The 56,478-nt window shown below is 41.6% G+C and overlaps 3 protein-coding genes across 3 annotated transcripts; 2 read left to right on the forward strand and 1 right to left on the reverse strand.

Annotated features, from left to right (window-relative positions):
- The first annotated feature begins 612 nt into the window (after positions 1–612).
- On the forward strand, positions 613–8,637 carry LOC149272584 (cholesterol 24-hydroxylase-like). Its single transcript, XM_089506926.1, has 15 exons — positions 613–749; positions 2,120–2,197; positions 2,734–2,815; positions 2,982–3,052; positions 3,556–3,642; positions 4,109–4,247; positions 4,444–4,554; positions 4,873–5,029; positions 5,347–5,409; positions 6,046–6,118; positions 6,625–6,709; positions 7,350–7,460; positions 7,856–7,944; positions 8,221–8,287; positions 8,494–8,637. Exons 1-15 carry the CDS (start codon positions 613–615, stop codon positions 8,635–8,637), a joined length of 1,494 nt encoding a protein of 497 aa, XP_089363052.1.
- Positions 8,638–10,235: 1,598 nt separating this feature from the next.
- On the reverse strand, positions 10,236–17,198 carry LOC149272585 (cholesterol 24-hydroxylase-like). Its single transcript, XM_089506922.1, has 15 exons — positions 17,068–17,198; positions 16,269–16,346; positions 15,488–15,569; positions 15,290–15,360; positions 14,954–15,040; positions 14,387–14,525; positions 13,941–14,051; positions 13,522–13,678; positions 13,063–13,125; positions 12,760–12,832; positions 11,763–11,847; positions 11,479–11,589; positions 10,936–11,024; positions 10,732–10,798; positions 10,236–10,400 (listed from the first exon to the last, which is right to left on the reverse strand). The coding sequence occupies exons 1-15, from the start codon at positions 17,196–17,198 to the stop codon at positions 10,236–10,238; spliced, it is 1,509 nt and encodes a 502-aa protein (XP_089363048.1).
- A 2,995-nt stretch (positions 17,199–20,193) lies between these two features.
- LOC149272586 (ADP-ribosylation factor 6) lies at positions 20,194–20,721 on the forward strand. Its single transcript, XM_089506925.1, has one exon. The coding sequence runs from the start codon at positions 20,194–20,196 to the stop codon at positions 20,719–20,721; it is 528 nt and encodes a 175-aa protein (XP_089363051.1).
- The last annotated feature ends 35,757 nt before the right edge of the window (positions 20,722–56,478 follow it).

Raw genomic sequence — 56,478 nt, forward strand, 5'->3', positions numbered from 1 at the left:
GCCGGCCTTACGGGTCTGCGGCCGCACAGGGTTTAAATTAAAACATCAGGGGTTTTTTTCCAACTTTATTTAACAACCTCCATCCACATGGAGGATGTTAAATAAAGTTGAAAAAAAACCCCGATGTTTTTATTTAAACCCTGTGCGGCCGCAGACCCGTAAGGCCGGCCTTGGTGGGGACTTCCCGGCCCCCTAGAGTGGCGGACCTGCAGTTGCGGCGGGCTTAAGGGGCAGGTGCCCCTTATGCCCTGCGTTAATGCGGCCGTAGGTAGGGGCCTGGAGCTGCAGCTCCATCAGCCCCTAAGTAAATGCGGCCCGGCCCCCCCGGCAAATGCCCGGTGTGCCCGATGGCCAGTCCGGGCCTGAGGGGGGGGGAGTGATTTCTATAGGGAAGTACCTCTGTATACAGTGCATTCTTGCTCTTGAACGAAGCTGAGCTCCCTCCTTATTTACCGAGAAAGGAAGGGGAGGAGAGACGACTCTATTGCTTTGTCCAGCTGTCCCCTGTTTATGCTGATCGGTGTCACCTGCATTAACCGAATTGCAGCCGTCTCAGCAACAGCCCTGCTCTGTTACCCTGATACCCCGATACCCTTTAAACCCACGGAGATCATGGAGCTGTGGGCTGCTCTTTCATGGGCTCTACTGCTTCTCCTCAGCCTGACTGTGATCTGCTTTCTGGTCTTTTGCGGATACATCCAGTACGTTCACATGAAGTATGACCATATCCCAGGTCCCCCCAGAGACAGGTGAGTATCTGCACATTAACGCTTTGGCGTTTGGTCACTGATGAGCTGCATGAAACCCTTAATTAACATTTACTATTATTATTAATATTGTACAGGAGCTCATCGGCTCTTGGTGTCTTCAGCTCCAACTCACCAACATCTCACTGAGAGGGTCCTCGGTACAAAAAAGGGTCCTAAGTACAAAATAGGGAAGAAAGCTCAAAATTGCTTGAAGCAGCCAATCAGAGTGACTAAATGCATGTGAAATTGTTAGATGCACTGAAACTATCTTGCAAGCCTAATAGCTGGGTGGCGAGTATAGAAGCCAATGCATAGAGGGGGCGAAATTAAAAGGGGGCACTCATATGCATGAAGGGAAGGTCTGGAAAAGGTTGAAGATGACAAATGTTTGTGGTTCACACCCAACCTAATCAATATGTCTTTCATAAGTGTTCCAGAGGTGACAGCCGAGGTGGTTAGACGCACAGAGTTATCCAACCTGGTAACCAGAAAGCACAATAATGACAGCACTGAAAGCCTGTGGGAACTGGTTTTTCTGGGGCTGACACTAGACACCGGGTGAATGCAGTTTATGATAATTATCTGGACTCCTGGACTATGTGGGGAACAATTGGAGAAAAGTTAGAGTCTCAGTGCCAAGAACATGCTGCAGCAGATCGATAACACTTGATTCAAGCTTCAGCAGACACGTGTTAGAAACACAGAATGTGTCAACAGATAAGAACCATTCGGCCCATCTAGTCTTCTCTCAATACTTTTATTAGTGCCTGGTCCTATCTTATATATAGGATAGCTTTATACCTATCCCATGCATGTTAAAACTAAGCAGAAATGGTAGAGGTTAATGCAGTGAAGGCGTTTAAGCATGCATGGGATAGGAATAAGGCTATCCTAGATATAAGATAATGTATCAGTATATGAATGAATCAGTGAATGACAGTATCAGTTTGGGAATGTTATCAGGCACACTTGGAAAATATGTTTCCAGAGACTCTATCAGCCTTCTAACTGTGTACTGCGCAAAATGACATGTCACAGAATACGAAGAGGTATTACAATGGATCTTGGTGCCATGAGCACCCCAAGCCTCCTTGACCTGCGCCAAACACCTTCGTAAAAACTTAAAGGTGCCCAGAAAGGCAGTGACTTCCCTGAAGAATCTCTGCCTTCAGCTAGTTTGGTCCCCAATTGATTTCACTGTTTAGTGAATGAACCCAGAACCAACCATACATGATCCCTAATATAAAACCACCAGCCACTTTGTATCATAACCCTGACACGTAACGCAGATGTGTTGTCCGGTCGCGATTTCCAGGATGTTTTCAGATGGTTGAAACATGATTAATTATGATTCTAATCATTTTTTGCAGTTTCCTGTTTGGACATTCCCCCACAATAATGAAGGTGATGAAGAACAACGACCTGATCTATGACCAGTTTATAGATTGGTGAGTTTTTCATTGCATAGACGGTGTGAACATATAATTGTCCTCACATGCTCGCTGCCCTGGGGTCCTTTAAGGCCTTCTTCTCCATTCTTCATATGCAGTCAAACTCCACAAAATCGCTCATCTGACAAAATATGCTATAAGAATTCTAGTTCATCTCCTTCTTTTCTCCCATCACTATAATATACACTGCTAACAATCTGCTTTCTCAACCATGGAAACATAGAACAGACTTTGTGGTGGACACTTCTCTAAATGCTTCATATTCATCAATGACTTCCAGCAGCCTTGTTACAGACACCAGTATGAGTCTTTGGATAAACCAATATTGAAGCCAACATATAGCTGTAAACACGCCGGACTGATCATTGGGCGAAATGCTTGGTGGTCCAGTGCCAGATGGGTCCAGTAGGGTGTAGCCAGGTCCAGATTAGCTAGATTTGGATATGGAGTATTATAATGAGACAAGACATACACTTAGATAAATTACAAATGAAATGAACTATGATGTATTTGCAAATGTCTCTCTTTTTCAGGGTGAAGATGTACGGTCCGATAATACGGATTAATGGGTTACACAAGGTGTTGGTACTGGCCATTAGCCCAGAAGGAGTGAAGGTATTAATCCAAATAACATAAAAATCCTAAATATGTCCCTGGGTCCTATTAACATCACACACACTTTTGCATCCTTCAGTGGTTGCAACTGGAGGGTGGCATGGAGTATTAAATTTGGGGTCCATGTATTATTTTATATCGTATTAGCATATTTTATTTGTTACAGGAATTTTTGATGTCGACAAAGTACTCCAAGGATGATTTCTACGATCGCGTCGCGAATATATTTGGGGTGCGGTAGGTGTTAGACTATTTCGTTAACGGAATTGTAAATATTTTGAGTCTGCAGTCAATCTACTGTTTCTCATCGGGCCTCATGCAACTGGTTATCTCCAAGAGAGAGACAGTGGTTTCAGTTCTATCTACTCTCTCATAGGATCATGTTGGTTATTCTTGATGGGCTGGTATGCAAGTATTACTGTCTCATATTGCCTTGCTTTTCCTGTATATTTCATCAATTTCTGGATCTGGTGCTCAATATGCGTTCACAGCCCGGGTTACCAGAATAAACTCATCTGCCCCGGTTGGGCTGTTATTAGACCAGGCGGATGAGTTAGTAACACCATAAATACTGATGTGAAAGCCTCAAATGGTGAGGGTCCTAAGTAGATCTTTTTAAAACAATCGAACATATGTTTCATGGAGAAAATAAGTGGTTCTTATTCATTTAATAAACTCCATGATCCCTTGCATATCATACAAACACACCTTTATACCCAAATTATGTCTTTTTTTTGCAGGTTTATGGGAAATGGTTTAGTGACAGATCGAGACCATGATCATTGGCATAAACAGAGGAGAATTATGGACCCTGCGTTCAGCCGAACGTAAGTTTATTTCAACTCATAAAGTGTGAATCCTGACTCAAATTCAAGCTATGCTTAAGAGTACTATTAATTACCCAAGCAGCCCCTCTCGTACGGTCCCATTCCCCCTCAACCCCCTGATAGATTGTGTTATTCATTACATTTCATTTATTTATAGAGCACCAGCACATTTCATAGCACTATTACAATAAGGACCCGGTGAAAATGAACAATAATATTACAACTGACGAGACACAATCTGACAATAAGATTAACAATTGTTAAGGCATACTGATACAGAAGGAGAAGAGTGCCCTGCTCTTATGAGCTTACAATCTAACCAAGGGCAAAATTACATTTAGGTGATTTATCACTTGGATCTTGGCTTGATAAAAATCCTGTGGATTTTTATGTGACATACATTGACCATACATATATGTATATATATATATCATGCGTTATATCATTTCTTGTATTTCTTTTCCAGTTACCTGATCGATTTGATGGGGCCTTTTAATGAAAAAGCTGAGGACCTGATGACAGCATTGTCAGGAAAAGCCAATGGAAAACAAGAGGTTAAAATTCACGACATGATGAGTAGGGTGACGCTGGATGTCATCGCCAAGGTAATCCTGCTCATGAACGCTTTTGCCTTCTCGCTTTTTGATCGTTAGTGTAATTTTTAAAGGTTACAAAATAATTTTATCGAACAGATACATTAGGTTTATAATCAGCTGTAATCTTGTAATACAAGATTGTGTGTTTAATAGATAGATGCAACAACACAAGTGTCATGTTTGTATTTGTCTTTACAATGGTCAGGTTGCTTTTGGGATGGAGCTGAACTCCCTGGAAGACGATGAGACCCCCTTTCCCCAGGCGATCTCAACAGTTATGAGAGGCTTGGTAGAAACACGCAATCCTCTGGCAAAGGTGTGTATGGAAGCATTTTTGTTGATCACATACAATTTAACTAGTAGCCACTGCAATGTACAACAAGCCTGGCAACAATAAGCTCGGGAGGCAAGTAATGGTACAAAAACTAAAATGTTTCAGAAAGTTTTAGATTAACTCAGATTTAAGGGTGAGGAAATCCTCCCTATACATTGTTTTGTACAGGAGACATTTATTCAAGGACAGATATCGTGAACCAGATGTTATAAACCAAGGATGGAAGAGATGGTTATGAGGTCTTCTATACCTCACCTTGATAACAGAGCACTTTCTAATTACTAATTACTTTCTAATTAGTATTTGCCGGGAAAGCGAGCCTTTATCCGAGAAGTCCATGAAAGCGTCAAGCTTCTCCGCCAAACAGGAAAAGAGTGTATTGAAAGAAGACAGAGGGCCATAGAGGAAGGAGAGGAGGTTCCCGTAGATATTCTCACCCAGATACTCAAGAGTGCAGGTACAGTGCAAGTTTAAATGGAATTATGTATACATACTTTGAACCATATGCTTGCTCACAAAAATGCAATAGACTTTGTTTCAAAGTTTTAGTCTCCTGACCTGCAGGAATTATATCAGAAAATCCCTATGACAATGAGATTTGATTGCGAATTCTGCACCTCAACCGCCCTTACAGTAGAAAAAAAATCCTATACTGTTCTTTAAACATTTTTAATTATCTGTGTAGCTCTACATGACGAATGGACATTTGATTTGTACAATAATTCTTCTGTTAAAGAGACTAATTGAATTATCTTGTAACTCCTTTGTTTACAGCCTTGGAAGAAGAGTGTGACCCAGAAAGTTTGGTGGATAACTTTGTGACGTTCTTCATTGCAGGTTTGCGTTGGGCTATTATGTATTTGTACTTTTTGGTACGTTCGATTGAGACATTGCAGATGTGGTGGGCATTCTAAAAGGGGAATGGAGAACTGCAAGGGCCATAGAGCGTGGCTATCATGGAACCAACACTCATTAGTGAATTAGTGAACTAGAGCATTGACTCTCAGGCTTTTAGTTACGTCTTCAGTACCAGGACAGATTGGTGTTAAAGTATTTTAATGTTCAGTTTTTTGATCAATGCTGAAGAGGCGTGATCGAGTGAGTTACGATGGAATATGTAGCCACCAGACGTAATGGAACAAAATGGTGGAAGGCATTGACAATGGCTGTTGGGACGTCATATGTCACCGAAAACAAAAAAAGAAGTGGAATCTGTGCACATCACCCTAGACCATACTGGTCCACCCATACCACGGGATCCAAGACCTGGTTACAACTTTACCTCCTGTGACATCTGTTGTTAAGCCGCTGCTTGAATATCTCTAGAGCTCTAGTCCACAGCTGCTTCAGTGCTCTGAAGCTGTAAAGCAAAGGGATTTATCTCACGAGCCATAAACTGTTTGGGGAGCTGCCAGGTTTTATCTAATCTAGTTGTGTCACTGGGAAATGATTTACAAATTAATTCCTTTTCAGGCCAAGAAACTACTGCTAACCAGTTATCATTCGCCGTGATGGAGCTGGCGAAGAATCCCCACATACTGGAAAAGTGAGTCCATATCAGGGGAGGCGATAATAAAAAAAGAGTTTTGAGGTCACCCGAGCTGCTCTGATTTTACAAGTTATTGACCAAGTGTTTTTCATACCCAAAGAACGGGAACTTTTTTGGTCATTTTTACCATATGTTTGTTCAATCATGATTCATCTTTACATGTTTAGAGTACCAACACAAATTATATGTTATTCTATACAAGATAAGAAGGGTCTTGTTTTAAACCATTCAATAATCATATAATATCTATATGGTAAAATGAAAAAAACAAAACTTTTTTTTACTTTAGACTATGGGGTTTGTAAAGTTTTTTTTACTTTGATATTTCTAGTAATAGGGGTACAAGGTATTGAGGAAAATTTTCATAGTTTTTATATTTAATTTTTTTTTAAATTATTCTTTTTACTTATTTATTTTTGTTCTTGTACTGCTTAATTTAAATTTTTAAATTTTTTTTCCCTATGGGTAAAAAATAATAAAAATACATTTTTGTTTACCCACAGGGTCCAGGCTGAAGTGGATGAGATTATAGGCTCTAAAAGAGATCTAGACTACGACGACCTTGGGAAATTATCATACCTGTCACAGGTAACCTCAATAACAGAACTTGTTTAGTGATCCCATGGTTTGTACCTCACTCTTAGTATTTCAAAAGTGGATAGACATATTCTCAGGTTTTCCAGTTGAAGACAGCTTATTAGGGTAAATAGAATTTGAGATTTCAATATGATTTGGATAATTCTTAAATTGAATGGGCAAATCCCCAATACTCACGGAGAATTTAAGGCGACTGAGCATATTCTAATGGAAAATTAACAGCTTTTTGGTATAAATTGGCAGATTTGTTGGGGCAATAGATGGATTCTTATGGTGAATGTGAGGGATACCAGATACTTGTAGGGGCAGATACTCGGGTCAAATGGGCATATTTTTCAGTTCCTAGGGCAAATGGGCCTGCATGAATTATATCACAAAATTCGGATAACTAGAGTTTTGTATTTATTAATGGATACTATGTTATATTCTATCTATAGCATGTATATCGTGTCCGGATACTATTGGATTCCTTCCTATTTCGTTGCTATTGAAAACCTGCATACAGTGCCCCGGTTATTACTGTTATTAAATTCTGAGTTTGTTCTGCCTTTTATTTGGTATTCTTACCTAAGATACACATTTAAAGAAGTTAATTAACGACTGTATATATATGTTCTATATGCTTCCATAGGTATTGAAGGAGACTTTGCGCCTCTACCCAACAGCCCCGGGAACGTCACGAGCACTCCGCGAGGAGATGGTGCTGGAAGGAGTACGGATCCCCCCTAACACCACTTTAATGGTATGTTCCTAAGCGGGGGTGGCACATTATGTATTGTGGATGTAGTGAAGCTATAAGTGCTGAACCACTGACTTGAGTTGCACTGTGACAATAGAGAAATAGCAGTCCATGTGATGCCTGGAAGGACTAGCATGCGCCTGTACATGCGCATGTATATAGTACATCCACCTGTCCTACATAGAGGAGCCTATAAAGGTCCCGAGAACCTAATGGCCACACAAGCAGTGCAGTAAGTCTCTGCTAATCACTATTAGAACCCAGGCGTTCTATTTATGGATGTTTAGAGACAATTGAACCTCCTGGCCTTCTACTTATGCGTATTATGCCATCAAATTATTTTTAACTAGCGATCAGAAATATAAAACATTGTCATTACATTCATTTTCTGTTTACAGTTTAACTCTTATGTCATGGGAAGAATGGAGGAATACTACAAGGACCCTCTAACTTTCAATCCAGACAGATTTCACCCAGATGCCCCCAAGTAAGTGGTTACATTTGTCACACATGCTACATACTTCTTGGTCATAACTGTATTCCCTGGTTTTACATACAGTACACGTATGAGGCTCACGTTAGAACAGATTGTAAACTGGCAAGACCTCTTCTCCTTCTACACCCATATGTCTTAACATGTGTTTCTGTTATTTTTTTATTTTAACTATTTTTGTTACATATTTCGCCTTTTTTTCTTATTGTAACAGCGCTACAGAAGCTGCTGGCGTTGTATAAATGTAATGTTTTGTTTGTTTGCTTGTAGGCCTTACTATACATACTTTCCATTTTCTCTGGGTCATCGATCCTGTATTGGACAGGTGTTTGCACAGGTATGTAGCTATGAAATATGATTCATTACAAGATGTCTTATACAGTGAACAGTAAGAGATCATTCATAAACCATTCATATATTTCTTCCACGTGAAATTTCATTAGAAATACTGTACACTGGGAAATTTTCCTAAAAATATCCCAAAAGCAAACATGAAATAAAATGCTGATGAATCCAATAACCTCTACTGTTTTCTTTAAATAGATGGAGGCGAAGGTGGTGATGGCCAAATTCCTTCAGAGGTTTGATTTTGAGTTGGTCGAAGGACAAAGCTTTAAGATATTAGATACCGGATCCCTCCGACCCTTAGATGGTGTGATTTGCAGAATGAGACCCCGGACACATTAAAACTGTAACAAGAACGAGATTTAAAGTTTCCCAGAATATGGATTGTAGACACTAAAACTGAATTTATGTTATAAGGTTCTTTCGGGTGATAGCAGCCAACAAATGAGTTTCTGTGGTCAATGCCTGGCTGTATTTGTATTTTGTAGCACAAGACAAAACCATTATCAATAGAGATCAGCTTTTACGCATTAACCACATTATAGAGTCTTCACTTATAAAATGAGTATTTTGTTAATTGTACTTTTTTAGTAAACTATAATAAAACTTTCTTAAACATTTTTTGAAGAGATTGACGCTGTAGCTATTAGCAAACAGGAGCAATATGTTGAGATATTTGTTGGATCGTAGAAAGATGTTGTGTGAAGAATTTTTACGAGTAATCTCACCTATCAATATTTTACGTCTGAAAAAAGAAAATGCTCTTCTTGGCGGGACCTCAAATAAACCTTGCGTCTGAATTCTGATTTCACATTTAATAATTGTGAATGTGTTATTAAGCATCTACAAAAATCTGAATGATAAGGAAAATGCTTTTTTATATTTCTTTAAGGTAATATGTTAATGTGGATGAACACAGAAAAAGCGCTCATGGGTCTTAAACCAACCGTTAAATCAGAAATTGGGTAAATAATGAAATAATAAAGTGAAACAAAACAGATCATATTTCTTCGTAACATTGATTAAATGCAATTATTTATTTACATATATAGAAAAGTCTCCCAAGTTCCTCTGTAACAGATCAATTAACATGATTACTGCATATGAAACAGGCAAAAATGTATTTTCATATAAATTCATTGCCATTCAATGATCACCGATCACCTGTCCAAATGCGGTCCAAATCTACGTCTGCACTAGTATTTAGTGACACAATGTTGCTTAACATGATTAAACATTACAAGACATTTCATCAATATTATAATAAGAAACAGCATGGCATATTGGCAAGAATATTGTTATCCTTAAAAATGAAAATTCTTAAATTCTTGCTCTTACATGATTGGATAACACGATATTGAGTAAATGGGATGGAATGTTTCCGGAAATCAGGGCAGCTGATAGATATGGCAGAGAAAGGGGATCATAGTAAGTAAAGGTGGGGTAGAGAGGAGGTAGATGGACATTGAAGAAGAAGAATGTATTGGAAGGTGAAGCTGCTTTACAGTTGGGGAGTGGGAAAAGGAGGATGAAGAGATAGAAAACTGTGAGAGAAGGCTGAGATGTGAAAAGTAGTGATGTAGAAAAGGTGTGGGATAAAGAGAGCAGAAATGAGGAAAAAAGAGAATGGTGGATAAGGTGAGACAAGAGAGAAACTACAAAAGGGATGTAGGGATAGAAAAAGAAAGAAGATGGAAATGGGGAGAAGGTAAGAAAAAAAAGAGTCAAAAGCGTGATGTGGAGTAAAAGGAGGCTAAAGAAGGTGAAAGAAGGTGAAAAAAGGAAATGGCGACCAGGAAAGGAAGCGATGAGCAGAGAGAAGTAGATGCCAGGGAGAAAAGAGACATGTGAAAAGGTAATAGATTAGGAAGGGTTGTGCTTTGTATTTCTTCAGATACCAAGACCTAGACAAGCTTTTGCCATTGTGATAACAGAGCTTGCTAGTAATTCCCTGTCCCTCTCTGGCTTGCTCGGGGTTCCAGTGCGCAGATCACCCCATCCATAGGGCGAAGGGTCCCGGTGTCAATCAGCTTAAAGCTCTGTTCTCCCGCTAGCTGGAAATCGAATCTCTGCAGCAGTTTGGCCATCGCCACTTTAGATTCCATCTGTAAAAAAAAAAAGAAAAAAGGATTTTAGATGCTTATTTGTAAACGGACAAATATGAGCAGTTGCCTGCAGAGTAAAGGCTAAAAAGTTCTGATTTTCCCGTTTATTTCACATAACGCAGTGATACCAGGGCACAGCCACCCAAAGTGAAGGGGGTCGTCAGACCCATTACAACGTTAAAAAGTTTTTAAAAACATTGGGTAGTTTGTGCTCCACTACCTGTATTTGATTTTAACCCATAATAAACTAGTCTTACAAGCAAATGTGTCGTCGTTCATCTACATTCTAATCTTCTGTTTAGCATATGTGTCTGAAATGCAGTGTTCTCACCTGTGCAAACGTCTGTCCGATGCATGACCGGGGACCCAGTGAAAATGGAAAATATGTGAAGTATGGCCTATGGGAGAAAATAAAATAAATGTGCATATGTTTAAGAGAATGAAACATGCATGGTTAGACATAAATACACCCCTCTAAAAGGGCATCGACTCATAATCAAGAACATGCAACGGGAACCACTGAAACTGGACTTACTTGGCTGAATCTGGACTGAATCTGTCCGGGTTAAAGGTGAGAGGGTCCTGGTAAAACTGCTCCATCCTTCCCATTACGTAAGAGTTAAGCTGTAAATGGAATTATAGAGCAGGTTATTTGACATTTATTTAACATTCTTTTACAAAATACATTTCATATATACAGCATATGTTAGTGCTGTAAGGAATGGTTCACGACTGTAACGCCTCTTTTTTTGTGAATTCTTGAATTTTACATTAATTGGTTTTATTTATCCAACTCTTAGGATTAAAGAAGGGTAAACAATGAGTAGCCCACTACTACGATCCGGGCAACAAGTGGGAGTTACGCTGATACCTGGGCGCAGTCAGCAAAGCAACCACACTGATGCCACCGAATAAGGGTACCATCACCCATGTGAAAAAGCTACTGAAGTGGGAGTTTGCAGCACAGTTGCAGCTTCTAATCATTATGCACTATGAAGGGCCATGCCCGGTGAGAAGAGATTCCGTGACCCTGCATAAAACATAAGTAAATTGGTAAGATGACTTCTCAGAAACATACCATCACAGTAACATTTGGGGGGATTCTGACTCCTCCAATGACTAGCTCCTCTTTCACCGCCCGTGATGTCGCAGGAGCTGTGGGGTATAACCTCAGTGCCTCCTTTAACACCTGCACAAACAAAGAAACAAAGGCAATGGTTTTGAACAGATCCACGCAAGGGATCGAGGAACTATTGGATCTCTCTGAGTAAATGTCGCTGCATCTTGTCCTGCTATAACAAATCCCATTTTCAATGTACACACAATGTCGTAGTACAGGTAAAGTCGCTGTGTTAAAGGTACCTGGGACAGGTATTGCAGGTTTGCAAGGTCTTCATACTCAATATTTCTTTTTGAGCCAATAACGTTGTCTACTTCGGCCTGGGCCCTGCATATAAAAAGCAGACGAGCCATAACAACACAATTTACACAATACATTTATGGGTCAAAGATCCCATCTTAAACTTAAGTCATGGCAGAGACTGGTCTACTGATTAATCTACCGGCGTAGCTGGGGAATCATCTGGTTTGGCCCTCCTTCCTCGGGTCTCCGGGTCAGTTACCTCTTTCTCTGGGTAGGGGAGAATTGTTTGGGGACATCCATTCCTCACTTACTCCTATTGCCCAACCACTAAAGTCTTTTGGCGCTAGCCATGTGTCCCTTCACCAAGCCAGTCCCCCCGAATAATGTCAGCTTTGGGTAGCCTAGCCTAGGAACTTCCCAAGGTCCTAGGAGCCAAATATTAGTAACTAAACATTTAATGTATATTATTAACCCCCTGGACAGCGTCACCAAACATTGACGGGGTTAATATACAATTACTAACTAATGTTTTTTTTTACTGGGGGTAAATTAAGATTTATTATAGAATAACTTTAACACTTAGCTTGTAATCTTATCCTCCACGGATAAGGTCGAGGCCCCATGGGCTACTATTTTAATGCTACATATAGTTCACATACGGCATTATCTGCATAATAATAGGGAATTAAGTTATTCCAGCTCCTTGGAACCAATGAGGAAAGCTAACTGGGCAGTAAAGACACTACAACTGAAAACCAAAGTTCTCCTGCCCAACTTGTAATCATTTGTTTGCTGTCATAGCTTGTGGGGACCTATGATGTGTTAAGTTATGGAGACCCCTGTCTGACATTCCAGACAGACAGACAGCGGAAAGGTTGCTGGCCTCTGACGTGGACCTGACCCTGTAGACATCCGTGGGATGAATGACGGAGGAACGCTCACACAGATCAGCGGCATAAGTAGCACTCGAGTAAGTGGCAGAGGCAACTCACTTACTTTTGCAATATCTCTGGGTTTCGTGCCAGTTCCATCACTGAAAACGATAAGTGATTGGCAGTTGTTTCTTGCCCTGAAACAAAATGAATTCAAGATTTACGTTAACACACTGGAGTTAAAATGTACATTAATCACAAGAGGATAAAAACTGTGTTTAATGTTATCCTCCTTAAAAAAAAAAACACTTGTAATGCAGGTAAGTGGAAGAATATTTATCCATAGACTATTTTTAAGTCATTGTTTGTTATAATTTACAATAATACACCATAGCCCTAAAGATAAAAATATAAAATATATACATACCGCCAATGAAAAACGTGACAAAGTTATCAACTAAAATCTCTGGGTTACAGTCTTCCTCCAGATCTGCGGAAAGTTGAGTACAAAATAAGACAATCCGTCAATAATTAGAGAGAAGTCACAATAAAATACAACATGCAACTGGTTATCAACTAGACCATTGGGTGAATGCTACGTAATTTACTAAAACAGGAGCTTTCTGGAAAACTATCAATCCAATGCTTTGTGTTTCTTTATAACCTTAAAGCACTTTTGTCTCATTTATAAGAAATTGTGGCAACTTTCACTTAGAATAATGCAAGAAGGTCAAAACATAGACACAAAATCTAAATATAATGCCACCCATGCGCGGTATGCCTTCTACTACCCCGCAAAGAAAAAGTTACTCAGAAAATGACATGAAGACAACATGCATTTAATGTTGGCGGCAACTCTATTGGCGGGGTGATGGTTCCGTCGTACCTGCAGCGTTGAGTATTCGGGTCAGTATATCCTCAGGAACATCTTCTCCTTTCTGTATGGCTCTCTGTCTTCTCTCGATGCACTCTTTGCCGGTTTGCCGGATAAGTCTAGCACTTTTCTGGACGTCTCGAATAAAAGCCTGCTTCCCTGGCAGATACTTTTAACAAAATAGAGTGTGCAGCTTATGTACAGGTGAACAAAATCATCGTCATCGCCATCATCGTCGAGACAGTAACTACATTAAAATTGAGGATAAAGCCAACGCTAAACAGTAAAAGAGTGGTGCACCTTGTGAACCTCTACGGATTACCCAAATGTTTCCATAGGTTTTCATCAACAATTGTTTTCTTATTCTTTTTATCTTTCGTGTTACTACTGCTCTCCCCAGCTATAGCAGATGAACAATGTTTCAAACAAACCTTCGCCCAAGGGTTTAGTGATTCGGTCAGGCCTTTCATAACTAGCAGTACGGCTCGTGGGAAAGGTGTCTGGTCATCATTCACGCAGTCCATCTCCAGTCCAAACGCCACCTGCAATTAATAAGGGGTGGGGATTTGGGTTCATGGACTTTATGACTGCAAGGTCCAAACTAAACATGAGAATTGGGTTGTTTGCCATTTATCCAAACATTGGGCACCAAGAGCCATTGAACGGTCATTGATATCATTCTTACACTTATGAGTACATCGTCTATAAAGACATCCAACCAACAGGAGACCATGATGGTGTCGGAAATAAACAGGCAAAATATAGAACTGAGCGTATTCCCCATAAAAAGAGAATGGACTGTAGATAGGGGCAAGATTAATAGTCGCAATAAACATACAAGCTCCATGTAATGTGAATTATAATCTAGCAGGATTACCTTGGCAATTACATCCAGAGTCAATCTGCTCATCATATCGTGCATTTTAACTTTACGATTTGAACGTATTTTTTCTGACAGTTTTTTCATTAGCGCCTCTGCTTTTTCATTAAAAGGTTCCATTAGTCCAACCAAGTAACTACAAAGAGAAGATCCATTATAGACTCTATATTTCTAGAATAATGTCCCACATATGAACACCATGAAGCTAATGGTGGAGGCCGGCATTAGATCACTGATCTCAGTGTCTCATTGTCCTTCTGTAAAGCTTTTCTTTTTTGTCGCAGATCTGCCCTCTCCCTAATTTAGGGTTTTTTACCTGGGTTATTATGTTTGGCATTTTGCATTCTGTTTATAGCTATTTTGGACAGGACATGATAATTATAATAAAAATTGTTATATATATATATATACACGCTAATGAATACTAAGTACTTACTATACTTGTGTTTATATATATATATATATGTATGTATACTCTAATGTATACTAAGTATTTACTGTACTTGTGTTTAGTGGCTAGAAGTCTAAAATCATAGACCGTCCTAGAAGATATGCTCTACTTACTTTCTTCTAAATGCAGGATCTATCATATTTCTCTGCTTTCTCCAATGTTCATTGTCTTGATCCGTTACTAAACCATTACCCATCAACCTTAAAAAGTAACAAAAACTGAAGGGTGAGATGCCAAAAACTTGAGAACCTAAACACATGACAGATCTAAGGATCTGTGTGATTGTTCCTCCCTGTCAAGTAAGAGCAGAGTCAGAAGAAGGGAGAGAACTTCAAAACAGAAAGTCAATTTTATTCTAGTTTGGCCAACTTCAGATCATCGGAATTCTGTAATATGTCACACTCGACATTTTGGGACAGTTACTAACCTCGAGGACAGGATTTACCTACCTTACACCAAACACACTTACGGCACGATTGTAGGCGGCATCCTTGCTGTACTTTGGTGACAGAAGAACCTCCTGTAAGAAAATGTAAGCCACGGGGACATTATTTGTATTCTTAATGGTTTGTCCTCTTATTTTAGGATAGCTATTAAAACATTAATGAAAAACTTCCATCAGTAACTCATCCAGACATGGCTCATACCTTGACTCCTTCTGGAGTAGTGAGTAGTATGGTCACATGGTGTAACGTGTTAAAACGTACTACTGGACCATATATTTTTGCCCTGAAAAACAGAAACGTGTTTTTTCCATGTATGACAATATTTCAGGGAAGCCCAAAAGCTTGAATTCTTTCCACAAATTCTCTTATGAATCCCATTCTTTTCTAAACGTTTAGAATTCCATCAGAGGAGGGCTCGGAGCCTCCTGGATGAATATGGACACAACACCATAAGGAGTGTGGTCTCCTCTAGGACTCCTACATGGTCCTTGCAACATGCGCATAGCTGAAACCCCTAGGAATGAAAGGATTTAGACGAGCGGCACTATTAGAAGCAGGGTCTTGTTGAATGCCCACGACTACTTTTTGCCCAGGGGTCTTTGCTTGATGTCACCTGAATTCTGTTGATGTCCATCAGTGTATTAGGTTGTCTCGGGAACCAATTTTTTGGGGGACAATTTTAAAAGTTCATATACCCAATGTATTTTAATAACATATAGTACAAAATATCAGCTGAAACAATATCTATTGTTCCTCCAAAACAAGAAAACATTATTTCCAAGTAGTCCCCTATTATAAAAAGCCACAAATGAACCGTTTCCACAATCTCTTCTATGGACAGTCGTTTTTGGGACCCTAATCCCTGGGGGGGTGCATTCACTGATACAAAACTAACTTTTCCTTAGTGATAAAAATAATTATTACATAAAACATCGTAGTTACTACCAGTAGAAAATATTTCTCCATTGGGCTACTATCTTACCACTCCAGAAATAGATTATGTATAAGATCGTTGTCCTTCACCACTTTAAGGATTGAGGGCATGTGTCCAAGCAAAAAGCTGAAACACGAAACAAAAAACATAAAATGGTATAGTATGTAGAAATGTGGTGCAAAGTTTAAAAAGTGGTATTATAACTATGCCAACCGAAGGAATTGTCCCATAAGCAGGATGGTGGTGAGACCTCAAGAACTTTGAACACATCACCCCCTTCATATGCAGGTGAATTTTAATTACACGTATGGTCGTTGTGATTACATTAATATACATCTACCAGGTGAAAATAAAACTTTATGAATATTGCTGTTAAATGAGCTAATTAAACTGTTACGTTTACAAAGCAGTGTGAAAAATATATTTTATTATAATGTTACTTTGTTTGAAATTAAGTTTCACCCTTTGGTAAACGAATTCTTTGAAGCGTCTAAAATATATCTCTGGATTTAATTCACGTGTTGTCAAAAATATAATTACACAAATTGAAATGCAGCCGTAAAATAGACACATATGTTCATGTGATGACCCGGCACATCTTCATCTACTGATTCCAGGATGCAGTTTCAAGCCAAAAATGCCCTTTTGCCTCAGTATGGGGGGATTCGCCAAAAATGCCCCCATTTTTTGCTTTGGATCAGTGCATTCATGTTCTAAGCATGTAATATTTAGGTTTGGGTATTTCTAGATGAATGCGTTCCAGGTAAATGTCTACATTGCCCAACAGACAAACTGGCCTTGATATCAAGGCAAGCGCCTCCTACTGCCCCATGTGCCCCTCACCTACCTGTCTCTGGGAGGTCCCGGGATATGGTCATATTTCATGTGAATGTACTGGATGTATCCGCAATAAACAAAGAAGCCCATCAAAGCCAAGCTGAAGAGAAGCAGTAGGGCACAAGAGAGAAGCCCCCACATTGCTATGATCTGAGTGGGCACAGGGCAGACAGAGGCGTCAGGAGAGACAAGAGAAGGGTCTTCACTCAGGCTGCAGCAAAGCTCCTTGTGACCCTATCACAGACAGCAGGGGACAGCAGGGCAGTGGGCTGGGTTTCTTTCCATCGTGATAGATATGTTTGCTCAGTCATTCTTGGACGTGAAGCAAAAAAAAATGTAAACTTGGAAATCCCACACTTTTCATCCTATTTTTACGCAACCTCCGCAGAACCCTCTGCAGAAGCTCCCGGTCAATGTTACGCGATGACCTGCGATGACTTTACATGATCTTGGTAGAACCTCGCAAGCTCTTTGAGTGCTTACTGGGTTGTCTTGAGCTTGTGGAACTTTGTAGCAAAATAAACAGACACCCTGAATGTGACATCTGTGTCTATGCGCTATGAATGAAGCCCACATGCGCAGAGGCTATGGCCACCTTGGGGCCTTGCACCGTGGCTCTGTTTGTTTGGACAGATAGGGGTAACTCCCAGCTCTGTGGTCTTATCTCAGAAGAACACGAGAGGGTGGTGAGAAACCATGAACCTTCCTAAGACGTGTTGTTTTCAAATAATGGCAGGAGATTCGCATGTTGGATTGGAAACAATTTATCTAAATATATTTAAGGCAAACAATATTCTCATCACCTGGTTGGCATTTCTAGAGGGGCATATGAGGTCCTAGAGCCGAGGAACGGGTTTATTCAAGAATATCTTAATTTTATGATTAATGCCGCAACCCGGCTAAATGTCTTAACTTTCTGTAAGTTCTTTTATCTTTCTCCTTAAATGAAAGACTCGGCACACATTTCTGGGTACCCTACTCATTGCAGTGGCCAGTGGCGCTGACGGATAATAGGGAGCCTGATCGCCCTATTAGGCAGCGCTGGAGGTAACACGCCATCAACACTACTTACAAAGTAATGTAACGTTTGTGTAGCTATTTATTTTATACAGTAAGGAATGCTGAAGAACAAAAATATTTATTTGCACAGTGTCAATTCTAAAACACTATTAAACACTCTCATCAACGCATCTTTTTGGGCGGACAGAAAGGATTTTGGTCCCAAAGACAGACATTTAGCAAATTTGCCAATGTGCCAACCCGTTCTGGCTAAATGCTTTCAAATGTTCTATTACCGGGTTGGACTGGGGCATTTACCCAGATGGCCAGGCCGGGCCCGATCTTGTATTTTGGTCAACTAAGCCTTTTTTGTTATGAAATAGACCAGTTCTGGTGTGTATATTTTCTGGAGGAACTTTGAAAGTTTACAAACTCTTTCCTCACTGTAATACTTCAGCAGGATAGGTGGCGCTCTAGCACCACAGATCACACATGCCTTCGGAGTCGGGAAACACGGACTCCCTTCTCAACACCCCCATAACGTTTCTATACATTTGTATTGCACCAAAGGCCAGAAGATGCTTCCACGGACACTTATATACATTAATTGCGAGAACAAGAGATCATAATCTAAAAGTAGAGGTTAAGAGCTTTAGATGTAACGTAAGGAAGTTTTACTTTACTGAGAGGGTAGCAGATAAGTGAAACAGCCTCCCAGCATAGATGGTACATGGTGACATTGATGGAATTTAACCAGACATGGGGTAGGGATATGGCTCCTCAATCTAAGATAATACTAACGACTAATTAAGGTCTGAGTCTTTACAGGAGACAGGCTGAAGAGGTCCGATCCGACATCATATGCTGGTGGTTGTATTGCCATGGCAACCAGCAGAACAGAATGGCCCAACGAGCAGTAACATTCCACTAGGTTCTATGGTCATTAATGCCGCTTCGCACCTAAATTGCCTGTTAAAATAAATCTTTGTGCAGACACATTTTAGTATTTGTTTTGTCCTGTTTGCTGTTGTACAGCGCTGCAGAGTATGATGGCGCTATATAAACCAGTAACTCCTCATTAACGCGTGCGTGTGCGTGTGCGTGTGCGTGTGCGTGTCACACACAGCACGCAATAATAGTATTCTGTACGCCTCCCGCCCCACCAACGGACCGAGTACCAGGCCCTCCCCGCGCGACATTTAAAGTTTGACGCGACGGCACGCGCTGTGCTGACTCCTCCCTCTTTTTCGTCGCTCGTGCGCGCGGCCATCACGTGACAGTCTGCTGCACGCGCCCCCTTCCCCGCCCGGACATTCCTTTGTAGCACTGGTTGGTCGCGGTTTGATTGCGCACACGTCGGTGGGAGGGGCCGGGAGCGGCGAGCACCGGCTCACTGTACGTTTCCGTGTGCTGACAGTGGATGTCGGAGCTGTGCCCCAGACGCCCCTTACCCGCCCTCGCCGGCTCCTCCCACTTCATTCCTGTAGCCGGAGCGCTAACCTGCCACTGCTCTTCACAGGCACCGGAAGCGGCCCGAGGTGGGAAGCCAATGACTGGGAATATCCGGCGTTGGCTGGGACTGGTCACGACGGGCTAAGTCCATAGCGAAGTAGGGGTTTAACGGGGTGGGCGAGAGTGGCGCTCTCAATCGGTTTGTGAGAGTAACCTAGGAATAGGTTTGCCCGGCTTCGGGTCGCTACAGGCCTTACGTGCACAGCGCTCGTGCTCTCCTGCTGCTGTCGGCCCCTGCAGCCCCGCATGTGCTTTGCGCAGGAGGAAGAGAGCCCCTAGCTGAGCCGGAGACTACCTACCTCAGGCCCATGTGCCTCCCCTAAGGGCTCACCCAGCTTATTACCAGCCGGATCCCCTACAGTAGAGGGACACGCAGCCGGGGACGTCCCGCCTAGAGATCCAGATCTGAGGACTCTCCTCAAAGATTACAGTTGCAGGATATTAACTCCGCACTGTCCGCATACCTGAACTCACCTGCTCAGGGACTCAGATCTCACCTGAGGACGATAAGGTAGCTGCTTCTTCACTTGGCTCCAGAACTTACTGATCTTCTGCCAGCTTGGAGACATTTACTACCTGACTGCACCCTCCATTCTCTCTGATAAAGTGACTTTCATGCGCTACCATGGGCAAGGTTCTTTCCAAGATCTTTGGCAACAAGGAGATGAGGATCCTGATGTTAGGGCTGGATGCTGCTGGTAAGACCACCATCCTATACAAGCTGAAACTTGGCCAATCTGTCACCACCATCCCCACAGTTGGCTTTAATGTGGAAACAGTGACTTACAAAAACGTCAAGTTTAACGTCTGGGATGTGGGGGGCCAGGACAAGATTCGACCTTTGTGGCGGCACTACTACACCGGCACCCAAGGCCTCATATTTGTGGTGGACTGCGCCGACAGAGACCGCATCGATGAGGCCAGGCAAGAGCTTCATCGCATCATCAACGACAGGGAGATGAGGGACGCCATCATTCTAATATTTGCCAATAAACAAGATCTGCCTGATGCCATGAAACCCCATGAAATCCAAGAGAAACTGGGTCTAACCCGCATCCGGGATAGGAATTGGTATGTGCAGCCCTCGTGTGCCACCACAGGGGACGGTCTCTATGAAGGACTCACATGGCTAACATCCAACTACAAATCTTAATGACTAATAGAAGATCCTCACACAATTTAAGATGTTGCTTCTCAGACAATTATAACGAAGGCGTGGGAGAGAAGCAGTGTCATAGGAGTAATGCTGATCAGACTAAATCACAAGGAAATATGGGCTGGAATACTTTAAAATTATATATATATATATTTTTTTTTTGCTTTGCTATAGGATCCTAATTTCCCGAATTCCTGATTATATAAATGAGACTTCAAGCTCTAGATTACAGATGTGGCTCAAGCACTCTTTCTCTGTCGGCCCCAACGCGAGGGTTTGGTTTGAGGGATACACGTTTAGTTTCCTGTTCTGATATATATATTTTTTAAACTCGTTTCCATCTGGTGTAGTTCTGCCTTTCCGCATTGATACAGGGTATGTTGCTAGACTGATTTCAGCAAGTAAACTTTATCATTATATTCTTTAAAGTCACCCTGCCGTTTGTCTTTTACACAAAGGGTTTTTTTATTTTTTTTTATTTAAGGATTCTGCTAGCGTATAACAAATTAGAAATCGTGTGTATAATATATATATATATATATATATATATATATATATATATATCATACACAGCTTACCCAGGGACATTTCTTATTTTAAAGGCTGCTTTAAAAAATGAAATATTCAGAATTAAATATGCCCTAACTGCTGGAAAAAAAATCTGGACTATTTAAAGTCGTATACGTATGGCATGCATGAGTAGCCTGAATGCAAATGATCATTAAACAGTTTAGCAAAGCAATCGGGGAGAAGGTGTATGCGGCTCTCTGTGGTACGTGGTCGGACATTGTCACTTCTGTCGACCCGGCCCATTTTTGTACGTACAGCAGGACTCCTGTAATGTAGCAATATCGAAATTTTATGCAAAGAGCATCACCTTAACTAAACAAACGATGTAAAAAGCACAACTTTGTAATTCAGTGCGAACTGCGAAAGCTTTTCCGCCGCTCGGTAATCTATCTGCCTGATTGTGTTGAAAAAAGGTACACTGCTCCAAAAAAGCATCTTCAAATATATGCGTTTATAAATAAATACCTATATTATTTCTTTATCGCCTTATTGTACAGTTATTTATCATCTGTGGCTTAAAAAATGTGGTTTGGTTAAATTTTAGGGTGTGTTATGACTTTAAGAAACTTCACGGTGTGACAGATTTAATTGTCACCCTCCCCCATTACTAGTAAAGGCAAAACGGGTCGCTTTTCTATCAAGCTGATAAAAAAATATATATATATATATATACTAATTTAAACCCAATACAATCAAACAAAAAAGTAGGTAAGCTTTTCTCACTTTGTGTTCCTTATTTTATTCTGCGACTTTGTGATGATTTACTTGAATCCAGGAAGTGTGCTTTTGTTTGAAATATCTGCCTTTGGGGTTTTTTTTTTTTCTCCCTTTCTAACATCAAATAGTTGCTCTCATGCAAAGTTGTCACTCCCGTGCTAGTGTCTGCCTTTCAGAACACTCAGTCATTTCCACAACCAGTAAACACTACCGTTCAAAAGTTTGGGGTCACTCATGGAAATTTCTCGCTGTAACATAATTGCCAAAAAGGTTTTTCTAACGATCGTTTAGCCTTTTAAACTTGGACACAAAGGGCCATTGGAGCACAGGAGTGATGGGAGTGATAAAGGGCCTCTGTACGCCTATGATTATATTCCATTAACAGTCAATTACGTTAACCCTGTCTGCTGGATTTCTTAATGGCCACAAATTGCTTTTTTCAAAAACAAGGTCTAAGTGACCCCAAACTTTTGAACCGCGGTGTTGCAGGTTTGTGCTTATCTGGAGTGTAAAAACCTCAGCTAGCCACGTGGAAAAACCTCAAGGTTGTAGAAGCTGTACAAATATTTCACAAACTTTCTTTCAAAGTTTAACCTGCTCTGTGTTATCGGCCATGCCAGATTTTTCAGAAGGTCAAAAATAGGGATAGATTAAATCACTTGGTGTATGAGGGTATATTGGAAAGAAAATATTGTTTCAGCAGATCATCCAAATCTTTTTTTCCCCCCTAGATAAATTGTATGCTAGCGGAGCTGTCAAACCTGGCTGAATGGTAACTACTAAAAACTATTGTTAGGGTTAACATCTTCAAATTCCATGCTAATTTTCCTTGCCGTCTATGGATAAGACTGCATAGGGTTAATATTCGGTTAGTCCAAGTAAGTAGTTGGAACGCTTATGGGGCTCTGCTTGCATTGTTTAAGCAGATTATAAAGTTACTATAAAGTAAATGCAGGATGGGCTCTTCCACGTAGAGAATAGCTTTCTGATTGGCTGAAAAATAGCCGCCTGTAATTAAGCTGCGATTGGGATTCACTTGTTCTGTATTATTCCCACTGGATGAATTAGAAGTTAGCTGCAGAGCAGCTTGTGGTGTATTAGATATATAGATAAGGTATGGGAATTGTGATCGGGGACAATCTGTGTGGCATTTCCTCTTTAGAACTTAGGTAAAAGCAGAAATCAATACTTAAATGGACCGGTTAATGCAGTTTTTCATGTATCACGTTACCTCCCGTGTACCTTTATTTTATTTGCATATACATTGTATTATACTAAAGCAGCAGGTATATCTACAATGCAAGCTTTACTTAATCTCATGTATCTGCGTCACAGAGCCTACAGATTTTAATGATCATGTCAAATTCTCAAAACGATCTTCTTTCCCGGCTCCTAAGAAACTCTGGGTTTGCTTTAACAACGTCTGCCCGGCTCCTAAATTCTGCACCGGTTTGGAAGCGCTTGTTTTGTTAAAACTGCCCTGGTAAATCATGTGTCGTTAGGAAACCAGCTATGTTGTCCTGTTACTGAACATCAGAATGTCCCTAAATCTGTGCATTCTAACCCATTAATAAGTGCCAACAGTCCGGTGATTGCATTTAAACGATAGACAAAAAGATGGAACATACTACAGAATAATAGCGCAAAAGGTGTGTGTGCCCCCTGTGAACGTGTAAATCCTGCACAATTAGGTGTTCTATGTAATGGTGCTTAACCTTCAAACAGACAAACTTTTAATGTTTATGGTAATTCTGTGTGATTTGGGTTCTTTTTTTATCTGAAAAGTGGAGATTTAAGCTCAATCTGTTAGATGACTATTCCAAAAAGTCACGTGCAGGAGTTAGAATCGCGTACGGAGATATTGCCCAGCATTCTAGGTGGAACTGTTCTTGTGTGAGCTGGAATACACCGTTCGGCCAGCTGTGGGCCGGTTGCTATGTTCTCACGCCAGCCTCTGTGTATTCAGCTTCCACTGGGACGGTGGGGGAAGTGACCCTGTTATCAACCCCCGGGTCAGGTTGGTTGAAATTATCACTGGGGTGAGTGTACAGAAGCACAACAATCCGTGAAAAACCTGGTTTTCATTTTTTTGCGAATTTCTGTCCCTGTAATGGAAATATCGTCAGCCCCTCCAGTGTCTTCATGGTCTGCAGATGCTCTGCGTGAAACCCTCTGCGCTGTCGGTTTTACGGCACATAAATCTGCCTAGAAGGCTAGCGTGCCGATGGTACCATCCGGTCCTGGACCATACCACTAAGGTAGAACACATTTGGTTCATAAAGTCGTGGCTTTCATAATTGCTGTCAGGTTCAGCTGCAAGCGAAGTCTGCATTAAACCGAAGGGGAGGGGGACCCAAAACATTGCAGAATCACATTTTAAACGTAATCGGGCTCTTGGAAGTTCCAGAAAGTTCTTCCTTGGGTATTGTGCTGTATATGAAGTGTTACCGTTGCTGATCTGCGCTGTACCAGTGCATCTTTGATACATTTTACATTGACTTGCGCTGCCGGCGGAGCTTGGCGCTATGATGTCGGCTCTGCACCTGCGTATAAATCATTCTTCCAATTAATCTGGATGAATTAACCCAAACATTGTAGAAGTGCAGGGCTCGGGGTGCCAAAACTATATTGTGCAGATGGCTCGCTACCCGCGCGACCTTCTTGACCCAGTTTAACTCTCGATTCTATGAACATACGTAGAACGGCACAAAGTCAGGTCTTGGCTGTATGTTAACATTTAATCGCACGCTTCCTGTTACACTTGTACGCTCCGTGGTTATGTTTAAGCTACACCCAGATACTGGTAGATATGGAGCTCTAAATGCTAAAGAAGTAAAATGTTAACGGGTTCTCAGCTGCTGGGCGCTGACTCCTGACAGGTGCATTGATTTCATGAAACTGCTACAGTAGCAACGCAGGAAACACAATCCGCCGTACAGTAACCATGCCTTTTTACTCCGCTAACCGGACCCTGTATACAAGAAGAACTCGTTGGGATTAACCCTTCATAATGCATAGTGACCTTGGAAAACTAAGGTGTTTCAACGCACCTACAAATAAATGATTTAGCGAAAGAACCCTGCAGACCGTGCAGGATCCGCAACCCCAAATGAAGCCATGAACTCGTATTAAAGACATGCCTACCCTAAAGTACAGCCGGATTTGTGATGGTCTACTGGCTTGATTAATATAAATGCTATAGTATTGCCATGATTTGGGGACTTTTAGTAGTAAGTGCCGTTTGGGAAGTAACTACACGGAGAGGGTAGTGAATTTGCTAAACCAGTGAATACACCGGGCATGTTTGCTTTCATGTATGAATGAATTAGGCTGCTGTTATGCTGCATTCTTCCGTGTGCTGACACAGTAGACATGTTAGATGATTTACATCCAGTGAAAATGAAAAAGGCTTCACCTTTACCTCCGTAGCTGAGTCAGCAAAGTATTTCTTAACACTTTTCACATCTAAGTGAAAAGAATCCATCTAGAATCGCTGTAATGTTGCATCTGATGCCAGGGATCGCTTTATCCAGTTTGTACGCGGTTCTCAAGGACCCATCTCATGCCTTTCCCCCCCAACGTCCTTTCAACCTTTACGCCTGTCCTCAAAGCATCAGATATGTAAGGTTTTTTTATTATTCTGCTGATTCACCACTGCCAGTACAGGCATGTTCAATAGTTCCAGGGGCTCTAATGAGACCCCTGGATCAGAGCTGAAAAGTTCAAGCAGCCAAAAGTGGTGTAAAAATGGGATCATGGATGGGACGGTGTTCTGGGGTGACAGCTTCTCCTAAAGCTAAGTATTGAATTCCTGATAGGTTTAATGAACGTGTACTGAAGTCCGGACAGTAAACTATGCCTTAAAACGTTTGGTTTATGTTAAATTGAAACCCGCCGGCACCCTGGCTCTATCCAGTTCGTGGAAAACTCTGCAGAGATAATGGTTCTGTCCCTTCCGAGATCTGGCATGTTCGGTAGGCTAGCATTACATTACATTTCATTTCATTTATAAAGCGCCACAAGAGTCCGCAGCGATGTTACAATCTGTAGAATAATTTAAAATCACACACAATGGCAGACTGGTACAAAGGAGAAGAGGGCCCTGCTCTTGTGAGCTTACAATCTAGGCGGTGGTTGAGGACACAGTCACAGCTGGGTTCCATCTTGAATTGTGTTGCACGTTCATATGTGTAGAAGACCCGACTGTACTGTGTGTCAAAGATAAGGCCTCTTTAAATATGATCTGTTAACCATCTCATCTTACTGGTTATATCCATATTTTATATACATTTTAATGCATGTCAGAAGCCCTTTAACAAAGTATTGGTCTGATTGACAGGTACACTGTGTATGTTCCTCATTAGGCTGACTCCTAAGGAGAAGCTCTAAAGCAAACCCGTAACGCGACTGAATGGCAGCCAGAAGAACGCAGTTGCCTGATTATTATTTATAGTTTTATATAGCACTATCATATGCCGCAGTGCTGTACAATGGGTGAACAGGACATAACAGGTAGCATGTAACATAACAACCTGACTTACAGAAACAAGCAGTAAGGACGGTCCTGCTCAAAAGAGCTTACAATTCTTACTCGAGCTGTTGGTGGCTTGGTTCGGCTGTGACGTGGCATTCAGGACCGGTTGGAGGAACTTTGTTGTGTTTGTGCCTTGATGTTCTTAAAATACAAGCCCTTAATTTATCACTTTAATTTTGTGTTAGGCTTTGCTGGAAAACATTACCAACAACATCTGAGCAGCTGGAGATTACAGTAAGCCTGTTAAAAGGAGCTTGTGTAGATACATTGGTCACCAGTAAGTTACCAACCCCCTTCCCCTAGTTACACTGCGGCTCGAGAACCCAACATACAAAACGGGTTCTCCTTTTTAGATCCCCTTTCCTTTGTGCAAAGCGTGTTTTTAGATCTTTTGCCGTACTGTGAAAACCCACTCAAATCTTCCATAACGGACTGTGTGTAATGCGGTCTCTAGTGATAGAGACCACCAGATCCCTCTGTGTAAAAGCCATGCTGAAGCAAAGCCTCAAAAGTAACTTTTAAATAAAATGTAGACCTGACCGAGTTGGAGAACACGTTTGTAACTCTCATCAGTTGTTGCCCTTGTCTTCTATTATGGTTTTCAATGACAAGCAAGTGGTATTCCTGTAAGACAAGTCAGACACCTACATGTCCTCGCAGGCTGGGATAAATGATTCATAGAGCAAAGCAGTTCCACACTTTGATATTCTATAACTTCAGATTTTGCACAATAAAAATATTCTGCATGCTTGGCCATGAACAGGTTTTGCATCCTTTGAACAAGTTTCTGCATTTAGACGGAGATCTGAAGGATGACACCCCTAACCATTCTCAGGAAGTATATAATACCGAGGGTTCTCAGACGTTTCTTGCAAAGGAACGTGCCATTACTTCTTTCCTCCCTAAAACACATTGTTATACCCGGACAATGCTGATCAGACTCCTCAAATCCATTTGCCCAAGAATGGAGACAATTCGGTGGAATGTATTCCGTGGGATGGTACCCACTAGTGGGCATGTCGTTTGTGCCTTCTCTGAGTGTGTGTATATTTATGTAAATATATGTATATAATACACACACATACACTTAGACAAGTATCACTTATAGCCCTTGCATACCTTCTAAGTGTACCATTTTTCATGATAAAGGCTACATTTTTGCCCTGCAGAGGTACCCCGTTGGTCATGGGCTGGTTGAGGAGATCTTTCTGACTGGCTCGTGTAAAATTAATGGAGATATGTACAGTTTCAGCACAGACCGCTATTGCAGCTCCCACGTTACCACCTCTGCACCGCAAGCTGGCCCTTTGGGTAAGGTGGGTGGAGATGACCCCACCCATTTTCACCTCTGGCCCAACCTTCAATTCCTCTGCACCTATAGCTATGCCTTCTTGTAGACAGACGGCTTGGGCCCCCCCCCCCCCCACACACACACACGCACGGTGATCGTATGGCACATAGACTTCGAGGGCACCGAGGAGTTCAATGTTATCACACTGTTCACTGATTGGCTGCCTAAAGCTGCCAATCAGCGGCAGGAAAATGCTCCCATTGGAATTAATTGTAAGACTGGAGGTAAGCATGTGATGTGCAGAGATATTCATTCGGCCCCATCCATTTCTTGCGGGGTATTTAGCTGGAGCAACCCTCCAGCTAAATGCCCCACAAGAAATGGAACAATGCATTTTGAGTTTTGTAGAATGCCCCCTTCCCATGCATTTGCAGTGTCCCTTTAAGAAAACATGAATGAAATGTATTAATTATAATTGATCTTTCAGCTGAATGCATTAATAAACAAGCCTTGTTTGTCTTTCAATAAGATAGGTTTATAAACATTTACAATAGATTGTTTCCACTATATTTGCTTTGACATTTTGTTTGCAAATATGTTCAATTCATATAACTTTGGTTTCATGCATTCGCTCAGCTCGTCTGCGAGCCAACATTTTTCAGGAATGTAATGCATGATTTAGACCGGCTTTTGGAGGGAATTCCAGAACGGCCTATAATGAAATTCCAGAATCCTGTAGCAGAGTCGAGCGCGTAAACATTCCCTTTAACAGCGAGGAAAATGTGCTGCGGATGTTTGGTGAGATGTGTAACCCCCGCAAAATATTTTATGTGCCATGTTAAGGGTCTCTGGGTTATTTTGTTCGTTTGTTGGCTGTGATTTCATTAATTCCAAAGATTTTGGAATCTGAATTGAGTTCCCTAATTAGTTATACAGGGTCGCAGGGCAAATATTCTAATAAAGCACCAGCAGATTCAGCGGGGGCAAGTATACCCCTATTACTGGCACTGAGAACCTGATTATTCCCCTGTTGGGTTAGCAGAGGAGTGTGGCCACACCCACTCCCCACCCATGTTCTGCCTATTCCCTCCCACTTTCCCTTGCTCTCATCAAGTTCTCACCCACTAAAGGCTTTTAAAGGCTAGCCCTGCCCCTATATTCTTCTAGCCCCACCCCTACATATAGCCACTCCCCCAAATAGAGCGAGAGCTCTAGGGGTGCCTGCCCTGGGATGGGTGCGTTGCAGATAAGACAACATATCAACGACTCTCAGGGGAACATGAAGGAGAGAAAGAAAAATTTCATGCTGCCAACCCTAGATATATACGAGATATATATATATATAGATATATATAGATATAGATATATCATACAATTGTATACCCCCCGCACTTGAACTGGCCCACTGGGGCATGTATCTTCTGCAAACACCTAGCAGTCAATCAGAATTCAGAGTTCTTTTCAAACCTATCGAGTCAAACCTGCAATGAAATATCCCACAATTATTATTTCTCATCGTTATTTTATATAAAATCAATTTACACTAAAATATTAGTGAATGTTTCCTTTTTTTTTTTGTTTCATATGATGTAATAATAATTGATTTATCCGTGCTGGCCGTTTTCCGATGCCCTATAAAATAATGTACTAATTGCCTTTGAAGGAGGCGTCCGGTTACTCATGTAATTATAAGTGTATTTATTTATTAAACAATGAAATATATTTCAAAGTTCCAGACAAGCCCAGTTCCTCCCCAGGAGCTGTAATAGTGTTTGAAGAGCGCTGATGAGTTACGATGGGCGTGGGTCACCACTTCAGAATAATGACACCATTGAATCAAACACACCTTGACATGCCCCGTGGATTCCTTGTGAATAAGGATTTGGTTATAGAACGAAGCCGTACCTGCTCGGCACACAGGGCAAGCAGCCTGTGACATTCTGGATCTGGGGGTTTATTCACTAAGGAGGAAGTCTGCAGCAGAGTTGCAGTTTTACAATGCATTACACAGGGTCAATCTCCAGTGAATTGCTCCTGAACTTGTTTGGTCCTATATAATGCATACTAGTCACTGATCTATGCATTAGAAACCAGCAGGTTAGCCCTTTACAATGCATCAGGAATTCAGTGACTTTTCTGCAAACACCAGTTTTAGTGAATAACCTCCCTATGTCAAGGTGCAACTTCTGCCAATGTCAGGCAGATAAAGAGAGCTTAAATCTGGATCATCCGAAGAACACAGGTTAGATTTATATAGGGTCCGACTATAGTTGCATCACATCGGGTTATAATTACATTTCTGGATTACGTCGGACTCTTTTATCAGGTCCTCAGGTCCTGTAGCGCTAATACAATAAGGAGGCAACGAAAAGTAACAATAACATCCACAATATACAATTTGACAATAAAATTAGCGTCAAATCTTAACACGTTAGAACGCACTGGGACAGAAAGAGAAATCAATCTATTAGGAGGCTAAGGGCAATAAGACGGGAGGCGAGGTAATGCTTGGGTGAGGATGAGTGTAGCGAGGGTGATGTCGAGAAGTCAGTGGGATGGAGAGGTGGGGAGGATGGATGGTTGTTTGGTTACAACATCTATTACATTAATCCAGCCTGAGGCTGGCTCAGATAGATCAGAATAGGTAACCCAACCAGGTCTCAAGCTGCTCAGCCCTAGATTAGAGGACTAGGACGTGACTCAGTGGAACGTATCAGTGCGTCTTTGTTAAACTCCGGCGTACAAAGGGCGTGAATGGGAACAGAGACTTTCTACTTTGGCCGAGTTGGAGGAATGTGACCGGGTGGTGGTTACCCATTAACCCCAGAGTTAATATTGATTCACATTTTGCAGGGTACAGGTGTATTTCTGAACCTTGGCAGCAGAAGTTAGGGACACTACGGTTAGCACGCTTCTAAGTTGCTTTCCCTTTCGGATTTATTGAGCATAAAGTCAGACAGTCTGAACTTTTTTGAGACAGCCCAATCAGCTATCTTTTCGTCTCGGTGGTCGGCTGTCCCAGCAGATGTTCTGGTTAGTTTGAAAGTCATAAGCTTTGCTTATCTGAATCGGGCAGTGCATGTGCAAAAAGGAGGGGGGGCAGTTTGTGATGTCATATGCCCTTTAATGTCCCAAGGAACGTTCTTTCTTCCTTTACCCTGTACGATCTCTGGTCATTTTAAGTGCAGAGATAGCACTCTTTCGAGCAACTCATCACCTACCGCGTGGCACTCAGTGGATCAGAAAAGCAAAAAATAGAGGTCTTCTAGACTGTAAACTTTAGCTTAACCACCAAAGAGGGGCATTTCTCCATCTGGTCATGGTTGGGGGGCGAGGCATGACTAGGAACTTTTAGGAGACCAACTGATAACGGTTTACGGAACATAAAGTCAATATAAAAAAACTATAGTATTTTCATACATGAGGAAGAGTTTTATTGACATGGAGCGCTGTTATTTTGAAACATTATGAGATTTCAGAAAAGAAGGACTTCAGGGGTGGAAAGAGGTACAGAGGGGTTTTGGCCACAAAAGTTGGCCATACGTCTCCCTGGTTTGCCTTTTTTTTATATTTTGTTAAAATCTTTTGTTAAAACGCACAAATCAGAGATGAGTTTGGGTTTATATCGGACTCTATTTATATCGGACTCCGGATATCTATTTCTTGCACAAAAGAGCCAGGTATGAGCAGTGATAGCCTGATAGGGACCCATTCCAAGAACAGTGTAATCTCTGATTTACTTAACAGTCTTACCATGGAAACAAAATAACCAGCTAACAACTCCGTCTCTCCGCGCGGAGGAAAGCAGTCATTGGCATCGTAAGAAACCAGCGTTTCCTGCCTAACCAGTAATCGACACAACCGTATCCTAGCGATCATCGCAAATTAAAGACCTTTATATAGAGCGTGACCTGTAGTCAAGGAACCAGAGAATAATTTCGCTACAGAACCCTATGGAGGCATCAAATAGGACATTTGGGGGGGGGGGGGGGCAGTCATTTTTAGTGTGAATTGGGGTGAAAGGATGGATAGAGTGGGGAGTAAACTGGGATCTGTATACAGTAACGGGTGGCAGGTCTCTTTTATAGGCTGTGGGGTTCCCGCGTAGTGTTAATATTATTTAAACAATTATTCACTGAAAGGCTTCCATTATCCAGAGGTGAAAGTGAAAATAAGTAAGATCTGCGCATGCTGTATGGCGTGAAGGCATGAAGGGCACATGTAATCACCATAGATTTGCATTTCTGATTAGCAGTTTAGAGTAGATCATTCATCTGTAATTAGCTCAGGTAACCTTGCTCTCGAAGTGCCCTTACGTCCACAGTTATGGCTGGCCTTCTGCCCTTCACGGGGGAGATAAGCTTTGTAATGGGATTTGTGAACGTCAGCGAGGCAGGTTCTCGTTCAACTTATTTCCACTAAAAAGACCTGAAAGTTTCTTTATCGGAAATCTATATTACAGCAATAAGCAGCCTACAGCCTGATGATTAGAACTCCCATCATGCTCATCCAGAAGCATTTTTGTTTTTTCTCTCTCTTTTATCGCAGGCATAAACTGTATCTGAGCTGCTAATATCTCTGTATGTATGAGGGTTACGGCAATCACATCTGCCACATTTTCCAGGACACATAAAAGTGTCACATGCTGCAGAACAGCGCAGGTAAAATACTGCCCCCTGCAGTATGGGAGGTGTATAAACTCATGGAAGGGAACCAGTTACTCGGTTATACATCCCGCCACTGTAGGGCTACAGTTTATCAATGCAATATGTGAAAACTGTCAGCAATATGTGAAAACTCATACCCCCCAAGTTTCCCAGTTTTCATGGTACAGTCTCGAGTTTGGGCACTGTCCTGATTCTGCAGACAGCGGGGATCATGGACCAGTGCAGGGGATCATCTTATGTCACCTGACCACCCCAAGGAGCTTTAAAACTAATGGAGGTCTATACTGTGGTAGCTGAGCGCAACAATCTGCCTCTTCGGGTAAGGTGGACAGTAGACGCACCCCTTGCCACACACCCTTCTGGGTCAGGCCACACCCCTCATCTATAGCCACACCCCCAACACAGGTGACCCTACCGGGCAGACTGACCTGCGGTGTGTAAGATATACAGGTTTAAATGACCAAGGTGCAACTCACGATATACTGTATATATATATATATATATATATATATATATATACTGTATATATATATATATATATACGCATCATTACGATATTCAGTAACAGCTGAATTTAGTGGCAGAGAGAATGTAGAGATCACCAAATTATGATCTCTCACAGTTGTTTCCTGCATGCTCTCTGATCCAGCATGCATAAAGTGACATCACATCCATTTCCTATATGCTGGATCAGTCAGCAGTTCGGTGGCTAAAATGGCTCAGGTTATTTGGGGGACAAAGAAGGCACAGACAGGCTGTTTGGGGGCTAAAATGGCACAGAGAAGCTGTTTGGGGACAAAGTTGGCACGGACAAACTGTTTGATGGCAAACCTGGTACCTTGGCACATGTTGCTTGGTGAAGTATAGGAGATGTCTGGGGCAATTATATATAATCTAATTATATAAAATGATATTAAATATAATATATATTTAACTACTGTATACTGATACAAACTATTTGGTGGATCTACATTGTTTGTTGTTTCCTGCTTTAATGACTCAAACCTTCTAATTTCATTTTAAATGCTCCAGAGTAGAAAGTAATAGGCTGCGCAATTCTGTTTCCGGGCCTTTGTTGAGACTTCGGGTGTGAAAATGTTAATATTAACACGTCTTTCACCCATTTGCTGCGCTCACAGAGGTGTGAAAAGCTCCAGCGCCTGGGTTACGTTGGCATTAACAAGAAATTATGGAAATAGCAATTAAATGAGCTTTAAACCCGCACTGGCACTGCCGTCCGTCCCGTGCGTCACATAAAAACAAGCTATTTCAGCTTCTATGGCAACAGCCTATCAATGCAGCTTTGGGGCACATGGCAATTAAGTAGTCCCAGGAAAATTACGAATGCACATTTTTACATTATTAAAAAGATTTGTGCTTTTAACGGTTCTAGGAATGAAGTTTCCGATGCTGTATTTAGTTACAAATGTGTTAAATTCGGCAGGGTAGGTGGGACAGCACCTTAAATAATGCCGTGCAATGAGAAACTTTTACATGTGATGGGGAAAAAATTTACAGATTAAATTCTTCTTACATGATTAGCCCAATATTAATAAGAGTAACGTCCGTTTCTTAAATGTTAGTAGTGTCTTTTGGCTTTAATCGCGGAGTACGCAGATCCATAAAGTCACACGGCTGTCGGAGACGAGCGGGGGGGGGGGGGGGTGACATGCCGTCAAGGAGCCGCGTGTGGCTGAAGACCTCATTGAAATGATCCTCGTTAAACACAGAGTGACTTGTTTAGTCTCTAAACCGTAGAAAACAGTCCTACGAGAGCGCATGGAAAATTACAGTCATGGCCGAGGCTGACGGAGGCAGCTTGTCAGGGGAGGCGCTCGGTAACCTGACCTTTGTGAGGTTTTGGTGTCCCTCCTAAAGTGGGATACTTTGGATGGATGCATTATATATAACACATTGACTTTTTCATTACTAATGTCTAACGTTACAATTTATCCTACCACACTTCTGGGTGTGATAGGATGCCAAGCTGATGTACAATAAAGAAACAACACAAATGAACTGAACTGTGTCACCAGAGCTTACAGTCTAAAGCCAGTACCTAGCGTATCGCTGGGTAAAGTGCACCACGGTATATTATCACCATACGTATTCATTACACCTGGCTCCTTGGACCCAAAATATTTTGGGCTCTGCCAATTTTGTAAACATTTCTTGTGCTTTGTTATCACGACTGAGGGCAGAACAGGGCATGCTCGCGGTCTTTGGGGATGTTGGCCAGGTGCAGAATTCTGCTGAATTGCAAAAGAAAAAGAATCTCTTAGCTCTGTCTCAGAACAAACTTTAACCATCAGTGTTCTGAAGACCAGGGCATTAGGATTATATACAGGAGAGGGCTGGCACGAACCGTCACTCATACACACCATCTCACACGGTCACACACGCTTACCTAGAGCATGTCTTGGGCCTTTATCACAGGCGACTGCGCTGCTACTGCAGGGTCATCTAATGTAATGCAATGTGACCCTTATGCACTCCCGTCTCCCAAGTCGGGCCAGCCCTATTTGGAGAATTTGGACTGGCCCAGGGGCACAAACACTCACTCGTTTACACCACCTCACACAGTCACACATGCTTACCTAGAGCCTGTCTTGGGCCTTTATCGCAAGCGAATTTGGACTGGCCCAGGGGCAATTATTATTATTATTTATTTATAAAGCGACATCACATTCCAGAGCGCTGTACAATTGCCCCCTGAGCCAATTTTGATGATATTACATGTATACCGCAGGGCTGCACTAAAACATGTAGTTTAATTTCAGCCCAAGAACAGACTTCTAGATTTATCACAGGTTCCAGTTATATAGTATTTTCTAATAAAGCTCTGGGTTTTACGGTGTAAAAAGATTTAGGGGCTTTATCTTTATTACAAGTGATAAGAATAATCATCAGACATTGATAAATTGTGTGCGACACAAAAATCTTCACTTCCTTATTCTCCCATTGTTCTAATTTGCAAGTAACCATCATATTTGCATCTTGTATTTACAATAGTTATGTTTCTCTGTGGTTCTGGTACTCTTAAAGGGGCAGTGCCGCTTTGTATACCGGCCATGTGGGCCGCATTCTCCCCTATTGGCCGGGGTCAGGATTGAACCGGATGGGACCTGTTTTTCCAATTGATGGGGGAGGGGCGGGAGAGTCGAGAGTATTTCACACAGAATTAAAAAGTGAAGTTGTGAGAAGACAACTTTGGAGGATCTCTGCTGCAATTTGTTCACTTAGTCCGTTCTTCCGTCTTTGCCTAGCTGCCATACTGGCTTTTGTGGCCAGTGAGAACCACGGATCAGCTGAGAGATGCAGCACATCCTCCATTGCAAGCTCTCACTCTTTGTATAAGATGTGCGGGTGGCCACACTTACAGCCCTGCTTATTCTTCCCTCTGGCTCCATCTACTCCTGTCTCTAGCTACATACATGTGGGTATTCCCTCACCACTTTTACAGGTACCTACATTCCAATGGGAGCAATGAAACAGGTGGAAATCATGAGATTTTTGCGGTAATACCAGGAGGAACAAACTCCTACTTTTGGTTCCGGCTCTAGTCCCAGTAGTAGACCTTAGTCCAAACTCACCCACAGACACTGACGGACCTAACTCCCAACTGGTAGAACCCAAAGACAGAAGGGGAGAAAGGTTTTAGTTGGCTAAGCCACTGGATCTTCTCCTCAAGTGTCCAGCCAAGCCATGTTTAATGCTCGAGGCCTAGTTTAGGGTTGGGTAAACATATCAGATTTTATCAGATGTCTCTCGGTAAAAAAACGGCATTGTTCCAGTTTGCACTCACAGGGCAAGCCCTGAAATCTAGCCAAGCTTATCTTTTTACTGTGATAAGTGTATTTTTTGATTTTATTTTATTTGCTAAAGGCAGCTGTAGCGTATCGTAGGCCTATTAAACTTGCCACGATACCAGCTAATTCCGGACCTAAGTGGCAGTAGACAGTTATTCGGTGACTTGCAGGCTACCTTTATGCATTCGGTTACTCGATGCTCAGTTATTGTTGAGTTAACTCCAGCAGAGCTCTGGGGTTTTAGAACCGTCGGCAGTCCGGCAATGTTACCAGCAGATTATTTGGAAATCCATGATATCGAGGACTTAGATCATAATGGAAACATACTAATTATGAAAATACTAGACAGATGGTCACAAGGGGGCACTTTATTTTTTGGCATGAGTTTATCAGCGTGTACATGCGTCTGCTAAAACAAGGATTTTATTAGCCGAGATAAAGCGTGTCTCACCGTTGTTATATATTTGTTTGCAAATTGTAGAGTAAAGGGGGTAGGCGGCAGGAAATAGCTCAGGATGGAAATTGCCACAAAGGTTACTGTGATCTGGAGATTCTGGACCTCTACCTAAAGACAAGGGTGCAGCTAGGCCCAAATAGCCTTGAAAATGGCAGACAGTGAGTGGGAAATGGGCAGGGAGAGGGCATGGTCAAAGACTGTTCCACATCCAGAGATTAATTGTAATCAGCTCTGATTTTTGGAGCCTCCGGGAGAAATCCAAGGAGTTCCCAGATATATTGAGCCATGTTATCCAATTACCTGGGAACTCTCTGGGTTTGACCTGGAGTCTCCAAGTGAAGCCCTGCTTTCCCATGTTGACTATTTTCTTTTTACGGGCAGGGAAGCAGCGGTTTGCCATGCCTACTCCATGCCCAATTCTTGTCTACTGCACACCCTTAACTTAAGACTTGCCCCTACATATGGCTAGTCCGGCCATACACGTAGCTAGCCTTTCCCATCCCACAAAGCCTCTCTCCCAGAAAAGTGAGAGCTCCAGGTAACCCAGCCTGTAAAGTTCCAGGTATTTTTATCCTGATCACCAGTCCACTGAGTTGGATTAGTGTCAATAGAGTTGAATTATGAGCCCTACCAAGTGGCGTTGACCTAGGCCTAACCCAGGGCAGCTTTGATTGCCATCCCTCTGTGCACAATTAGGTGAATTCACAATTTTCCTGTTGTGTTTTTTGGAATTGTTTGACAAGCGACAGCTCTCCGAATGTTTGACAATATCCGACAGCGCGGTACACAGAATACAGAGCCCAGAATACGACAAAGAAACACATTTCTAATCTGCAATAAAATTTTAAAAACGGCATAACCACCACCAGGCCAAAACCTGTTTTAAACAGGAAAACCTTTTAATATATGAATATTTTGGGATTCTGTATACTTCCCCTTTAAGCAAACCACATATTTTTTCCTTGTGTACTATACTAAGTATTTCCTTCCTGAGCCCCCAGCCCTTTAAGGTCCATAGTAAAAAGTTTGTAAAATTCCTCTTCTCTAACTATGACATCATTGCGAACAGGATACACCTGTCACAGCCACAAGCCATGGGGGAATTGTGAATTTAGTGAAACATTTTTTGTAACCTGATTTGACTCCATTGTGAAAACATGATTGTTATGAGATACGGCTGTGTGAGCATGATAGGACATGCTAAGAGTATGAAGGGAGTCTACACCAACAAACTATAACAGGTTAGGAAAATTCTCTAATTGGCTGCTTTATTACCCAATAAAACCTACTATTAAAATATTTTGCATGCTTCCATGCTAAAATCGTTTAGCGTCTGGAGTTGCCGGTGGGTTGAAACGTTTTATTAAACTATGCATTACGAAGGGCACATTTATCCTGCCAAAAACCTCATAGTTCAATCTCTGCATAATAATCCCTGAGAACTTCTCTCTGTCTCTTTTGGGTGAGTGGCTCTGTGTAGAGGAGGGGCTAGCCATTGATATGGGAGGGTCTAGACACGCATAGGGGTGGGGCTTGCTGTGCATAGAATTTAGCCCCAGATAGTGGGTGGGAAGTGGGCAGGGAGTAGGCGCGGCAAAACACCATTCTCTGGCTTGGAGAAAGAAGAAACTGACCCAGGGACCCAAAGAAGCAGAGCTTCACCTGGAGACTCCGAGTTAAACCTCTACAGAATTCTCACCAATTGATCTACGCCTAATGCAGGGCAAAGCCGCTCTTTCCTGCAGGAAAGACTTGCCAATAATAACTGATAATGATTTATGATTTATTACCCAGCATGACCAAGATATTTAACAAATCTGTGTCTTGTCTCTGGCACCTATCTGTTGCATATTATAGCCTTAACAAAGTATTATTGTTCTGCTTAAATTAAAGCTGTATATTTTGTGTAACATTCTTGCAAAATCTAGCACAGAATATTTTTCCTTTAGCGAGATCTGCTCATGGTGATTTATCTACAGGCTTCTGAGAGCACTGAATCCTCCATGCAATATTTCATTATAATTTAGTGTTAACACTTTAAACCCCAGAGGAGATCAGTAGTGTCACGCATGCCTGGGGCCCTTAAAGGATTAGGTCCAGCTGGACCAGTGACAGGTACTAATGAATCCCATGCTTCTGTCCCACTGAACTAGTTCTGTTTTTCAGTCTCGTAATGTAAACGTCCTGCCCACAAGATATGATTCATATACCAAACAGCATCTGGTAAAGAACTTAACACGAGATCTCATTATCTTTATATGATTTATACTGAGCTGACCAGCTATCCGGGCTATCCATATACATATCCAGACATATTCATGCATACACAAGATGGCTCATTCATTAGGGTTTCTTACTTTACTGAGAGGGTCGGAGATAAACAGTCTCCCAGTAGAAGTGGTAACGGCTAATACGGTGGGGAAATTTAAACATAAATCGGCCGAAAAGTTCTTCTCACCCATCACTTTCTACTTTTCTATGAATAACAGAAACGTAATATTTTAAGCCCACTTGACCACTTGATATATGAGGCTCAGCACTGAAGCCACTGAACACCAAGATGGGGCACTGAAACAGAGGTCTGTAGAACAGACCTTGGGCTCCCACCACAGCAGTTAAGAAAGGAAAGAGATGGGGAGAGAGGGGAAAGATAGCAAGTGATAAAGAGGAGAGATAGTAAGATAATGGAGAGATAAAGATATGGGGAGAGATAGACAGATGGGGGAGATAATGAGAGAGGAGAGATAGCGACAGCAGCACACGAGTTCCATCTGAGAAGCCACCAGACCACTTGCACCCATCTTGTTTAATCTAAATATATTTACATACATTTAAATTAAACAGGTTGTGTGAGGTGCGTAAGTGTATGAATGTGTATATGTGTGAGTATGAGTGTGTATATGTGTGTGAGTATGAGTGTGTATATGTGTGTGAGTATGAGTATGTATATGTGTGTGAGTATGAGTGTGTGCATATAAATGAGTTTCTCCTTGTGTGTGTATTTTTTCTTGAGCACACATTTTTGATATGAATCACTGATATGAATAAGGCAAATGGTTTGATGCGAACAATGTAATCATTATATGTATGTTTTGTAAATTGGTTCTATATTGTAATTATACAAAATGTGGAACTTAAAGTCTTGTTAGGACAGGGAACAGAGGGTGGATATGAAATATGGGCAGAGTTAAACCTGTGATAATTTGCCTATCGATGGGTTCATGTAATTAGGGAGTGTCTGCTAATACAATACAGTCATTTGGAGAAGGTCTGGCTTTGGGCCATTAGCTCAGATCCCAGCCATGATGTTTATCAAACAGCTGGTTTCATTGAGACAGTGTTTTGTAATAACAAATGACACACAAAACCCACCAAAACATTTGTTACTTCTCTTGTTTTATCAAAGCATTTTCCTAACCAGGGCCAAGATGGCTTGATGGCTCTGGCTTTAATGCCGTGGCCACCTGATGACAGAAGTACGGCTGGCGTCTGTAAATGAGCGGCTGCACACAGCGTGTCTGAGCTCACGTAATGTGCCTGGTCGACGATGTGGAGGACTTGCTCCTAATCCTGCACTATAAGATGTATATGGGTATAAAGCCGAGTACATCAGTAGCTTATCTAGAACTAAGTTCAGGTGCCTAACTCACCGTGTTCCAAATGTCTTTGGGGGTCCCCACTGCTCAGGACCCAAACTGAGTTTTTATGAATGGAAATAGAGGTATGATCTGCCATATGTTTTAACGAGAGGCCATGAGATCTAGGCCTCACTAGGTTCCTGTTATGATGGTTCCTCACCTAGAAGAGATCCAGCGCCCTATTGTATCTGCACCTTCTATTATGTTATGCCTTTTGTGGTCATATTCTCCTTTAACTGGGGACAATACATTTACAAGTTGTCCCCATTTAAAGGGCAAATCTGACCACCTAAAGTGTAACATGGATGTAAGGTTACCAAACTCTATATATATAACAAAAAAAAATACAACTGGAGCTAGCTTCCTCCTAAAATATAAGGAAAACATTTTATTATTGCTGTGATAATTCACAACTCCAATTTTGTCCAAGTGAGTCTGGAACAGAACGCACCCAGGAAAAGCTAAAACCTTGGTCCAGATCCTTTATATGCTTCATCAAGATGTTTTATTAAAAATGCAGTCCATGTGTGTACCAAACGTGGCAGCACATCTGCCTTGCATGTGGTCATTTTACCCATCCTCTGTGTAAAGAATAAATAAATTATTATCTCCGTGGACATCTAATGATGGAAGAGGAGCACAGCTGACTATACTGATGCACTGCATTGATAAGGCTTACATTATATTAAATATAAGAGGTTTATTTATTTTTGCTTCTAATCCTTTAAACATGCAATCCAGAAAGTGAAATGCTAGCATATGTGACCCTGAACCGGAATGGTTAATAATCCAGAATTGGTATTTTTTTTTTTTAAACTGGGTGATGGTGAATATCATATAGCATTATATGAGACATCTGGCCCTTTGTAGACCTTTGTTTTGATCACTTTTCATTTGTGTGTCTTTAATCAAAAGCGTGATTTACAATGAAAAAAAAAACTTTTATGAAACTGTGAGGGAACATGAAAGAAATAGCTGGGCAGATGTGTAACACCGGTTCTACTCATGTTAGGGAACACCAACTGGTTTTAATGCAAACCCTGCTTCAATATATCTGCCCGTCTACGGAACAACAAAGGAAAACGGGCAACTCTTATCGGCTATGGGCTACATATCCCAGGACGAAGGTCAAGCTTCCAGAGCTCCAATCCCTTGACCAAAGACAATATGCTATAAAGTGGCTATATGTTATAATTCTCCCCATGTATTTTATGGGATGAGGTCCACCTCGCGTGTACATCTCACATACTTCCAGGCTAAGGATCCTCCCCGATCATTGTAACGCGAGTTCCTCATGAGCTGATCGTTAAACATGTAGGAGAAGTTAATAAATTGATACAACGTGGCTTGTCAGATGCCTTCCAAATGTACAGAACTGCTAGGCACTTGCCTTCACTGTCTTAACGGGACCTCGGGTCATGGTTGGAGTCGCTGCTAAGGGATGAGTAATTTGTCTGACTAATGGTCAGTTGACTTACTCTTCTTTTATATATATATATATATAACAAGCAATCCTTTTTGTGGTTAACCAATGCTCTAAAAAGATAATAAAGCATTACCCCAGCCTTTCTAGTGCCTCATAACCCAAGCTTCTGGATATCCGTGGGGTCTCAGTATAGATGCACACAGCTTGTCATTCTTCTTAATTAGAACAAATGTGTTTTCCACCTCTAGGTCTTGTAAACGCAAGTCAAACAAAGCTGTTCTCATATATACTTTCCTTCTTGTCCCAGATCGTGTTCAGCTATTAACTCGTTAATGCCAACATAGCGCTCCTCTTAATTGGTTCCACAAAGAATTCTTGGTGTTACCAGCGTTAAAAGGAAGAGGTGATAAATAAGGGAGGAAGGCTTAGCCCATGGGAAGAACATAACGATTATTGAGTAGAGGAGGATTCTGAGGGCACAGATATACGGGGGACCGGTATCACGGAGGGCTTTGTATGCTCCACTTTTAGCCCTCTTAGTTTGGAAACTGTACATTTCAACAATAAATTCTCCATCCATGTGATGACGGATATTAATCATTTTATCTTCGAGATTTACACCGGAGGCGTTCTACCCACAAATGCTAAAATATGTTGTGGGCAGACCACAGGCGGGGGACAGGGCATCAGCGGAACAGGACATGGACAACCAGAACTGGGTGGGATTATTTAGACAAATATTTTGAGATCCTGCAAAAGAGTTGTACTTTAAGTTAAACACAATAGTTTCTATGTCTCTCTTTAGATGTATATAATTGACAGGTCATAGAAAGGGATACAGAAATATTATACAAACTATTATAATCCAACAGTAAGAAGTGCGTGACTACATCTCAAAAAGGAACCAAGACTGAGAATAAAGCTAGTTATCTGAAGTCAAGAGGAACTTTAATTATTCAATGTAACCTCTTCTTCTTTCTATCTTGGGTTTTTTTGTTTCCTTAAGAAATTGTGATGTAGGGAACATGGTCAGCCCTTGGGTATCAATGTGTTTATATAGTGTGTATATATAGGTTGCCAACCTTGTATAACTAATATGATCGAGTATAATCCTATCAAACACCAGCAGAAATGTAGGCAATGCTATAGGGTGTCATAGTAAGCCAGTAAGGCATGTATGTGACCGGATACGCAACAAGACATCCCTTTGATGCAATCTGTCTTGATGGAAGTGGTTAGGGAGCCAATTCATTTACATTAGGTACTCTTTTTTTTTTAACCTCTTATTGCCTGACTAGCATAGCTCATGAAAGAAATGCCATGGTCCAAGAACAAAAAACGGCCCGCATTATAAAAACAAGCACTTGGACCTAGTTCATCGGCTATACGTAGGTTCTTAGACCCTGTTGTAATAAGATTTGTTGTACAGTTGGGGAAGAAAAAAACCCCTTCTAGATCCTATTCATCCAAATACCGGTTATTTCTGTTCATTCGCTGGAATGAGAATTAGTTGAACAGCTGCCGTGTCATTTCACAGCCCTGACTGCACGGTGACTCATCTGTAAAAGCCTTCGCAAGAATAAATCTGAAGTGAGAATGGGTGTAGCCGGCAGAAATTTTGTAAGAACAAAAAAAAGCCCCTTCTTCTAACTGCTGGGCTGAAATAAATGAATAACCCTTACATCGAAATTAAGAAATTAAATTTTTTTTTATAGACATGAAAATCCAGCTTTGGTTGAATTGTCGGCACATCATGGTATTTCAACCATCTGGAGTTTTTTTAGTTGATTCATTTATTTAACTGGGAATTCTCCTGTTGTCACAGTTTGCCGAAGTACTCCTCTGGATCCCAGGAAAATGACAGCTAACTGCAACATGGCTCTACTGGATGAATGGCCAAAAATCCCCACAGAAACGTTCCAAAATCTTGTGGAAAGCCTTTACAGAAAAGTAGAAGCCGTTATAGATGCAGTATGTATATATGCATGTCAGGCATGCGTGACACACACAAACGTGCAAGTGAGGGGCTCTCAGAGTCCCTGGAACTGGTGGCGAGCTGGTGGTGCATATATGTGCCTGCTCCATCTCTCTTAAAGATACACAGCACCAGGTACTGCGCATTATGGTGACTTCAGCACGGTCCTCTACAGTTGGCATGTCCTCCAGTTGGGGAAATTAGACATCTCCCTTGTAACCGGCCCACTGTGGGATTATCTCTTGAGGCTACCTGCCTGAGCCACTGGTTGAAATGCGACTTTCTCTGCACCTTTATGATTTCTGCTGATTTGCATCATATAACCTCCCTACATGGTGACCTTAAGGACTTAGTAGGAATTGGCCTTTTACTAGAAGGTCACCATCCTCTCTAATCTTACACAGGATACAAACCTGTATAATAATTCTACTTCTACAATGAACTGTATTTCATTAAACTGTGTCCATCGTAAAAGCCGCAGAATCTGTTTGCACTATATAAAGAGAAGATAAAAATAATACATGGCATTTGTCCAGACAGTTGGGGTCCCTTTAATGGGTGGCTCTGAGCACTCCCCCCTAGTTAGTACTACGTAACTAACTAATGTGACCCTGTTTCCCAGCCTCATGTACACAGACACTCAGAGGAACAGAAACACTCTTTAATCGCTCAATCACCCATGACCTGCTGACCTCTATGTATTTAAAACTGCGTTCTCCGCTATGTAAACTGTTGGGACTAGATCAGTAAGGAAAGGGGGAACGTGTATTCTTAAACACAATAAAATCATCAGGCTACCTCATCAAATATTTGAACTCAGAGCTGATTTACAGCAGCTCTTGTTTAAACAAGATGTCTGCTCTCATATACGTAGACATGAATGTCAAGAGTCGTTAACCTGTTCCTATGACATATACACTCATATATACACTCCAACACATCAAACAGCCAGAGGGATATTTATGGTTTGGGTAATGTTTTGGGTAAATCTCTAGGGACAGGGTTGTAGCAAGATGTTTTAGGGGACTTTTTGACTGTGTATATACATACAATGTATTTCATTTATAACATTTTCTTCTGTTTCTACATGCATCATTGTGACTTGCAGAGCTATAGAATAGTGTGATATCCTCACACCCAGCAAACGTTCTAGAAAAGAGAGACATCAGGTGAGGAAAGAGGGACTGTCCCCTATCAACAGGGGCACTTGGGAAGTATGTGCATACAGCACATCAGAGAGGTGTAGCTTATGTATACATCCCAAACATCTTTTTTCCTCAGAACATAACTGATTTGGGGCACTGTCCTGCCAAACACCCAGTGGGGATTATGACGTGGTTGGGGTGTTTTCTGATCTCCTCTGATCAGCCCACCATGCAAGTGATTAGTCATGCATTCCAGTGAAGTGCGCAAGGTGCTCATGGTAGGCAGGTGGTCACGCCCAGTGGTGTATTTACTCTGGGCACTGCCCTGTACCCGTTGTGCACCTTTAAGACACAGGGTACCAAGATATGATGTCATATCCTGGTATGCTGTGTCTTTTAATGCAGTCTATGGAGGCAGTGCTGAGTCAGGCGATCTGCCCCCAGTTTTGTAGTTGACCTATTCCCCCGTACCTCCCAACTACCCCCAAAGAATCAGGACGTCAGGTGCAGCGCTTGGGAGGTAAGCGTTAGTTGTGTATGGGGAACTTCTACCCATGGTGTATCGGGACCTATGGGCAGATCCTGGTAATTCAGTGCATGCACAGTATGTACCGCAGTCGTGGCCCCGGCAGGATGGAGAGGCAAAATTGGGATTGTCCCATGACAAGTAGGACAGTTAGGAAACGTGCCTGGATACGTCACTAGTCTCGCTCTTGCAACCCCACTTTTAAACGGCCCAATTGACATGTCCCAATCTGGACTGACTGGACACGTGAAATGTTTGGGAGTATAGCTTAAAAGGTATGCCTTCACTCTAAACTGGCCAGGAATGAAGCAGTTAAAGGAGACCTTTTTATGTAAATGAACAGTTACCTGCATGTTTCATAAGGATTCCTCTTTTAACCGTTTGCATGCTGGACTGCTCGATCCCAGACCCCAATGTCACACGTTGTCATCATTCTCCAGAAACATGAAAGCTCCGAGGGTCAGTAGGTTAAGTGGAAAATGAATCTCTTTTATTTACACAGATCTACAAATTACCCCCCCACACACACCTGACCTTTGCCTCCCGTGATATAACAAAGATATGCGAGCCATTCTGTTTGACCCTCTGCTAATTGACTAAGACCCCCTGTGTTTGCATTGCTGTCAACATGTAAGTGATTTAATCATTTAAGGTTAAGGAGAACACATTTCTCTTTGGATTAATATTGTGCTTCGTTGTGCCCTGTAAGCATTATATTTTATTAGGGAATTTTGCATGGGAACACGGGTGCTTTCGTTCTGTTCTCTGCTACCATTCTGTAAAAATACTCCACAGTGGTGTAATCACCATAGCAACCAGTAGAATAGTCTGCTGATTGCTCCTGTTTCATCATTTTGCACCAGATTGCACTTTATAACTAACCTTTCAGTCTTCGTGGTCAGATTTTTAATCAGAAGAGAGGAAGTATTTTATAATCTAGGAATTAACTTGGGAACCTTTGCCTTGGAGTCTGCCAGCTGTTACTGGACCTCTGAGGCAGCCTTGTTGATTCCAAAGATTTCTGCCCACTCCCTAGCTCTTTTTCCTCCCCTGTCATCTAATCACACCCCATGCATATTGCTTGGATCTCTTTCAGTATGACCCAGAGTCCCTAGGTTAAATGCTGCTTCCCTGGGTCTTCAGGACGGGGGCTGATGTATAGCCGTGGCCAACAAACTCCAAACCCAATACCCCTCCGATTGACAACTCATTTAATGTTATCTGGGGCTAGCTCGGCCCTTATCACTGGCTAGCCTCACACCTTTCATAGCTAACCATGCCCATCGTGTGGCTTCCCCTGTCCCCTTGCAAACCCACCCATTCATGGGAGGGACCGTTCCGGGTCACCTATTCTAGGAAGTTCCCAGGTTAGGTCCAGGCTGTTATCCCAACCTTCCTCTTCCTAGGAACCACATGGAGAGGAATAAGTAGACCTTCAGACTAGAATAGCCAAGGAATTATAGGTTAATTTCAGTGACTTCTCTATATAAAAGGCCAACACTAGCAAGTTTCTGCAATGCACAATTCATCCAGATGGCACTGTAATGATGAAGGAGCTATCTTATTATAATGAATAGTTAAGTTGATACGATAAGACATTTCAACTCATGGTTTAGTAAGTTACCACCAAACCACATTTTGTTGAGTGACCCTTGAAGCCTCCATTGTTTTTCTGCTGTATGATCTCTGCTGAATTCTGTGTCAGGAGTGTTGTGGTTTTCTGGAGCGCACCACATGTTTTCTGTATTTAAAGAGATCTCATTAGAATTTGGCAGCACTCGAAAGTGAGCTAAAAGTTTTCAGTTTACTTACTATGAGACTTTCAACCAGCAACGATGCAGGTTCTAATTCATTGAACAAGGGAGTAATTCATATACTACCCCAAAAATAATTATGTATGTCATGTGATTGCTTATGTCATAAGATATCTCCAGGCATCACATTCCACTTTATTGATAGAGCCCCAGCAGATTCCATAACGCAATTACAATAGAGCTTAGTGTCCCTTTACCCATCCTACTGAGCTCTGATCGGCCTCCTTCTGCATCTCCACCCTTCTGCTCGTAGTATAAGACCTGCTCCTGGGCAACTTCTGCCTACCAACCATTAAAGCCTTAGACAAGCTGGTAATCTAGATACAAATGTGTGTCTATTGTTCATTGTTCTGTTTCAGTAATAATTGGAAGCTGCAGGCCACCGTGTCATTTAATGGAATTGAGAAACGGGGTGGATGGGGGCCAGGTCGGCACTCCTCGGCTTCCTGTCGTGGTTACTCATTGCTTTAGTCATCACTGCAAAGTGAATGAATGCATCTTTTCTTAAAGGTACACGCCATACTCCATACACACTTTGGCATTTGATAGCAGAATGCAACATTAATATTAAATTGTTAAAAAAATGTAAAAAAATTCAATGCTTTTATGCATCGGCGCTTTTTTGTGAATTTTTTTTTTATTTACTTGCATATTCATAGCTGAGAACCCCCCACCTGTACATCATATATTGTTACTAATGGGTGGGAGTGCAATCTAGCTCTGCCCACTGCTCACCTGGTTCCACCTACTTCCTACCTTCACCCCACCCTTTCACAGCTAGCCCTGCCTCCTCCAGCCTGGCTCCACCCTTTTTTAACTCACATTGGGGTTTTATTTTATAGCGAGCAATTATGGTGCTAAGTGGTAAAGGTCAAACCGTCTCCAGAACATTCCATTGGTTGCTTTGACGATTGCCTATTTTTACAGATTATATATATTTTAAAAAAATACCTTATTAGATATAACTTTTCCTTTAGTCTAAGAATATTCTATTTTAGTGAAAGGAAGAATTTTATAAGGTTTGCAAAATGGGGAGCAATATTTGTCAATCCAGCAAACGCGACTCTCATAATACTCAGCTCCTTCACGTAAATTTTTAAAGTTTAGCATTAAACATTTTTTCTGTTTCCACCCAAGGGTAATCATCATCATCATCACCACGTGTCCCACATTAAAAACCTCCCTAGACACCCATGATAATTCAAATTAAAGTCTACACTACTCTCCAAACACACGCTTACCCTATCGTACCAATGCTGCTGTATGTCATTAATAAGAGAAGAGGGACTTCTAAATCAGCACGGAATCCCCCAGGACATGCGTGTGAAATCGTTGTTCAATTATACTGCCCGTGGGGTATTTACATTTTTACAATTACAAAAAAAGCTATTTCCGTTTCTTAACCCCTTAATGACAAAGCCCGTACATGTACGGGCTCAAAATGCATTGTTTTCAATGGGTTTTGGGACCGTCTTAAGGGGTTAAAAAAAAGTTAAAAATCACACCCAAAACCATTTTAAAATATTATATGATTATTTTACGATATAAACTATTTTCTAGCAGAAGCAGTGGGCTTGAGATACAAGTTTTTAATCTGAGATAAATTACATTTTTTTTTAAATAATTTTTTTTTTTAACATTAATGTTAAGCATTCTGTGTTTAGTTATTCAGATATCCGTCTCCAATCTATGTATTTTATTATTTGTCCTTTTAATATTATATTGTAACAAAGCAATGTTCCTGGACCCGGGACATACTTGAAAACAAGATAAATCTCAATGTGTCCTCCCTAGTAAAATACTTTATAAAGAGTGCAGACCATCATAAATTTTAAGGAGGGGGCTGCAAGACGGTTTGGGTTGTTTTAGCAGACTGCGCATGAGCCTCTAGCACGAGAGCTCGTTTAGAGAAGAGTGGCTTCTGTGTTAAGATATACTGTAGTCACAAATATTTGGGTGAGATACGCAAAAGTGGGACAGGGGAGCAGCTTGACCGGACAGTACCCCAAAACTCAGAAAGCAGGGCAATTGGGGCAAAAGTTGGCAAAAAGTGGCCATTAAGTGCCATCTGGGCACTTTAAGGATTATTTGGAGCATCTGTGTGTTTACACAAGAATCAGTAGTTCAGTTTTGGACCATGAGACCACGGTCAATTAAGGTTGCTAAGCAAACTGATTTGCACATGTAATTATATTTTTATGACTAAATAATTGATTTTACCAAATGTTTGGCCCTGAGTCTTTTTCCCTAATCTCAGAGTGAAAGGTGAGATTCGGAGGATCCTTCCTTTTCTACACCTAAGACTCCCAAATTGCTACCAGTATGTTAGGATCGGTATCCCTGCTTGAATCCAGGTGACCCAATTAAGTGTATCTTTAAATAACGACAAGTCAAGGTTTCCTTGAGGCTCACTATTAGAGCTATTTGGTTCATGCACTTGGCTTGTCAATATACAGAACCTTCACGACAGGCTATTAAAGGGTTAATACTAGGAGTCTCGGGGGTCAGCTCATTTAGAAAGTTCCCCAGGTATTGAAGTATGCAAGGTATTCAGCCACTTCCTGAAGTGTCCTGCGGTCGCATTTTCTCCCTTCCTGTCTTAGGACGTTGTTTTGTTATTGGCTGGCTTAGAAAATTCAGATATATTTTCCCTTTTCTGGAGACCCCACCCGCCAAAACTATGGTGACCAAAATGCCTCCTGTTTATTATACGTATGACATCATAGAGAACAGTGATGATTTCAATGCAATACAGGAAGGAGCATTTATTATAAGCCTACTTCTCCTATGATCACCCCTAACGAATAAAAAACAAATTCAGTTCCTCCTGTCACCCTGAACTGCTAACAATTACGTATAATTTGGATTCCAGATGTTAGGTTAATTCTGTGCCACACGTATGATGTATGAAGTGTTGCTCCGTGATGTACAGTTGCATTGATCTGTACAATATTTAATATTTATGGGGTTTTTTCCAGCAGGATTTAGCGTTCTTTGGAAGGCGGGGGGGGGGCATTCATTTTACAAAGCGTGGATCACCTCCCTGACGCTGAATGGGTTAATTACCCAAAAGGTGTAACTCTTGCAGTTTCCTGAGCTGAAAGAGTTACAGGAAATCCTGCCGAAAGAAATAAATAACAGTTGCAGTCTCTTTATAGGCGCGATGTGTTAATTGTGCTTTGAAGCACATGCTTTTTTTTGTTGGTTTCATGGATGGCCCCAAATACCGGTTCTTCCTATTGGTTAGAAAAGCAGAAATAGGCGATATTAAATATTACCGCTCCGGTCTTTTCATTAAAATATTCAAGGATCTGCAGCTAACCGTATGTTATTTGTGAATAGCTAATACTTATTTATCCCTGTCCCCTCCGCCAGGGTAAAGAATTCCCATAGGCAGCTGCCCAGAGCGTGTTTGGCATGGCTGAGGGTATCGCCAGTTATGTCACTAATTAGGTCATTAATATTTTATTTTCGGAGGAGGCAAATACTGGCTTCCTAGAATCAAGCAAGATGACTGACGGGGGTTTTCAGTATACCAAATGACCATTTTTTTAATGGTGTTTAAAGAAAATTCTTTATTTTACACTAACAATATTTGTATTGCAAAGCCTTGAGAAAACAAACTAACTTTTCTTAAATAAAAAGTAAGGTTTGTACAAACACAAGCTATAGCGTGTTTTTGCATAAATACTCACTTCCGACAGTAAACGTGGATCACAAAGAACCATCTAGGTTCGACAAGAAGGGCGCTCGCCTTCTAAACAAAGAAGTAGCTAATTGTGCATAATTAGCCACAAAATGTATTATATATATATATACACTAATCATCTGAAATGAATGTATCATGTATGTATGAAAGTTGAATCCGCCGGCTTAACTTCTCTATTTGGAAAGGTGGTGGGGCCATTTTTTAACCCACACTTCTGAGCAATCATCTTAATCTGAGCAAATTCACACACGTGAATTCACATGTTACATGTCACAGACATTTAAGTGATGAGCAGGACACAGACATGGGGAGATCCAAGCATGCTGTGTCCCACCAACCCTTCAAAATGCACTGTTGATGTGGTCAGACAAGAACTGCCACTAACCCCGAGCTGGTTACACCGTGTAAAAGATTAGATTACGCCTGGGAAGTTACCAAAAGTTACATTTAATGGGAGAAAGGTGGCAAATCACCCTTAAAATCTCCCAAAAAAGGTCCAACACATACTTATATTTGGGTCATTAGCTTGTATCCCTTAGTAGCACCTTAAAATAAAAGCATGTGAAGGAATTCATTGGGTCGGCAACACTTCTTTGAAGACAGCTGAGGCCCATAAAGCAGACATTGCCTCGTCCCGAGCAGGATTCCACGATCAAGAGGTTTTAAAGCGGGTGGGAAGAGATAAACACGCGTGAAATGACATTAAACGAGCTTCCGTGATGCCGGCAGAAATAATCATTCATCACGTCTGCCTTTCGATAATTTAATTCTCGGTTGCGTCTCACATTCAGAGCCAGCGAATGGAATGATTTCAGCTCTGCTTATTCTAGTAATAACTGAGCCGAGTGAAAATGACGTTTCAGAGGTAGCGATTAGATGTCAAGAGACTGAATACGGGGAGATAATTCTACGTCAGGTAAACGTTATCAGCCACTTTACAGCCAAATGTAGGTCATGGGTTCTTCATCCTCACAGGGCATTAACGGGGCCGCCTCGCCCAGTTTTCTTTCCAGATATCGCTGAAGCTGATGTTAGTTCCTCTTTACCCCATTTCTCTGATAAACAGGTGAAAATTCACTTACCGATGCCTCATTGACAGTGTTTGCATCCTGACCTCTGTTGTAAGACCCAGGGCAATGCCCGCTAGACCTACCATGTCTTCTGCATTGCCAGGGCCAGCTGAACACATGTAGTCTGCACGCTATGCTTTTAAAATTGGCCAGTATGCTGGCAATCAAGCGGGCCATGCCATGTGGTATCAGCCCACTGGGCATTTGGCTAGTTTTCCAGGAGACCAGACCGGTCCACAGCCAGCGGTCTACTCTGTGCTGGGTTATGATCTCCCCAACCAACCTTTTTATGGCTGCAGGGCTCTAAGGAGGCCAAATAGGTGCTCAGCTCCTAGTAAAACATACCAGAGGCTGTGGCCCTAGAATATACTACACCTTAGACGGGCTTTGGCATATTGTGCTCCCCATCGCTCAACACCCACCCATTCAGCCATAACACATTACTTTCATACACGTGCATACCAGAGGCACAATGTTTTGCACTATAATTAAACGCTTTAAAACTACTGTGCCGTAGGATTCAGGATTTTTGAATGCATGATTAATGTAAAGTTATTTTCAGAACCTGCTACAGCACTTTTACTCGGCTTATCTCGGCACGACGAGCCTCACTGATGTGCAGCCCACAGATAAGGACAACAATTGGAACTGCGGACTCAGCAGCCTGGCATTGAGTCTGCTTGGCATTCCCTACGCAACCAACGCGTCAGCCAGAGCTGCGATCAGAGGGTGGGCCAGGTGCCATTGATAAAATAACTCACCGGCCCATTTACTCTTTCCTGTCCAGAAACCTCTCATAGCGATTAAACCAGTCATTGTCTCAGACGGTGATTTTCAACCTTAATGAATGCTCTGGGACAAACGCACACCATCCCAAGCCCTGTCCATTTCGGCTAATTTTATATTTATCTTCTGCTCATGCACCACAATATTTTACATATATGCCCTTTTCCAAGATATCTTTTTTTTTTTGGATCTCAGCAATATATGCAATTTTTTTGTGAAAATTTCGAAATTAGCAAAACACAAAAAAAAACCCTCCTGTTACCCCAATAAATAAGGAGACTAATCTACCAATCAGTGAACACAGCCTTCTACTGACCAGTCAGGGGAGTCATCCTAGCCATGGGACCCATACTTGGCTCCTCCCTCTCTTTAGGAAGGGAGGAGTCAGTTAAAACACTTTATTTTCGACCCGTATGTCTGGACACTCTGTATCTGCCCCACACATACATACCTACTTCCCAACGGGCAGAGGGGCAATTTTTATTTAAAGGGTGCTGTTAAAGGCATGGCTAGGGTCCAAGCTTTACCAAGACTGTTTCATTGACTTTGTGACCTATTGATATATATTTAAGTAACTCAGTCATTTATAATAACAATGTATTTTATTTACACAATTAGGTTTATAAACATATTTTATAGTGTTTCAAAATAAATTGTATCTTTTTTTCAGGCTGTGAAAGCCATACCCTAGCAGTCTGAGCTTCTAGAAAAAGATGGACATCAAGGAAGGAAAAAAAAAGGGACAAAATCGATCCAGGGTCCCAAAGAGGGACTGTCCCACCTACAGAAGGACACCCGTTAAGTATATCACGCAAAAAATTGCTATAAAAACTCCAGGAAGGTCACAGCTGCATTTTCTGCAATTAGAAACTATTCTTTAACTTTGAAGAGTTAATCATTGACAATACTCTGTTACAAAACCGATCTGCCAGCTCTACTGTATAGAATCTCCTGCCTCCGTATATCTACACAGCGAGAAATCGACAAAAGTTCACGTTTACACTTTGTAATTATTCAAATATTTTTAAAACTTCTGTCTACCAATAAAATAAAACACCTAGAAATTCTATATTTTGTATTCAGTGTGTAATAAAGTGTATATATTATATATACAGACACAAATTATATATATATATATATATATATATACATACATACATACATACACACACACACTACTGTTCAAAGTTTGGGGTCACTCAATTCTCCTTGTTTTTGTACGAAAAGCAAATTTTGTCCTTTAAAATAACATGAAATGGATCAGAAATCCAGCGCCGATGGCGTTAATGTTGTAAATGACTTATGATTATTGCAGCTGGAAAGGAAATATTTTTAATGGAATATCGTCACAGAATATTTGCTAAAATAAGGTAGCTTTAATTTCACCTCTTTGGCACCAAACTAGTCAGATATTTTGATAACGATTTGCCGTTGAGATACCAGTATGAACACGCAAACAAGACAAACTCAAAATGGGTATTTTTATCTGGAAGAAGTATTTGTGATTTTGTTTCCTACATGCAGCTAATTCAAACTCTCGGAGGAGTGCGAGTCTGCGTAGATCACGTGGCTGTATATAGGGTCTCTGGTCTGAAGCAGCACTGCCCTCTGCAGGTCGGATTCCATATTGCACATTCTGCTAGATAATCACCGAGACCCCTTTGTACGTATCCTTGTGAAAGCATGGATCGCTAAATTTAACACGTTCCACTGGACAGGAGCATTCAAAACACAGGAACATTGTGGAGGGCAGGGGCGTACCTAAAAACCATAGCGCCCCAGGGACGTTCCCCCTAACTTCAACAGCTGTCTGTGCCGACATTGCCCCCAAGCAACTTGTCTGTGCCTTCTGTGCCACTTGCTCCCCCTTCCAACATACACCCTGGCAAAAATACTCAAACACACACAATTAAAAATACTAACACACGTAAACATACATGCTCACACACACACGCTCATGTACACACATATATGCATACATCACACCTCCCGCCCACCCCGCTTACCTCTCCAGCAGCTTTTTCTCGAGCTGTTTGCACACCATGTAAGCAGCCTCAGTATCACGTGACCCCGATACTCTCCTGTCCCCCCCGTGCCGGCTCACAATTGCTTAGAAAATCACAGGAGTGCTTAGTAGTCACACCGGGCCCTCTAAAGGGAAGGGGCCCCATCTAAGCTGAGACGGCTGCGACCCCGGTAGTTACGCCACCGGCGAAGAGCTAGAAGCCTCAAGGCAATTAATGTGGCCTTTTATGACCATTCCTTTCAATAATGCGTTCTCTTAGCGACAAGCAAAGTTACATTCAAAATAATGCAAAAACTTAAAATAAGCCACAAATGGCTACAATGTTTATGTATTTTTGTATTTTTATTTAAAATAATACACTTGATTTTGAACTGAAGCATTTTGCCCTCTTCTTCTTTTCGGTTATATTTCTTGCATACAGTCTGCAAGGAGCAGCTGCGAAGGAACTGGAGCATAAAAGTAGGTAAGAGTTCCACGTAACACCAGCGCACACCCTTTCCTTCCTCCCCGATGATAACCCCAAGGGGATAAGATTGTTGCTGAGCAGCAGGAATCACTTTATAGCGGCTGACTGCGCTGTGTATATTACAACTTGGTCATGTAAATGACATGTTCAGCATGCACAAGAGTTAAAGGGGGTCTAAAAAGAACACCAATGTACAGATAACGGTGATGGTGACGGCTCCATGCATAACATTCTGCCTGACGGGCGTTCCAGTGAACCATTGCAATCGTGTTGCAGCAAGTTTCAGCGCTGGTGGCCGTTCAAAATTACTCTAAAATGTCACATAATACGCATGCTTAATTCGGAACTAATTTTCTGTCTGACACAATCTCTAAAGTTTGGGAAAAATTAAAAATAGTATTATAGAAGATTTTACAGTAAATTGAGTGTTGTCAGGGGGGCTTGTAGGAAAGTTACACATTTCACTATCCATTATGAAGGGCCGTCCCTAGCAAATTTCTCCAACAAGATGAGTGTGCTGGCCCTGAAAAATGTATAATTCAATGGGTAAGAAATATATAAATATATAAAGATGAGGAAATATTATACTGGGGCAGCCAAGGTCTCCCTGCAGCAGAAGTTCATGGAAGATGACGCCTTATAATATATAGCGATGCCAAGGTACTGAAACCATTACTCTCCATTTAGTGAGTAGACCCTAAAAAAAAAAACTAAATAAAAAGACTCCGCTTTAGGGCAAAACAAATGGCGTTCAGTTGTCGTAGCCAGGTTTCGGAACCCAATACTCTTAATGACAAGAACCAATTTATTGGAAGAGAATCCGTTTTATTTTCAAACACAGCTTGCAAGGGAACAGAAGGCGGCTTTCATTGGTCTCACCGTTTTAAATTTGAACCTTACTAGAAAAGTCTGAAGAACATTTTACTTACACATTTGCTGGTTACAGCACATTCATTAACCGAATAAGTGCTCCAGCCTTAATCCACAGATTATTTTCCAGCAATAGAGTCAATGCCAGTTTGCTCCTTGTCTAGCAGCACCGTTTTCCGGGAGTTCGCTCGCTGGTCCTGGACGTCACATTTTCTCCATCACCATAAAACCGGTCAATGGCTGTGACCAGGTTGGAGG

This window comes from Sceloporus occidentalis, unplaced genomic scaffold, assembly GCF_023333645.1.
Source record: "Sceloporus occidentalis isolate IW3139 unplaced genomic scaffold, rSceOcc1.0.p SCAF_437, whole genome shotgun sequence".
Classification (NCBI taxonomy): domain Eukaryota; kingdom Metazoa; phylum Chordata; class Lepidosauria; order Squamata; family Phrynosomatidae; genus Sceloporus; species Sceloporus occidentalis.

Coding starts and splice junctions, on each gene's coding strand:
- LOC149272584 (XM_089506926.1), top strand. CDS start 613: ATGGAGCTGTGGGCTGCTCTTTCATGGGCTCTACTGCTTCTCCTCAGC. Junction 3,053..3,555: donor GCGAATATATTTGGGGTGCG/GTAGGTGTTAGA, acceptor TTTTTTTTGCAG/GTTTATGGGAAATGGTTTAG. Junction 3,643..4,108: donor GACCCTGCGTTCAGCCGAAC/GTAAGTTTATTT, acceptor TTTCTTTTCCAG/TTACCTGATCGATTTGATGG.
- LOC149272585 (XM_089506922.1), bottom strand. CDS start 17,198: ATGTGGGGGCTTCTCTCTTGTGCCCTACTGCTTCTCTTCAGCTTGGCT. Junction 11,848..12,759: donor AACCCAGAGATATTGCAAAA/GTAAGTGAGTTG, acceptor TTTTATATGCAG/GGCCCAGGCCGAAGTAGACA. Junction 10,799..10,935: donor TTCAGTCCAGATTCAGCCAA/GTAAGTCCAGTT, acceptor TTTCTCCCATAG/GCCATACTTCACATATTTTC.
- LOC149272586 (XM_089506925.1), top strand. CDS start 20,194: ATGGGCAAGGTTCTTTCCAAGATCTTTGGCAACAAGGAGATGAGGATC.